This window comes from Setaria viridis, chromosome 9, assembly GCF_005286985.2.
Source record: "Setaria viridis chromosome 9, Setaria_viridis_v4.0, whole genome shotgun sequence".
Lineage (NCBI taxonomy): Eukaryota > Viridiplantae > Streptophyta > Magnoliopsida > Poales > Poaceae > Setaria > Setaria viridis.
The window spans coordinates 6,903,805-6,959,155 of record NC_048271.2 but is presented as its reverse complement, the minus strand read 5'-3'; the positions used below and the strand labels follow the sequence as shown (position 1 = coordinate 6,959,155).

Sequence of the window (55,351 nt, the reverse complement as noted above, 5' to 3'; positions counted from 1 at the left end):
AGGTTGCGCGCGCGGGAGGATACGCCGCGATCGATGGTGCGACTCACGGCGGCCAGCACCAGATGAGCTCCTCGACCTCAACTTGGAGAGGACGGTGTCCGGGGCAATACCGGCTGGCCATGACAAGCACGTGGGTAGCTGCGGCGAGCGTGCAAAGTGCATCTTGGCCCTCTAAGTGGGTTTTGATGAACTAGTGATTTTATTGAGAAATTGATAGTCTCAAAACAAAAGAAATAAAAAGATGCAAGAAAGTACCTCGAATTTGTTGAATAACGGTGTTGGAGCTTAAGAGAAGTTCGTTTATCATTTTCTAATTTTGAATTTGAGTATAGGAACACCATACTATGAAGGGGGACGCGACTTGTTGACTTGAAGATGTCAGAGTGCTCATTTGAGATACTAACCACCTATGAGAGATACCTTAATCACACCCATGCACATGTAGTTTCTCACAGATTTTGCATTTGTCGGAAGTTCCGACTAGGTGTCAGAAGTTCCGGCAAGTGCCGGAAGTTCCCAGTAACTTCCGACAGAGGTTGCTCAGCGGATTTAATTGATCAGGTTCGGAAGTTCCAACCCGGTGTCAGAAGTTTCGACAATCACTTAACAACACAACAACGGCTAGTTTTTGGGGCTCGAGCATTTATAGGCCATCAGCCCCCTCTTCATTTGCTGCTAACCTAACACGAGACAAACACCTCCAAGAGCATTCAATACTCCTCCTCACTTCCTCCTTAAGCTAAATCTTTGAGAGTTTTGAGCTAGGGCTTGGGTGAGAGAAGGATTTGAGGTGTGTGACTCTAGCTTTGAGTGTGAGGTCAACCAAGTTCATCTCAAGAGCACTTGAAGCATCTTCGATCTTCAATTCGTAGTTGTTACTCTTAAAGCTTGCTTCTAGACGGTTCGACATCGCCAGTTTGAGCGCCCTCTTGTTGTGGTGCTGGTGCGCCCGGAAAGTTTGTATTGCTCATCCTATTGGAGGATTCATAGTAAGTGTCTCAATCCTCCTTTGTGGTTGATTGAGAGAGGTAAAGAGTTAGTGAGGACCCGGCTCTTTGTGAGCTCCTCAACGGAGACGTAGCTTCCTTTGTGGGAGTGAACTTCGGTAAATAAATCATTTGTCTCGTGTGCTTGTTGTGTTATTCAAGTTCTTATTGACCTAGAGCTTGATTTGTGCCGATTTATATTCTTGTGAAGTTTCTCTCATAAAGATCACCTGCAATAGTCCCTATACTTTATTGCTGAACTTTTGATTCAAATAGATTCTGCTGAAACCTATTTAAATTTGAATTTCGTAGAATCCTTTTACTCCGTCGGAAGTTCCGCCCCTGTAACCGAAGTTCCGACGTATTTAATTCCGCTGCGAAGAATTTTCAGATGTTCAGATCGAGTCTATTCACCCCCCTCTAGACATCACACGATCCTTTCAGATCAGCAGCACCGGGGAGTGACCCGCAAATGCGGCGTTCTGACGAGGATAAAGGTTGGGAGCGAGCTCCCGATGGAGGGCCCCACAAATTGTGTTAGGAAGAAATCACCGCTCAACCCCTCGCGGCTTTGGCTGTGTCTTCGTGCCTCGAAGCGAGCGCCGACTCAATTTCTCTCTTAGAAACCGTTTCTCTCTCTTTCCTTAATAACTCTCTTACCACGTCACCGATTTGCTGACATAACGGCCTATTTAATGACTCCCTCTGTCCCACAAAGACCATTCGTTTAAAAAATTTTAGACAAGATAGTAGCAATGCTAAAAGTCCAAAGTACCCCTAATAACTCTTCTTAATCGGATGGATTACCAAGTAGAATTAATTATGCATGCATGTTTGCAGTAATTGTCAGACCTATTAGCCTTCCTTGTTTAGCGAGTATAACTCGGGCATTGATGGTGGGAGTAAATGATCGATTCGTTAATTGGATCACAAGATATTATGAGGGTTTTGTTGGATCCTAAAAGTTATATAAATAATTTTTATGGGATAAATTTTGAAGGCTAAACGAATGATTTTGTAAGATAAATTTTAAGTGTAAATGAACAATCTTTATGAAACGAAGGGAGGGAGTACGTGACTCGTAGGGTTGGGACCGCCGGTTGAACGGCATCGAGTTGTAGGCTTGTGAGCGGACAACAGCGAACGTCCCTTAAACAGTAATCGAATTGCGACAGCGATAGTACAGATAAGTTCAACAAAAAAAAAGACAGCCGTGGTACAGCTGCCCAGTGTTTTCAGGCCAACCCAGAATGAGTTTTTCTGCCGCCGGCCTGCACTGTTTTTTTTTAAAAACTTGCGTGCTCTGGGGGTTCGATCTCACATGGCCGCCGTGATCTCCTTGAATGCGGCGGCTGCGATGCGATGCAATTATGCAAAGCCTCTCGCAGTCGGTGTCAGGTGGGGTACTTGGACTGGATGCTCTTTGCCTGCACGCTGCACCTGCATGTTGCAGGTTCAGGCTGAGCCCAACGGTCCTGTCCCACGCGCACAGCGTACTGGACCCCTGTTGAGTGCATAATCCACAAGATGAGCATTTTCGTTGATCTAGATGCCATAGGTCTAAAAACACAATTAAGGGTAATTAAACAATGTGTTTATGAAGCGAGGAATGAGGTTAGTCGTGAGGTCTCTATTCCTGGGTGGAGCCGTTGAAGAGATTCTGGGGCACTTGGATCCCTAGCCGGACCTTGGTTTGCTTAGCTAGCAAGAAAATTAGCATTTGGTTTCTGATCAAGTTTTTCTTGGAGTCTGTGACGACAAACTTTTTGCTTGCTTCCGAGGGAGAGGGATTTGACGCGAGGCGAGGGTGGCCCAGGTACCAAGCGTGCCCTCTAATTTTTTTCTTTGCGCGATGAAGCGGAAAAGACAAAATCCTTTCTTAGAGAAAGCCAGTCCGGTTGGTAATTTCACTATAACTTGATGTATGGAATAATTACCTCCTTATGAAACCCCTGTTGATGGATTCTGGTAAGCAAAAAGAAGACCTAAACACAACTCTAAAAGCTTCAGTTGCCTCCCTTCCCTCCGCCAATAGCTAGGCTAGCGCGCGCACTCTCTCTGCACCCTAACCCTTATAAGAAATGATACATGCCATCCCGATTAAAACATATAAAAGTCGTAGCATTCTCCGCATTACCTTGCCCTATCTTCTCGCGCTCAAGAATGAATATGTGATAGTATACTTTATATCCTAAATCTAGAATCTAATCTATCATGATGTGAATATGTGCTAGTATACTTTTTATCTGAAATCTATTATTTCATGATGTGAATATGTGTACTGAGTGGTTCGGCCTTTTCCTAAGAGCCCTCGAGTGAGGAGACATAGGTTTGGAATTAGAAAGAATATTTTATCTAACAAATAAACCAACCTAGCCACCTAGGAAGAACTGGGTGGCTTTTTTATTAAGAAAAAAATATGCAGCGGAAATTCAACTTGACAAAGGTGCACACATCTACGTCTTCAACCAACTAAAATAGGCTTAAGAAGTTTCTTAAAATATTTGTCTTAGTATAAGTGAGGATGGTTTTAGGCAAATGCTATGATGCACCCACTTAAAAATAATTTCATTTCAATTCAGTTTATAGTTGAAATGGAGAGATGGGGTGCGGAGCCGTGGAGTCATATGGTGGTATAATCTGGTTTTGATATCTGGTTTCTGTCGTGTTCGAATCGAGGAATAAAAATTTAAACTGATGGAATAATTGAGGGACAGGAAACATATTTTATCAATCTAAGGCAAATCATTTCTTTTTCAAATCGCAAATGTAAACGTATGCCCAATTCCTGTGCGAACTTATTCTCAAAAAGAAAAAAAATCCAATTTTGGCCCTTCAACTGCAGTAGGAGTTTGATTTTCAACCCACAGCTATAAAACTGGACATAGAGGACCATCTAACTGTTAAAACTGGGCAAATTTGGCCCTTTGGATGGTTCCAAGAGTGGTTTTGCATTTTGTAGAAGTTTAAAAAGATTAGATTTAATTTAAAAATTCATATTTCAAACTGGAAAAATATCCAATTGGTGCCAAAAATGACGAACCTGCACACCAGAGCGAAGTGCGGATCATCCGGAGACAGTGGAAGTTGAATCGTCTCGTCTGCCTGGCGGACGCCGGCGGCGGCGGCGCGGCGAGGGTGCGGCAGCGGCGCCACCGAGAGGCCGAGTTTCTGGGCCCTGAGGAAGTGCTTCTGGGCGTGGCTGCGGATCTGCGTGGACGTCTTGGTGGCCACGAAGGCCTCGATCCTCTTCCAGTCGCGGCCGAACAGCACCAGGGCGTGGAGGAACCGGTCGTGCTCTTCGGCGACCCACCTCTCCCGCGGCCTTGTGATGGTGTACGGCTTCCGGGTCTTCTTCCCGGCCATCCCGATTGACTTCGCCGGCGCTGCCATCATCATCGTATATATATCTCTCTCGCTTTCACTCTGTCTGTCTCTCTTCCTGATCGAGCAGCAGAAGAAGCAGAGGTAGAACCCCGTAGGAGGTGAGAGCTGAGTCTTCAGAGTTCTCGAGTTGGCGCCGGTGTTCAGTGTGTGCGTGAACATATATAGGGATCGAAGCCGCGCTCATGAGCGAACATGGGATGCAGAAAACGTGTGGCCGATTCAGCGCATGTGCTCGCCGTGCGTGGGGGATTACGCGGGTGCGAATTGCGCGCGTGTTAGGCAGGCGCTGGCCGGCACTGCGAGGGGAGCTCAAGCGCTGTTGCGAACCTGCGATGCCGTGGGGTATTAGGCCGATTTGGGAAGTAGAGTTCGGTGAAAGACGCAGCATTTCGAGCTTCTTTGATGCATCTGCTTGCCGTACTTCCATGTGTTGCAGGTATAGATCGTGATGGATGTGCCCCGCCATGAGGAACTCGTTCAAGGTTCTGCCACCATTCTCATTCGCCTGTACGGCTGTACAAAGTAGCAAGTCGATCTTACATCTTTTTTTTTTAACGAATGATAAATGAACATATGTAAAGGGAATACACATACACCGATACACTATATCGTTGTGCATTTGTGTTAGTCGGCATATAATTCTATGTTACTCCCTCCGTCCCAAATTTGAAAAGTCTAGATTTTTTATCGTTTTAACTTTTTTAATTTATAAACTTTTATTATACACTTAGATATACCCTATGTTTAGATGTATAATAATACTTATGCATTTAGAAAAGTCAAAACGACTCATAGTTTGGAACGGAGGGAGTACTAGTTTGAATTTTCTATGTCAATCCTCTTGAAACACGCTACAAAGATCATAGAGATCCGAACGTCATTGCAATGGACCTTTATCATCGTTTCTTTAAAAATTACTCACCTCCATCATTATAAAAAAATAGTCTTCCTCCTAATTCTAAATATAAATTAATTAGCTTTGCAATCTAAAACCCTAATCTTCATCTAAATTACCCACCTATGTTATTATAGAAAATAATTTTTAAATAAGCTCTAAATTTGCATTGACTTACCACATCCTTCATTATTAAAAATAAATTAAACTAACCTAAATATGCATCTAAACTACCTGCCTCTGTGATTAAAAAATACCCCAAATTACTATGTGTCTGTGCTTCTAAATTACTGCACACTTTTATGTTATTGTTGATATAAAAAGTTTACTTAGCGTACACATATGCATGATGTGTGTCACCATAAAAAACACATATATGTTATACCTGTATGTAAAAAGGGTTGAGCATACCTATTTCCTTATTAAACGCATAGCTAAAACTAAGGTTTCAACTAAAAGACGTCAAACACACATGGAGATTGTTGCAAAACAAAAAAAAATCATATGAATGAGAATAGAAAATCACAAAGCGATTGGTAATCAATGTATATCACAACCCAATAATGCTAAGAAAATATTGATGATTATTGTGTTAGAACTTAGAATATGAACTGATAAGAAAAGACGTGTTAAATAAGCAATTTTGAATAACATGAGTTGATGAACTAGTAACATTTAATTTCCATGAAAGTACCAATTTAGTTTCAGTCATTGATTAAAGAGTATAGGTAAGAGTACTAGAAAACATATAGAGAGCGTAACACGCCCGGATTGAAAAGTATGCTTGAGTGGGCTTAAACACTAAAAATTCATAAAAATATTTACGCTTTCATTATTGTCGTTTTGGGTCAGATATGAGATTTGCTTCTTTATACTCTACCATTTAGTATAGTTTTTTTTTGAAACACCACTTGGTACATATCATCTGTACGTGAAAACAAACATTATCCGATTGTTGTTTTGAATAAGGGTATGATATGATATTTCAGTGATAACCTCAATGAATGTAAATTTCCATACGACAAACCATGAGATGTTTATAAGAAGCCCCATGTGTTGGAGTAGAGCCAATTTTTCATGAACTTATAAATATCTTAAAATTGCTAGCTTTGTACACGTTACAAAATGTGTTAATAATAAGCACAACCATACCTGCACTACTGGGGAAAGCGGCTTCAGTCCCCTTTAGTACCGGTATTGCTACCCCTTTAGTACCGGTATTGCTACCGCCTTTAGTACCGGATCAAATAATCGGTACTAAAGGATATTAAAAAAAATAAAAAAATACCGCAGCCCTCCGCTGTCGTCCTCCCGCCGCCGCCCTCCGCCGCCGCCGCCCACCCGCCGCCGTCCACCGCCCCGCCGCCGTCCGCCACCCACCCGTCGCCCCGCCGCCGCCGTCCGCCACCCCACCGCCGCCCTCCCGCTGCAGTCGTCCGTCGCCGCCGCCCTCCCACCGCCGCCCACCCGCCACCCCGCCACCGCTCCTTGCCCGGCCCCGCCGACCTCCCTCCCGCCGCTGGACAGATAGAGAGAGGGCAGAGAGACGGGAGCGACTGCCGGACAGATAGAGAGAGGATAGAGAGATGGGAGCGGGTGGGGAGATAGAGAGATGGGAATGGGTGGGGAGATGGATAAGGCGTGGGGCGATAGGGTATGGGAGTTCCTTTAGTACCGGTTGGTAACTCCAATCAGTACTAAAGGTCACCAATTAGTACCCGGTACTAATGTGCCTGAGGACCTTCAGCACTGGGTGGAGGTTCCGCCCGGTACTAATATCACCCATTAGTACCGGGTGGAGCTCCCAACCAGTACTAAAATGGGTCACGGGGGACTTCTAAAGAAAGAACTAGCCGTCAGTACTAATACTCACATTAGTACAGGGTCAAAAAAACCAACCGGTATTAAGGGTAACGAGTGTCCCGTTCACACGTCCCAAAGAGACAGGTTTTCTTCGAGGTTTCCTAGGACCCGCAAGATGGTGTCCACAATGACAGGGTCCGCGCCGACCAGCCTCTGCAGCTGTGTCTCGACCGGCTGCGGCGCGTCAGAGCCGAAGATGTCGCCAACGAACCTGTACACCTGAGCGAAGTACAGTTCATCCGGAGACAACGGGAGCTGAATCAGCGTCTCGTCGCTTCGCGCCATGGCGTCGCCAGGAAACCACGCCGGCGGGCAGCTGACGGGTGGCTGAGCAAGGACCGCGGCGAGGCGAGGGTGCGGCGGCGGCGGCGCGATGCCAAGCTTCTGCGCCTTGAGGAAGTGCTTCTGGGCGTGGCTGCGTATCTGCGTGGAGGTCTTGGTGGCGACGAAGGCCTCAATCCTCTTCCAATCGCGGCCGAACAGCACCAAGGCGTGGAGGAACCGGTCGTGCTCGTCGGCGGCCCACCTCTCCCGCGGCCTGGTGATGGTGTACGGCTTCCGGGTCTTCTTCCCCGCCATCACAATCGACCTCGCCGCCGCTGGCATGATCGTCTTTCTTATCTCTCTCTCTCTCTGTCTCGATCTGCGTCCGTGTGTCTCTGTTTCGCTCTTCCTCTCCCCCTGAGCAGCAGCACAGGATGAGGGGATGATGCTTGAGAGCTCTTGGCTTGGTGCCAGTAGCGTTCGGCATGCGCAAAGATTTATAGGGATCGGAGCCGCCGCGTTCACGAGCGGACATCGGAGGGAGCAAACGTGTGGGCAATGCAGCGCATGTGCTCGGCGTGCGTGTGGTGTGAATTCCGCGCGTGTTAGGCCTGCGCCGGCCGGCCAGCCTCTCTTCGTCGGGAGCTCAGGTCGCTGTCATGGTGCCATTCCGGTGGTGTTTAGGCCGATCTTGGACGTCGAGTTAGGTTACAGAGCCACCATTTTGGGCTTCTTTGATCGACTCCCTTGCAAGAAGGTTCCATGTCCCCATGTGTTTCAGGCACAAATCGTGCTTCAAAATCTCTCCCACCTAGATATGAACTCCTTGCCTCCTTGGAAGCTGGTTATATGCACCGGATAACGGATTGTATTTGATGCAGGTTCAGATTGCTTCTGCTGATGCAGCCAGTTTTGGTCACTTGCTTCACTCCGGTGCTGCGTCCAAAACCGCGCCACGTGGGCGGGATCTCTAAAAAAGAACCTGTCGACCTCAGTCCACCATGAGGTGGGCAGCCTTCTACCGTCAGATCGAAGCCGTGCGACCCGGATCGAGTTCAATAAGATCTGCGCCCGCCGCCGCTTATCCGCAACGGGACCTCTTCATGGGCGACGATGGCGGCTGCGGTGGTCACCCCGAGCCCGCCTCGATGACCCGCCGCCGGAGCGACGTCACCGTGGCCGGCAATAGCGGCTGCGGTTTTCGCCGTCACGGAGCCCCGTCACCGGAATGCTAAGGAGGTGGGACCGTGGGAGACGAGATCCTCCGAAGGAGGCGCCAGGGCATGGAGCCGGCGGATGGACCAAGGCCGCCCGCCACCGCTGGCGACTCCGAGAGTCTTCGAGCTCTGGCTCCGGTCCGCGCGTTTGGTACGGAGGTCCTGCCCCTTGGCTAGTTACTTTCGATTTGTTAAGTGTCGTGCTTGCACCTGTAGTTGCAGGTTGCAGCCTATGCTGGTGTGGTTTCAGAGAACAGTTGCTTCTCGACAATAATACGGTTACACATCTGAACTTCTGAACACATTTCATGCGCAACATGAACCTTGAAGAAACATTTCTGCGCAATCTGAAATTTGAACATTTCTATGAGAACCATCTGATCTGGCAGCAATGTGGTACGTCAACTTACACAGTTACACCACACCAAGTACACTGTACCAGCACAAGCACGGCGCATGGGCTGATAAGCAGAAAGAGGACACCTATCTGCAGCTAAATTTGACACTTTATTCATGTTAACTTGAACTTGAAACTTACACGGTAGGAATTTTTCGCTGCTGAAAGAAAACCTACACAGTTGGATAACATGTAGAAACATGGCAGAAGTACAGAACCTTCTATGCCCGTACAACATTTTTTTCCCCTGACAAACAACCATACAAGTCAATCTTATTTATGCATTCAGTGGCTCTACAGGCTGCAGCATTCCCATCTCCACGAACTACCTGGCTTTCCGAATGAACTCAAAAGAGACCTGGCATCAAGAACAGAAATAAAATTCTTTAGCAAAAGGTTTGCGTTGGTTACTACTGGAAACTGGAAATTGCTTAAAGAAAAGCACATGAAACAAAATACATATCAATATAGATGAACCCATCAATCAGAATCAGGCACAATTGTTATCCTCTGATGTATTAATTTTCCCTGAATATGCAGTAGATCCATCCATCTTTACCTCTTCATACTGAAACAACATGGGTATATTATTCATTTATCATATAGGCGTAGTTTTTATTTTAGGAAATATTATTCATTCGTCATATAGTGATAGTAGGATATTTGGGAAATAGTAGAATATTTCATCCTTAGCTAAGCAATTCAAGGTTACATTCTCGTGGCAAGTATCAGCCACAGAACACCCTTTAGGGCTTGTTCGGTTTGATGTGGATCGAAGATGATTGAGATTTGAGAGGGGATTAACTGAACAAACCCTTAGTGTGGGTGTAACAGAGTAAAAATCAAGAAAGTAAGAAGCTACACAGCCAGCAGTTGAGTGAAAGCAAACACAGCAGATAAACTAAGCCCGTTTACAAACTAGTGAACATACCATTTGATAACCACTCGTTGCAGTGTTGGCTTCATTGTCCAGGGGCGGTAGGGGCAGAGGCAAGTTCAGCGGTAAGGATGAATGTTGACATGCCAGCTTCCCTCATGTGACGAATATCACCATTCATGAGCCTCAGAAGGTTTCTAGAAACAAGAAGGCTCAAGCCCTCTTCTGATTGTTCCTTATTCTCCTCCTCATACATTTGTGATATTATTTCTGCTGGGACTCCTGTTCCCTGCTGCTTTATGCTGAAAATCCATAAACACAAGAGTAATTTTACTTTAAGCATTCATGCTTCAGAAATTAATTATCAGCAACAAGTCAATGCATGAAAAATTGAGCGGCCAGGGCCAGTGGTACCTTAGCTCCAGGTCTATGAGATGGAGATTTTCTCCAATGCTGTTCTTAGTCAGTTTGGAAGAGATATCAACAGAACCTCCAACAGGAGAGAACTTCACTGAAACAAATAGGAAGTCAGAGAGGATCTGCTGGAGCCGAATACCATCGCCGTACACTTTTTGCTTCATGAATCTCTCTGGCAGATTGCAAGAAACTCTGATCCCTTTACCCTGGCAACCTATCAGTACTTGACTGACTGCAGCCACCACCACATCTTGCAACACAAATTCAGCCATATCCAAATCCAAACTACTTGACCTGTGGGCACAATGATAGAGAAATATTGAGTTTATAGTAACTCATATGATTATAAGCTTCAGTATTTAGAGAAAATAAATCATAGAGTGACACCATTAACCTACTGTCAGAAAACTGACAAGTAATAAATGTAGAGGAAATTACAAGAACCTAGTAGAACAGTTTAGAAGTTTACTTGTCAGTTATGTTATCTTGATCCAAGTCGGTAAGTATCTTGTTTAGCTGGTGATGACAACTATCCGCGACATGGACCTGCCTCATCTGCTCTTCATTCAGACCTGTGCTCTTGAGCGCTTCCCTAGAATAAAGCATACCTGAGAGAGGTTTGTTTATGGCATGTCGCATGTACGAGAAAGCCTTCAACCTCCTTACTGCTGTCTGCTCCGAGGCTTGCTGCACATGTAGTGCATGCTGCAGCTCATCACTAGGAACATGAATGAAACAGAACACTCCGGTGACAACACCATCTGCATTTACTTTTCTGTTCACTGAAAGAAGACACTCAATGTACTTCCCATTCCGGTCAAAGAAGCCAAATGGAGCCTTTTCTGCCTCGTCACCGGCTAATGCACTGTTGATGATGATGCAGAGATGCACAAATGCGTCTTTGTTCTTCAAAAGGCATGAAGCATTGCTGCTATCAAAAACCTCACCAAGGAGCATCTTATCAATCACATCATCTCTGTGCCACCCAGTAAGCTTGGTCATGGCTGCATTCCACTCAGAGCACCACCCAAATTGGTCAGCACCAAATATGGGAGGAATGAGTGGGTTCGGGTTGTGAACGATTGCCTTGTAGTCCCCTTCAACACGAGTGAATTTATCCATGACCAACTTATGAACAGTCATATCTTGGGCTACAAAGCACACCCCAACAACGTGGTCATGAAGGTCACGACTGGCACAAGCATTTACAACCAAGATAACAGGGCCATCATCCCTCTTGGAGCCATGTGTTTTCAACTCAAACCGAACCTCCTTCTCTTCTCTGCCTGCTCAATTGATGAAATACTTAGAAGTTAATACATAATAGTAATAAATTATTTAGTTCTTTTGTGAGGGTTGACTACTAATTGTAAGAATTGATGATCAAATGTAGCAGATAAAAAAATAGGTGCTTAAGACCCTAGTGTTTTTGTGTGTGTCTGTGGGGTGGGGGTCGATAAATAATGTTGTCAGATAAGAATAAAAACTAAAAATATTAGAAATATACCAAAGCAACTAGAATGAATCCACTCACCCTGTAGAGCTAAGTATAGCATCCTCTGAACAGTTGATACAGAAGAATCCTCCACAAGTGTAAGTATGTGTCTTCCTATAGCCTCATCAACTCTCAATCCCGTCAATTCTGCTACCTTTTGATTCCATCCATTGACCAATCCATTGCCATCTACTGCCAAGATCGGAACAGTTGCTGTTTCCATTAGGCGAACCATTTCACTTGTCACTGCCTGCAATTCAGCAAGCCCATCAAGTTTGAGGTCACCAATCTGGTTATCTAAAACAGATGTCCGGGCCGGCTTCATGGCATCAGTCAGTGTACCTCTAAGTATAAGTTGCAATGAGTGAATAGCATCCATCTCATAGTCATTCCATGGCAAACTCTTCATCTTGACAACCTCAAGGAATGCCTTGAAGGACAACCTTGGGTGCATCCTTCTGTTGTCGTCCTTATCAGATGGATCATGCTTTGCACCTCCCCATTTGATTTCAGCAGCTGTATGTAACCTGAACCAGAAAAGAACATCCTTGGAAGTTATCTTAGCCACTGCCATTCCACAAATCATGTCACCAAGGGAGGCAGCTCCTGGATATCCAGCATCCTGGAGGCTGTCAGTACTCAAGCCAGTGGAATCCCTATGAACTTCTGAAAGCCAGAAAGCAATATCACGTATCTGAGACTCAGTTGGAGCCGTTTGGAGGCGCCATACTTTGTCCCCATACAAAAGAGCAGCACCATCACATCTAACTAGGTCCATGATATTTGGACTCCCAGATATGATACTCAAGGGAGATGCTTCCCTGAATAGCATGTCAGAGAGCATTGTTTGCATTCGTAGAATGCTTTTCTCTCGTATCTGCTTCTCTAATTCAAACTCCTTGTTGACATGGACAGCAAACACTTGTGCTAAGAATTCACAAGCATAGCGCAGTGGAAACGGGACATATCTGGGGCTCTCATGGTGGCAAACAATGAGACCCCACAGCCTCTTCTTCTTCTGCTGCTGTGGTGGTTGCTCAGGCTCGGGTTCATCATCTTCTTCATTTTCATTGACCACAACAGCCATGACAAGGGATGCAATTGAGTTCATGTTCTCCATATACTGAAGGTGACAACTGTGTGGTGCTCTAAGAGTTGAACCACACAAGCTAATATCAATGGAGAGTGCCTCGTCTTCAATAATCTTCACAGATCTTGCACGACAATCACAGATCATTCGTACTTTGTTCTTCATGAAAAGAAACCTGGCAGCTTGAGGGATATCAGTGGCCGGATAGTGAAGGCCAAGATAAGGCTCAATACCAGGTTTTGTGATCTCGGCAAAGACCTCCCCATGCTCATCTTCGTGGAACTTGTAAGCCATAACCCTGTCGTAACCTGTAAGGTCAAAGACTTCCTTAACCACAGTATTGCATAAGGCCTCCATGCTCCCACCTGGTAGTGACTGGATCTTGGAGATTGCCTTAGCAGCAAGCTTGTAAGACTGCAAAGCCCCAGCAGCAGTGGCAGGAAATTCTGTAGGTTTCACAGGCTCAAAATCCACCACCAGACAACCAGTTGCCCTATGAACAATGGCATAGAATGGCTTGCCTGAGGTCTTGCATTGAACTAGAATAGGATTCAGCAAAGAAACGTCAGCAAATCCTAGTGCCTTCTGCAGTGCTGTGGCACCAGGGTCAGTGAAAAGGGAGCGCACATTGGTGCCAATTCCTAACTTTGGGGGACCATCAACATTAGGCACGGCATGGCTGACTGTTGTAAGCATTTCTGGAGCATTCTCACTGAATGCAATGACCCGGAAGCTCTTCTCATCAAGGGCCAACAAGCAACCAAATGGTTGGATTAGCTTTCCTCTCTGAATGTGCTGCAAGTAGGCTATGACCTTCTCTGAACGCCCTTGCTGCTCAGGTGGAGCAGTCCGCTGCGCTTCAACCAACTTGGAGTAATCAAAGGAATCACCAGATTCTTCATACTCAGCATTCAGTTCAGCATCAAGGGTTGTTTGTGCTAATATCCTCGCTCGGGAGCTCTGGCGAGTCCTGCTGGATGAAGTGGAAGACTGAGTAGGCCTCGAGGAAGACATTTTCTGTCTCGATCTCAAGCTCTTGGACCACTCAAAGGGTCTTATCCACTGGATATCACTCCGCCTGAACTGGTCAATGGGTAACGGAGAGCATAAATCAGTAAAATAGAAAGTTACAGCACCCCCAGTTAGATGCCAAATGAAAGATTTTATTAATGTACTACAACATATTTAATGACTCAAAGCACAAGACAAGTCCCTGTTGCAGAGTAGATCATGAAAGGGATTTTTCTTTTCTTTTTTCCAGGCCTTGATAAAATATATTAAAAAAATGCAGTTTTACATGTTTGTAGACTGCCTAAAGATGGATCACAAAAGTAGATCTTTCAGATAAATATTTAATCTTCCGATCAGTGTGCCACATTTTCATTCACCCCCAAAAAGTACTGTTTAGCTAGGAAAAGAATCCTAAGCTGATCCATGCTGTACTTTTAATCAAGAAATGATAAAATCAAGGGCATCATGGATTTACCCTTTGGGCTATTGAACAGAACCAGTGCTGTACTGCTGTTAGAGCATCCGCAACTGTTGCTAGCTCTTATATGCCAACTCATCTAACAGATAGCACTGAAGTCTACTTTAGCTATGGTCAACATAATATAAGAGAAACAAATGGCCAGAGTTTAGTTTTGGTGATCACATAGGGTCAAGCTTCGCCTTATATTCTGAAATGAATGGAATATTAAAGTGTCACTCTTCTCAAGAAAATGAAAGCGCATATATCATTTGGACATGTAAAGTAAGGCTCTTCTGTTTTAGTATAATAATATGTTTGTAATATTTTCAGCAAATGGATCAGAGAGATCATAAAGCAATATAGCTTAGTTTCTCAAACTGGGGATTGGGGTAACCAAATTTTGGAGGAAATGGACTTGGACAAAGGATGACTAACACTTCGTTTATGCAAAGGTGAACTGATACTATCTGAAATTTCCAGTAGTATGCTTTTATAAAGCAAGATTTCATTTTGTATTCCACCCCACCCACCCCACCCCAACAGATGGGGGTCTTCAAGTTTTCGCTTCAGTGACATGAGAAAAACTCCAGTTTTTGTAAAACGCGGCACAGTTCAATAAACGATGTTCACAAACATTTCAGGAAAACACCTACAGCTACATGGAGAACCTAATCGAAAGTAGGATAACAGTGGTAACAAACATCAGAAGGCATCAGCCACAAACAACCAAGGAATGCAGATCAGCGGATCCCCATTTCCTGTACTCCCCATGATCAAGAGATTGCAGCGGTGCTGACGTGCTGTTTAGCCGTAACCTTTCCCCCGTCCTTTTTGTTCCTATCCTCTTCCGTGCATCGAGTCTTTCATGTCGGGAATAATTTGCTGACACGGACATGGCACGTGGACAGTGCCGACTGCCGAGAACGCAAGAACCACCGGGCCACTGGAAAAAGCCACGAGATGGATTTGCAGCTCCCCTTCTCCTGCCGCTCACGATACCAGATCAGCTTAACAGCGACAAGACACTATCCTTTCGCTAGTCGTCAAGAACCCCAGAAGATAAAGGATGTTCCTGTTTTTTTTAAACAAAAAGGTGTATGAACAAATTCCAGAAAAGGGGTTCTCGGGATACTCCTCCTCCATTATCTAAAAAACTAGCATACTAAATTTGCTAATCGCAGCCACCAAACATGTTTATGATATCAAGGCTAACCAGAAACACAGAGGAACCACACTTCTGCAGCTCGGCTGCTCCTGCTTTTCTCCATCCCCCCTAATCCAACAAACTACCAGTCAATCCTTCCGACGATTGAACAAGCTCTCTCCCGCTGATTCGTTCGTCCACAGAAGCTAACATCATACCCCCCAAACAGGAGCAAGAGAGACGCGGCGGAGGATCAAGTAAGCAACGCAGCCCAAGAGCCCCATCGCAACGCAATCCGCGTCCAAGAACATGAACAGACGATGATTAAAGCTGCGCAACAGGGGAGAGAAGAGAGGAGAGGAGCGGAGAGGAGGGGAGCTGACCTACGGGTCGGTGGTGGCGGAGGAGCGCGAGCGGAGTGAGCCCTGGAGCTGGAGGCCGACGCTCATCCCCCGGCGACTCTCGCTCGGCGAGCAAGTACGCATAATATAGCGGGTGGGGGAGCGTGGCGTGGGGGCCCTGCGACACTCGACGACGGGGGTGTGGGGCGCGCGCCGACCCGGCGCCCATGCCCGGCGCGGATGGGAGCGCAGCGGTAGGTGTCGAGCGCTGGTTCGAGCCCGCGCTTTGTTTACCCGGTTTAGTAAGGCGGTCAGCCTCCGCCCCATGGCCTCGACTGCCGAACTCACCTGCACTGCTTTTTTCCTAACGCGACGACGACGTGCATGTTGCTACTCGACGCGAGTTTTCTTCTCCAATTTGTAGTATGCTACGGAGTACAGTGCTGATGATTTGGGCAATCTAGGCATCACTTTAATAAACAACTTGTAGCGTCGTTGCCTCGTTGGTACTGAGAACTTGGATGAGCGCACGCAGTTCTCTTACGTATTCTCTCCTGTATATTCAAAAAAATACTCAGCATGGTACGGACGGACGTGCAGCACGGCCGTTAAATTCAGGACAGATGATTACCCGGTTTAGTAATCGGTCAGCCTCCGCCCCATGGCCTCGTCTGCCGAACTCACCTGCTGCACTGCTTTTTTCCTAACGCGACGACGACGTGCATGTTGCTACTCTACGCGAGTTTTCTTCTCCAATTTGTACTCTGCAGGTGTTGGGCAATCTTTTTTTTTTTTGCGAAAAATGATTTGGGCAATCTAGGCACCTCGTAAACAACTCCTAGCGTTGTTGGTACTAGTACTGAAAAGGTTTTTTTCTAATGCAACATGGTAATGGACTGGTACGTACGGACGTGCAGCACGGCCGTGTATTCAGGACGGATGGTTAACGGATCGGTGAGGTTAGGGTTAAGAGGGAGATTAGCCTGCTCGTAATCTCCTCATCAGCTGGCAAGTTTGCAGCGCTGGAGCTGACGCTGACAGGGCGCAGGGGAGGAAATCATCGAGCTGACCGCAAGCAAAGCTGCGGCAGCCATTTCCTCGTCGGCTCGTGTTTTCTCGGAGAGCATCTCCGGCATACGAGGTACGAGGTACTAAATAGTGTCACATCGAATATCCAGATGCTAATTAGCGGAACTATGAACTAATTATAAAACTAATTGCAGAATCCTGCGCTAATTCGCGAGATGAATTTATTAAGCCTAATTAATCTATCATTAGTAAATGGTTATTGTAGCACCACATTATCAAATCATGAACTAATTAAGTTTAATAGATTCGTCTTGCGAATTACACTCTATCTATTCAATTAATTTTTTAATTAGCCTATATTTAATACTCCTAATTAGCATCAAACATCGACGGGTGTTAGGAGCCCAACAGGCCCTTTATTGGATTGCTATCCTAAAAATTATCAAAAGCTTAAAAAACTGTTTCAACAGGTCCTAAATTTTTTTAGGCTATCTCCCTCCTTGACCCAAATATATCAAATCCAAAGAGTGGATTGCTAAATTTCTTCGTTCACCCGGAGGAGCCAACTGCCACTTGGTGAAAACTTCCACCGGCTATGCGTCTCCCACCGATCCGCATCTCCAACGTCGGCTGGGGACACCGGACGTGGGAGTGCGGCGGGCCGGCACGGGGAAGGGAGCAACGGCGGGATTTGAGCTCGATTTGGTTGGGCTGCCGGAGGAGTCCGGGGGGGGGGGGGGGGGGGGGGGGGCGCTGCTCATCGATTTGGCCTCCTCGCCGCCTCCCCCCCTCCTTCTCGAGGCCCCGGCGCACGCGGCAAAACTCCGCCGGCCTTGCTACGGGGAGGGCGGGCGAGCGCCACCGCGAGAGCAAGCTTCGCGGATCCAGCCACGGGGACGGGCGGATGAGCGCCGCCGCGCAGGCGAGCTCGCGCATCTCCGGCCGCCGTTGGACTGCCGCCGTTGGAGCAACATGGACGCGGCTGCGATTTGTACAGAGGCTGGTGGAGGAGAAGTGGCCGACTTCGGTCCGGGGGTGGAGGAGAGCAGGGAAGCGGCGGCGCTGCTGCCGCGAGAGGAGAGGAGCGGCGCGGGGTGAGGAGGAAGAAGAGGTGAGGGAAAAGGAGGAGATAAGTTTGCAGATCAGCCCTTGAAAAAAGATTTCACTTGCGGATTAGTCCTTTGGTGAAATATACGTATTCAGTTTTACGTATACTGTTGGAGAAGGCAACGTTGGAGTATCTAAATTTTTCTCTTTCTCTCTCCTATGCTAAAAGTGTTTTTAGGTATCAATTTTACCGAAGCTGTCGGAGGAACGTTTCTTTCTTCGGGGGCCGCGGCTGGCTCCGTGACTTTCCTTCTCGGGGGATGGGGGCATGGGGCTTTCCACTTGAGGACACGGGCATGTGACGGGCACGTGGGCGCACGTGCGCCCCATCCGGCTACGCTCCGAGCCTCCGAGCTCGGGGAAGAAGAGGGGAAACCGAGGCAGCCCGGCCCAGCACAGCGGCCAGCGCCTTCTAGCGAGTTCTCCCGTAATGGGTGGGGGGACATTCTGTAGATCTGCAGGAATTTTTAACTGGTTCCCCCCGCGCAGGCGCACGCCGGCCAGCGTGTCGACGGCAACTCTGGATCTATCAGGATAGAGCAGAGGAGGATGGCGGCAGCGGCGCCATGCCAATGCCGTACGCCCATGCTGAGATGCTCGTGTCCGGATCCCGTTTGCGATGGGCGCGGCCATGAGCCCATGACATGATCTCGCTGACGTTCTTTCGCGTGCATTAGCAAAGCAGCTCGCTTTGTCTGTCGCCGGCCGACCTGACTGCGGCAACAGAAGACGGGCGGGCGTGGCAGATGAGCTGACAACTGAGCAGAGGGAAACGGACAAAGGTTCAGGTGGAAGGAGAGCCGGCGACTGGGCCTGATTCAAGCGTGACTTGTGTAAGGTTTAGTTGGGCTCATGGGCCTCGAATCTTGTTCGTTCTGCCAAATGTTTTTTGTTCCAGATTTGTAGTAGAGCCCCGGCAGGCCGGCACATAAGATTGTAATTTCGTTCTGAGTTTCCAAGAATTTTTAGCTTTTCGTGTTGCCAGGTTTGGACTTGGATTTTCAACTCTGCAATTGGAGGTAGAATTTCTGAGCCGCGATCATCGAAATAGGTGACGTGTTGGAGCCACCTATGAATACTGCCCTGTTTTAAGTGCGAATTCGCGATAGATTATTTCCAGATTTTACAAGTAAAATGGTTCGTTTACACTCTCTTAGATTGGCCAAGCAGGCCGTTCTTGTGACAACAATTTGACTACAGCGCCGTAAACGTGAAGTACAAAAAGTTCAAAAAACCGCTCGATTGCAGTTTGGCACAGGATGACTGGCAGGAACATGCACATGCCGCACTGTCTATCTAGGCTACGGGTGATCTCCTCCAGGCCGAGCAGTCACGAGGGGCTGCAGGGCCTTGACGACGATGGTCATGTTGGGCCTGAAGTCGGCCTCGTACTGGACGCACAGCGCCGCCACCGCCGCGAGCTGCGCAGAGGAGCAACTCAAACGGATCAACAGGACGATCATCATGAAGAGTGCAAGCAGATGCGAGCCAGGCGATGCTAGCGCAGGGAAAGATGCCGTGTTCAACGGCGGCGTTGCGTACCTTTGCCACGGCCTTCGGCGGGTAGTCGTCCTTCAGCTTGGGGTCCACACACTGCTTCACTTTGTCCTCGCTCAATCTTGGAGTGGCCTGGAACAGAATTTTCAGGCAACTTGTTTTAACTGACCCGAGAGACGAACGGCACCGTGCGTGTACTCTGAAACAGATGCTGGATGGAAAATGGAGTCTACCCAGGTGACCAAGCTCTGCTGCCCCTTGGGCATGGTGTGATCCACGGGCTTCCTCCCGGTCAGGAGCTCAAGGAGCACGACGCCGAAGCTGTACACGTCGCTCTTCTGTGTCAGCTGGCCCGTCATCGCATACTCGGGCGCGTGGTATCCGAACGTGCCGAGCACCTTGGTGGAGTGCAGGCGCGCGGCGGAGTCGGGGGACTGGTTGGTGAGGTTGAAGTCCCCGATCTTGGCGTCGTGGCCGTCGAAGACCAGCACGTTGCTGGAGCGCACGTCGCGGTGCACGATCGACGGCCGCGCCTTCTCGTGCAGGTACTCCAGCCCCCGCGCCGCCCCGTACGCGATCCTGGCGCGCTGGCTCCACGTCAGCACCGGCCCCGGCTCCGCCCCCTGCACCCCCTTCTTCCCTGCGAAGCAATGCAATCGATATCTCAGTGCCGTAATGGTGTGTGGTTTCTAACGTGCGTTCCCGTGCCATTCACGGCCGTCCATACCGTGGAGTATGTCGTAGAGGGAGCCCATGGTGGCGAACTGGTAGAGCACGATCCGGTTGTTGAGCTCGAGGCAGTAGCCCAGCAGCTGGGTGAAGTGCTCGCACTTGAGCCGGGACACCACGGACAGCTGCTCGCAGAACTCGGCCTCCGACTGCCCGGAGGAGCCGCCGTTGTCGAACATCTTGACGGCCACCGCCTCCCCGGTGCCGAGCTTGGCGCGGTACACGCGGCCGTAGGAGCCTTCCCCGACCAGCGCCCTGTCCCCGAAGTTGCCCGTCAGGCGGTTCAGCTCCGACAGCGGGAACGCCGGCACGTCGATGGGCAGCACCTTGGCCGCCGACGCCGCGCCGGGCCTCGGCATGCTCGGCCCTCTCGGATGGGCTGCTGCGCGTTACGCATGGGCATGGCAACAAGGAGCGAATGCGCACGGTGAGATTGCTGTCACATCTCATTATCCGTGGATGATGATGTTGATCGATCAAGCAGCAGGGTGCCATGAAGCCACTAGAGCAAAAGGAAATGAAACAAAGCGAAGGAGAGGAAGGAACCTGGTGCTCGCGGCGGCGTGTAGGCCGGGTTGCCGGCCGGCGGGACGGCCAGGGGCTCCTCCTCCGCGCCGCTGCAACACCACATCCTCAAATCTTGGCGTGCCGGCCTGAAACTTCAATCCGAGAAGCGGCAGCAACCACGGTGGATCAGCAGCAAATCACCAAGTTGCTCGCGAGCCAAGCTAGCACAAGATGTATATCACACACGCCTCAGGTTTGAAATAATCCTGGCTCTATATGGCGAAGGGAGACGCGGACGATCGAGGGGGAGATGGGTGGAGAGCGGTGACAATGGCAGGCAGCTGGCTGCCGTTGGACACCGAGTGGTTGGGCGAGGAAGAAGATGTGGCTCGAGAACTAGAAGAAGCGCGCGGCGGGTCGACGCGATTCCCGGCGGCCGGCGTGACAATTATTCGGCCGCTCCGCTACGTGCGGCCTGCGCGGCGGCGTTGATGTTGCTGGCATGTTGAACTCGAAAGTTCCTTGACCTCCTTTTTCTTTGCTTGAGCTGAACTTTCTTTATGGAAGACGCGGGTTAGCATGGTTTTTCTGTCGGGTACACGAGTCAACGTGACAGCGTCTACGTACGCACACCCTGTCCTGCAGGTTCGCCAGACGAGGGCCGAAAGGCGAACTCGGTTACCACTGCATTTGCTGGGGCTGAAAGAAGATTATTTACTTCACTAATCGACTGAAGTTAACAATAATATCCTTGGGATGGGAGATCATTTAGGGATTTAGGGGTGTGCTAACTTTTAAGTGCCCGTCACATCGGATATTTGATACTAATTAGAAGTATTAAACATAGTCTAATTACAAAACTAATTACACAGATGGAGTCTAATTTGTGAGACGAATCTATTAAGCCTAATTAGTCCATGATTTGATAATGTTGTGCTACAGTAACGATTTGCTAACGATGGATCAAATCATGAAGTAATTAGGCTTAATAGATTCGTCTCACGAATTAGACTCCATCTGTGTAATTAGTTTTGTAATTATCTCATGTTTAGTCTTCATTCGAACATTCGATGTGACCCTGCTAAAGTTTAGCCCCTCGTATCCAAACACCCACGAGTCGCTTTAGTGATTGGTTGGTTAGTATGCGTTCAGATCATCAGATGGTCATGGGACGACCCTAAGCTACGGGCCGGTGGTCGGACAAGAGAGATCGCCACACGTTCCCCGCCGCAGGTAGCTCTCCATGCCCATCGTGCTCCCATGCTCCCTTCACGTCGTCAGACTCAAACAGGCAAAAAAAAAAGGCTAGTCAATCATCAGCCAACCACAGGATCAGGATTACAGGTTTGTCCGCACGGCAGTCCCGTCTACCGGTTCGTGGAAGAAACAGACGGACCCCGCGTCGGTCAAAGCTGACATCTAGAAATAACAGGCTCTGAAATTTACGCGGCAACACAAACAACAGACAGCTCAGATGCTCAATCTGGGCGCGATCTGCTTGTTCTCAGTAGAGATAGGCGGGGCCGATTGGGGATGTGGGTCGCGGGCTCGCGGCTGACCGCGAGCTTGATGTTTGTTCAGGTCCGGGATCGTGCAGAGCTGCAGATGCCGGCAACAGCAGACAAAGGGTAGCACATAGCCACAAACAAGGTGTTGTTTGATGTGCTCAACTGATTCGGACATCAGCCTGCATGGTTGATCAGCTTCCAGCCTTCCAGCAATCAACCTTCCGGAATGAAACCAGGGAAAAAACACGGCAGGCAAATGTCTGGCTGCTAAAAGACACAAACAACTGGGCAAACACCGGCCAGCTACTCAGCTACGCCGATCAAGTTACAATTCACAGACCCTTCATGAACTCAGCACGTGCCATTACAGAATGTGGCCCTGCTTGTGTTCAGCCAGCACATTGATGCGTACAAAGAGTTAACACAATACCAGCAATTTAAATCCTTGCTGATATCAGAGTTGAGGCACATGAGATTGTCTACATTGAGCAACAACTTCATGCAAGTAATAATATATACAGAAAGGAAAAGTATGAATGCAGAATCAAGTATCCGACTACAATGAGAAACAGAAGCTTGCAAGTGGGAACAATTATAGATCCTTTGGCTAGAGTTAATGCTGTGGGAAACATATATGCAGATTTTTGAAGTGCACTGTCCACGATGACATGGACGCATGGCACCATCCAGCTCCTGACCTTCAGAACTCAAGCTGCTTTCTTGCTCTTGTACTTGCCAGCACAGCCGACATATATGACCAAGTTCAGAAAACTGAGACCAGCAAGGAGCCAGAAGAAGTAATCGAGGTGCCCTTTGTTCAAGTTATCTGGAATCCATCCAGGGTTACCTCCCCTTGTTGTGAAGTAGGCGACCATAGTCAAAATGAAAGTGCTGAGATAGTTCCCGAATGCTGTTGTGAGGAGCTGAAGTGCACTGCACAGGCTTCTCATGGCGTCTGGTGACTGATCATAGAAGAACTCGAGCGCCCCGATGAACGTGAACACCTCTGATAGACCAACCAAGAAGTACTGCGGGATTTGCCAGAATATGCTCAGTGGGACTGGGACGTTCTGATCCACCAAGCCATGGTCCCTGGCGATCGCCAGCCGCTTGATCTCGAGGACTGCAGCTACTGCCATAGTTATAATGGAGATTACCAGGCCAATGCCCATCCTCTGCAGCTCCGTAAAGCCCCTCTCATTGCCTGTGAATCTCCTAGCTAGTGGGACCAGAATGTAATCGTAGATCGGGACACATACAATGACACTTAGCGTGTCAAAAGTGGATAGAGATGCTGGAGGAACCTTGAATGAACCCAAAGATGGGTCAAGCACCATCCCTTGTTCCACAAACATTGTGGACATCTGAGCATAAACAGCGGAAAATACTATCGTTGTTGCCCAGATGGGGAACATCCTTAACAGTATCTTCAGTTCTTCCACCTGGGTGACAGTGCATATCCGCCATGGATTAGTCAAGTCAGCTGTTTTCACATCAACATCAGTAATTGTAGCAGCCTTGTCCAAACATCTGAAACAAATTTAAGTTGGAATATGTTACTTGGCAAATCAACAAAGCAAAAGGTTTACAGAGCTTATAAGTTGCAGTTGAGCCAAACTAAAACCTGACCACAAAACAACGGACTGATTTAGCAACTAATAAAAACCTATAGCAATAGTATTTAACAATTAAAAACGTTTTGGATAGTGGTGTGATGCTAGGTTATATGCTTTAGAACTGCATCACATAAAGAGACATACCTGAGTTCATCGGTGTGCTCCAATTGTCGGCTCCCTTCAATTGCTGACACCCCATCAGGTAGCTCATACAAGAGGGAGCTGTCCTCTGGGACATGTACATTCCACTTGCGCAAAGAGGCAACAACCACCTGGCATACTCGTGTAATAGGACTACCTCCTGGTTTCTGGAACCTATAAATTGAAGTGCCAGAGAAAAAGCTTATGATTGCCAACCCCATGAATACTGTCGGAATGCCGAAGCCCAGCCCCCATCCTACGTTGTCTTGGACCCAAACCAGAAAGCTGCTTGATATGAGAGCACCAATGTTTATTGAAAAATAGAACCAATTAAAGAAAGACCCCTTCTGGATTCGTTCAGCTGGATCTGTATCATCAAATTGATCCGCTCCAAAGGACGAGACACATGGCTTAATTCCACCAGTACCCAGGGCAATCAGATAAAGACCAAGAAAAAAGACAGTATACTGCAAAGGGCTTGCTGGTGGGCAAATGGATCCTTCACAGGATGGAGGCATGAGCATAGGAACCGATGCTGAAAGAGTCAGGATTCCCATTCCCTACAATTAAAAGATGATGTCAAGTTAAAACATAACAAACTAAAAGGGTTATACAAGGATCAGTTGAATTTAACACTTCGTTTATGGTCTAACATATTAAGCAAGAGCTAGTAGCCATTACGCAGAAATTTGAGGGCTTATTCATTAGTTAAAAAAATAACGCATTACTCGCATGTACCTTTCCAACATCCATGTTAAGAGTTGACAAATTACATCATTAGGCATTTTTTCTTTTCTTTTCGTGTGTGGGTTCAGGGCAGTGCCATGGGTCATCCGTGTGCCTTGGAGGGGTGTTTATCTGAGCATCAACATAGAATGTACCATGGCACTTCAGAGCAAAGATGACTTACAATGAAGTATATTGTGGAGAATGTTGCAATTGTCCAATACCTCCCCCAGTATGCATCAGCCAGGATTGCTCCAATAAGGGGAGTCAGATAACACGTCCCCTGCCATGTAGTCACATTGCTAGCAGCAGAGGCATTGCCATCATGTAGCTTTTTTGTCAAGTAAGTAACAAGGTTTGTAGAGATGCCATAATAGGCCAGCCGTTCACAGCATTCATTACCTAAGTTGACAGCGATAGTTAATAACAAGTTATAAGGGAACTAAACAGAAAAATGCACTTGCACACTTAGTGAGCTTACTCCAAATAATTACCTAATATGAATGGACATGCCTTCCATCTACCAGTTCTTTCCTTCACAACAGGATTTCCTTTAAAGTCGACAGACCCATCTCCGGTGTATATCAGTTGGTTTGGTTCCTGAAACCAAGATCATGTTATTGTGCCATGTATAATTTTTGTCAAATGGTACGAGTACTAACTGGCAAGAGGGAACTTTGACTACAAATGCAAGTGGTCAATTCATCATACGATGTTGCAAAGACTTCACTCGAAAGAACAATAAGAAGTCAATGGGTTTGGTTTCTGACTACACTTCTCTACTTGACTAAATTTAAGCCAATATGACTTTTTCACATTTATTAAGTAAGACTGAATCCAGAGTGTTGTTCAGATTTTACTTTCAACAGCATTGATATGCTGGCACTATGGGGTCATAGCTCCATCAGCTAAAGAAAAGCGACAGTGATACCCTGGAACAGGAAGCTTTTTAACCCGCCCATGAGTTCAAAGAGCCAATAAGACAAATTGTTTAGGCTAAGATATTTATACCAACTTACCAAGCAAATTAAGTGAAGGGAAAAAAAAGGAGATTTAGAAGCTTATAATTAACACTACAATTGCAATTCCATAATTTTACCCATGACTCCTCGCCAGTAAATACTGAAAGCTCAACGCAGTGGTGGGCAGTGGCGGTATGCAAGGCTATTCTTAAGAATTGTGTACTAAATCGATCAGGAAGTTCCACTCAAGTTACTCCAAATTCGGTGCGCCACCGCCAAGGTATGAACCTTTTTCCCTAAAATAGACTAAAATCTCACCAAAATATCCTACAGATCGAGAGCCGCAACTCATCACTAAACACAAGTACACAAAGCATCCAAGTAAGGGAAGCCCAGCCGGACGGAGAACCGAAGCGGCCGAGTCAACTCACCTCCGGAGCGAGGAGCCCCTGCTCCAGCGCGGCGGCCTCCTCCCCGCACTCCGCGCCGGCCATGGACCGCTCCCGGCGAAGACGCGCTAGGGACAGCGAACCCTAAGAGGCGAGAGCACGCACGCCGGATCGAGCCCAGGGCAGTCGAATCCGCCGCCTGATCGGAGCAAGGACGGCAGTTTATTCTATCCGTTTTTTGCGAGGAAGGAAGCAACAACGGCTGGTCCAAGGTGGAATCGCGGGAGTGGGTATTAATGGGAAGCCTTAGTGGTCGCTTGTAGATCTGGGGTACGTTTCAGGGCGGAACGAGTGAAGGATACGGCACCGGCGCTGCTGCTGCTGTTCCGGTGCTCCGTCGATTTGCGGTTGCGGCTCGGAATCTTTGGCTGGGGACGGCGGAAATAGGGCCCGGGCTGCCGAGCCCATGTAGCCCCTTTAGTATTTAGTATTTAGGGCCGTTTGGTTATTTTACTTATTTATTACACCCGTCACATCGAATATTTAGATACTAATTACGAGTATTAAACGTAGATTATTTATAAAACCCATTACATAAGTGTTGGCTAAACGGCGAGATGAATCTATTAAGCCTAATTAGTCCATGATTTGACAATATATTGCTACAGTAACCATTTGCTAATGATGAATTAATTAAGCTTAATAGATTCATCTCGCCGTTTAGCCTCCATCTGTGTAATGGGTTTTGTAAATAGTCTACGTTTAATAATTCTAATTAGTATCTAAACATTCGATATGACATGTGCTAAAAATAAGCAAAGGGAACCAAACACCCCCTTAGTTAAAAAACTATGATCTTAATTAAAGAAAAAGAGATTTAGGAGGTGTGAATCAGCAGTTCAGCTCGAGGCGCGGTCTCGTTCTGGATCCACCCTAACTGGGGTTGGTGCCGGAGTTGGAGTTGGGGTGCGGGTAGCGGGCACAGCGGGGTGGTTGTGGACTTGGACTTGGAGCGTGGGGAAGGCCGGCGAGGGCGCGAGGGGATGAGTTCGGCTAAATTTTTGTATTTTGTTTTTTACTATAAAAGAATTTGGAGTTTACACTTTTTTCCGAAGTGGAGTTTACGTAGACTAGTAAAAATTGGAGCCACGTACGATCGTCTAAATTTCGGATTCAGACATCTTGGCTAATCGTAATTGTGAGTCACTTTTTACTCAGGCTCTTTGCTTGCTGGGCTTTGTTAGGAGGTCAGCGTCAAGATCTTCTTAGTCTCCGCTTACAATTGTATACTTTTTTGCTCATTCTGCGCTAAGCTAGATGTGACAGCTTTTGTATTTGGCCGATGCGTTCCTTGTATTTTTTGTCAAATGTCATCATCGTTCAGCTCGGGAAGCCCTAAAAAAATCCTGTAATGCCTAATCCACTTTTTTTTATAAAAAGAGCGGCCAATCCACTTGAGTGAGGCGCACAAAGAGACGCAAAAGCAGGATAAAGCAACGAGCCGTGGCCCATCCCGGCACGGCACGGCTGATCCTTTCCTTCAGACTTCAGACAAGACAACTCGAGCCGTTGTTCGCACTCCTCCAGTGGATCCGCGGCGCTGAGCTCCGGCTCCGCGAAAATATCGTAGGAATCGGCGCCACCCCATCGCGGCCATCGACATCGGATCAGCCTCACTCGTGTGCAGTGGCACTCTGCAGTCTGCCCTGCTGCCCATCATCATCGATCTCTCTTGAGTCTTTCTTTTTGTTGAGAGAGAGAGAGGGAGAGGAAAAAAAGATGTGGTTGGAATGAAACTGGGCTGGCATAGTTCGTGAAACCGGCGCGGGCTCTTCTTGGGTGTGGAAGCCCGTGCATTAGAAAAGGCCCTGAACGCCGCCCTAGGTCTGTCTTTTTAACGGGCTATTATCCAAACGGCCCATTAACATAATGTGGCCGAGGACTAAACTAACGGCACGGTTCTGTTTCCGATCGGACTTGCGTCTCGGGTAAGTGGTCTCGGGCTCTCGGCGCCACCTGCCCGGGCGCGTGGGCGGGGCGTGGGCGCGTGGCTACTCTGTCTAGCTCACCCCCTACGGAACGAAGTCGCGCGTTAGCTCTCGCAGCACTAGCGTAGAGAGGCTGAGATGCATACAACCGCGCTGCGCCGATAGAATGTGGCGAAACGGCGGAACCGCGGTGGGCGCGCGGCGAGCCGGCAGCAAGAGGCGCAGTCAACTTTGTGGGCACCAAGGGCAAGAGCCGGCGGCGACGAGGGGTGAACCGTGAACCGCGAGAGACGGGCAGGTGAGTACGGGGGAGGCGGCGCCCGCCGAACGGCACGAGCGAGCACCACCCGCCGTGGGAGGCATGTGCGTCCGTCGTCGAGGGCCCAACCGCTCACTCTAACTGCTCGATCGAGATGTTTTTGACTCCGGACGTTGGAGGCTGCCTGGACGACCATAGCAATTAGCACTTAGCAGCCGCCAATGAGGACGCTGTAATGCCGCGGAGAGCGAGAGGCTCGTTGGTCCTCGCACGCGGCCAGGTCACGCTCGTGCCGCCCGAGCGAGCGAGACGGAGGTGTTGCCGTCCGGTGACGGATCACGCACGGATCGCTCCGCGATAAGTTCCAGTGCGATAGAGAACCATGATGAGTGAGTGAGGCTTCAAGCGTTGGACTTTCTCTCCTGGATTTTTTTTGGCACCCGCAAATTTGATCCATGAAGCTGACCTTTGGCCTTGCCAGATATTGTGCCGTGCCATTGTCTAAAAACAAATATTGCGCCGTGCATCCCCGTCGGCTGGATGGTTTGCTGTTGCTGATATGAATGTCCTAAATCAGCACGGTCACCACGGCGATCAGCTGGCCCCCACATTGTTAAGACTTCTATGTTCCCAGGATTCTGACCGGAAATTCCTGTTCCAGATTGACTAGCGTGTAAATCAAAGTTATTGCATACACTACGCCACAATCCATTTTTGCTAGCGGGCAAAACCGGTTTGTGCCACCAGCAACTCACTGTCAGCATAAATAGTCTCTGTACTGGTGGGTGGCGGGTGGCGGATGTCCACCCGCCAATACAGTTACAATTTGTGCTGGCGGGTGGTTAGGTAGGCCGCCAGCACAGATATTTTTGGATTAAAAAAAAGCAGCACCGCAACTGCGCCCACCGCTCGTCGTCAAAGCCCACCGCCAGCACCCGCGGCCACCGCTGACGCCGCCCACCTGTGCCCGCTCCTAGAGACTGTTGCCCGTCGCCGCCGTCCACCTAGAGACCCCGAAGCCGCGCAAGCAGCCCGCCACGGCTCCTGGAGCCGCCCGTCACCCCACTGGAAGCCGCCCGCTGCCCTACCGGCCGTCGCCGCTCCTGGAGCTGCCCACCGGCCGCCGACACACCTAGAGCCACCTGCCGAGTGCCGGCACCTCTCCCGCGCGGCCGCCCGCCGAAGCGGCCCCCTGCCAAAGCCGATCGCCTCGCTCCTGGAGATGAAATAAAGATAAGGATAGGTAGCTCTCCTTGTTCCCTGGAAATAGATAAGATGTAGAGGGCTCTGTGATAACGGACTACCTAAGCGTCCGAGCTATCTGTGCTAGTGGACACTAGCCCGGCGGTCTCGGGCCCATTTGTGTTGTTGGGTACTAATTCCACCCGCCAGCACAAATTGTTACGGACTGACTTTGGATGATTGGATGACCATTGTGGCACGTACTTGCGTGCACATTGCATGGTAATCTGCTGGTACGTATGGAATCCTCTTTTCCGTCACTCAGACTCGATGATTTTTGAGCCAAAAGTAACTACCTCCTTGCAATCAGGGGCGGTAGAAGAAGAAAGAAGAAACTTCGATGGTTCATGGGTTCGTTGCTTGATTGCCGGCAGGATAGGTTGCCTATTACACAGTCCACATGTTCGACGATGCGCTATTCATCACAGATCAAGGAGGAGAACGATTACTCGCTGTCACGTTGATCATGACAGATTCCCGCGGATATTTTAAGTATTTATAGCTGGAGGAAGCGTCCCACTAAATTAGGATAAAATTAGGACAACGACGTTAAATACTCCTAGTAGAGTTGGGGGTGTTCGGATACTAGGTGTTAAACTTTAGCAATGTCACATCGAATGTTCGGATGCTAATTAGGAGGATTAAATATGAGCTAATTATAAAACTAATTGCGGAACCTTGTGCTAATTCGCGAGATGAATGTATTAAGCCTAATCAATCCGTCATTAGCAAATGGTTACTGTAGCACCACATTGTCAAATCATGGATTAATTAGACTTAATAGATTCTTCTCGCGAATTAGACTCCACTATTGTTTGTTTAAGAAAAAAATGCGTACTTGCGCATCGTTTCCTGACTCTACCCAAATTCAAAATTAGTGTTGCCTGTCTTCCGTTCCAAGCTCATGAGATTCAAGTTTGACCCAATGCTAGCTCCGATCCAAAACGTAGGTCCTTTGTTTAAGCAAGCATTAGCTGTTAGTTTCATTTTGTAATGACCACTGGAGCAGACATATTCCATGCAATGGTGAACACCAGCGTGTAATGACGATTGGCTCATGCGGAGAATGATCTCCCAACAACCACTCCAATTTCCCATCGTGCCACACGCACACCACATACGTAGAAATGAACAGAGCTTTCAAAATTTCAATCTGCCGATGGAATAGACGAGAGGTGCCAAACGCATGCAGGGTTTTATTACAAAAAGTAACCGTTTCCATATCAAACCATGAGGCGGGAGTCGTAAAACGTGTTGAAACTCGAAAGAAAACACAGTAGAATCGATTGCTCGGCCCACACCGCACATCACATCACGCTTCCCCCAGCATCAAGGAAACCAAACATCCAGTAACCGTTTATTACGAGTATCATTAATCACTAATAATTTATAAAGGAAAGCGACAAAATTTCAATTTTCATCAAAAGGGGAAAAAGAAAAGAGGAAGAGATCAAGGAACGTGGAAGGAGAGCGTGAACGACCAATGAAACACTTGTTCTAATGCAAAGGCACACAGCAGGTGGTAGTGGTACGCACAACGCACCTGCCCCAGCTAAACACGGACCCAACCCAGAGCTCGCTCTTTCCACTTCACCCACGCCGCGGCGTCTTTTTTTTTTTGGGTTAAAAAAAAGAGCGCGTTCACGACCTCGCGTTCCATTATATTTATTGTCCAGAAAGCCAACAGCTACGACCGCGTCAGTTCTTCGCTCACCCCCTCCCTCAAGCCAGCGGCAGCAAAAGCCCGGAGAAGTAGAGAGAACCCTTCTTCCTCCCCGCTGGCGAGAGATCGACGAGCGAGACGATGGTGCTGTCACACGGCGTTGGTGGCTCCGATGAGTCCGTGCACTCGACGTTCGCCTCCCGCTACGTCCGCGCCTCCCTCCCCAGGCACGTCGATGGCCTCGGCCGTTTCCTACTGCTGGCACCTCGACGCCATCTCCCGCTCTCGGCTTTCCGTCGATCGATAGCATCATTGGGGTGGTGCCTGGCGGCGTATGCAGGTTCCGGATGCCGGAGCAGTCGATCCCGAAGGAGGCGGCGTACCAGATCATCAACGACGAGCTGATGCTGGACGGGAACCCGCGGCTGAACCTGGCGTCCTTCGTCACCACGTGGATGGAGCCCGAGTGCGACAAGCTCATCCAGGCCTCCGTCAACAAGAACTACGTCGACATGGACGAGTACCCCGTCACCACCGAGCTCCAGGTACGCTCGCACCCAACGCCCCCGCTCCCTACTCCGTCGATCGACCGCTCATATATATCAAGCCGAGATCGGCACTTTGGTATAGAACGCTGGCATCGTTTTCTCGCCTGATCCCTGGATGCCCGAGTCCCAATTCGTTCTTCGCTTTCCCTTTGCCTGCTTGGGACGGCGGCGAGCCCCCAGTTTTTGATTGGTCATTACGGTGGAAATAGAACAGTAGGACCCCTTGTTTTTCATTGGCCCACTTGGCCTCTGATCTGGCCTTGACTATTTCTAATTATTTTTTGGAGAACAATCTGGTCTTGGGTTCAGAAAACTAATGATAAAGGGTCGAGTATCCAAGCACCAAGCCTCCCATCACATGCGTGTTGAACCCTTTGCGTCTGATCTCTCCCTGCTGGCCTGCTCCTCGCCCAAACACGGGGGGCTCAATCAAGTTTGTTGCTCCGCTAGTCCATTTCCCCCTTTCACTGTGTTCAGAAAAGAAGGCGCCGGAGATAGGCACCACCACTGGGATGAGCCTCCTCTGCAGTACTGCAGCACTGACCCATTTCTCTCAATTTATGCTCACTTTGAAGCTTCGCAAGAACAAGTGTAACGGGGAGGGCAAGCCGGTCCGTGGAAACTTGCAGAGCGGGTCAGGCACCATGAGCGCTAGCAGTAGCAGCGACGCGACGCGGCCGAAAATGAAAGCCACAGCCACGAGAAACCAAAGAAGAATCCTGCTCGCCTGGTCCATTTTCCCCCTGGATTTGGGTAAAATTCCAGGCAAAGTACGGGCTCAGATTCGTGTTTTTATCTCGCGCACGCGCAGCCTGAGCCTGGCAAAGTTCGACGTACTACTGCGTTTGTATTTGCACAAGTGGCACGTGGTCAGAGTGCGTGGTCGGTCTGATCTCTCTCCTCGAGATGGGGAGCCTGCTCCTTGTCTTTGCCTGCGGTATTCTTGGCCCGCGTATGGACTCCTTTTTTGGTGTGTGCCTGCCTGTCCGAAATCATGAACGTGTGCAGCCATTGTCTGCCTGCCAGCAGTGATTTCAGATCAGCGCACTGACCGGCTTGCTGCCATGCCAATTGGCCGGTCGCCATCGAGAACGGCCTGCCGCTCGCCGACTCCTGGAGCCGAGCCAACTTGCTCGGAGCACCACGCCGCCAATAATGCCGCGGCAGCCGGTGGCGGTGCCACCATCCTTTCGGGTCGGCAGGACGAATCCGGATTGTGGTTTTGGTTCGCGTTGTACTTTTGTGATATCAGGCCACCGAGCTCAATCGGTGATAGAGAGTAGGTCGGCATGCTTTCCTAAAGTGTTCGACTGACTGAGGAGGTGTTTGTTTCTTTAGCACCTCCTAAAATTCCTGTCACATCGAATGTTTAGATACTAATTAGAAATATTAAATATAGACTAATTAAGCCTAATTAGTCCATGATTTGATAATATGATGCTACAGTAAACATGTGCTAATGATGGATTAATTAGATTTAATAGATTTGTCTCGTGAATTAGTCTCCATCTGTGTAATTAATTTTATAATTAGCTCATATTTAATCCTCCTAATTAACATCCGAATATTCGATATGACATGAATTTTAGGAGGTCCTAAAGAACCAAACACCCCCTGAAGCAAAATTAGTTTAGCCTGTTCGCTTCAGCTTATCAGCTGGCTTATCAGCCACCGAACAGTGTTTTTCTCTCATAATAAATCAGCCATTTCAGATTTTTAGCCGACTTATAAGTCCAGCCGAACAGGTTCGAATGATTCATCCGTAGCGCACATGCCATGGGAAAAGGTTATTGCCTCCTATCCATGTCAGGGGAAAATAGATGGGAAACATGGACGGCTCGACACTTCAGTGCTATATATGCGTGTTAAGAAAACTGTACTGCGCGTGGTATGTAGCCCTTCGAGTTACATGCAGCAATCTGGCCTTGGATTCAGAAAACTAGCCCTAAAAGAGAAGCCAAAACGACTGTGTAGCTAAGCAACACACCTGCGCGTTTTTGTCTTTGGATCTCCCCCTGCTCCTGGCCCCAAACGTTGAGTGCAATCCTCTTCCTCCACTGCTGTGAACGAAGCATAGAGCGACCCAGATCTGAACCGGGTGCTGCTCCCTTTCCTTCGACATTTTCCCACGAACCAGCCTCATCTCGCTTCGAAATTCCGCGAATCGCAGCCACGGGCGCAACCGGACGAACAAGCCGCCGTCCGTGCGATTGTGTGCGAATATGCAGGGTGGGAGACCTATCACCGGACGCGCGTCCGCGTGACAAAAAATAAAAGCCGTTTCCGTCGTGACAGCCACCGGGAAAATGTCATTTCAGGGGTGTTAATTCGCATAGACGAATCTATTAAGTCTAATTAGTTCATGATTTGACAATGTGGTGCTACAGTAACCATTTGTTAATGATGGATTAATTAGACTTAATAAATTTGACTCGCGAATTAGACTCCATCCGTGCAATTAGTTTTGTAATTAGCTTATGTTTAGTCCTTCTAATTAGCATCCGAACATCTGATGTAACACTGCTAGAGTTTAGCACATGGTATCCAAACACCCCCTTAATTCTCCCGGTTCAATTTTCTCTAGAAGATTCGGACAATATGTATGATTCATAGGACTAAAGTTTAGTCCTGTCACATCGAATATGTAGATACTAATTAGAAATATTAAATATATGTTAATTACAAAACTAATTGTATAAATGAAGGCTAATTCATAAGATGAATCTATTAAGCCTAAATAGTCTACGATTTGACTATGTGATGCTACAGTAAATATGTGTTAATTATGGATTGATTAGGCTTAATAGATTCGTCTCGCGAATTAGCCACAACTTATGCAATTAGTTTTATAATTAGTTCACGTTTAGTCCTTCTAATCGGTATCAAACATCCGATATGACCTGAACTAAAAATTAGTTAATGGATAAAAAAAAACCCAAGTTAGGAGAGACAAGAGGCCTAGTTGTGCTTTTGGCTCAAGCCGTGTCCTTTTGTGATATCAGGATACTTGCCTAGACCTGCCGTTTGGGTTAGGGCACGACGCTTTCCGAAAGTGGAGACTAACCTGAAAAAGCAAAGGAAAGCAGTGATGACTCGTCGCGTGCGCGCATGAATGATAGAGAGACACACCTGCATCAACCCACCGGCGATTCCTTTGAGCACAAACCATAAACCCAATACTATCTTTTCCCCTAACTACTATTCGAATCATTTTCCACGTAAATGTTTTCTCAGGAATGATTTTAGCACCAGATTCCAAACTTTAACCATTGTGAAATCGGAGCATCCATCCAAGGATTTTTGGTGGAAATATTAAAGGGGCGTTTGGATATTAGATGCTAAACTTTAGCAGTGTCACATCGGAGGTTTGGATGCTTAGGAGGACTAAATATGAGCTAATCATAAAACTAATTGCAGAATCCTGTGCTAATTCGCGAGACGAATCTATTAAGCCTAATTAATTCATTATTAGCAAATGGTTACTGTAGCAACACATTGTCAAATCATGGACTAATTAGGCTTAATAGATTCGTCTCGCGAATTAGACTCCATCTGTGCAATTAGTTTTTTAATTATCCTATGTTTAATACTCCTAATTAGCATCTAAACATCTGATGTGACATGTGCTAAACTTTAGCACGAGGTATCCAAACGGGGCCTAAGTGCTATAATGACAATCTATCCTCTGCAGACTGATATTTGCATATTATTACAACTGCCTTTTAAGTTTCTTAAGATTGGTGAATTATGTGAACAAAATGTTTTTAAATATTCTCTTAAAACAAGGGACAGAAATGTTTGTGTGTCAAAAGTTCTTCCTATTCGAAATTAGAAAAATATATTCATTCCAAAAAAAATGTTTATCATAAAAGAGGCGCTACAGCACAAGTTCAGAATTACAGAATTACACGGTTCCCCATTTGAAATGCACATGGGAAAATGCAGCATGACCATCTGTTTGTATTTTAACTAACGAACTGAATGGTGATTCTCCAGAACCGGTGCGTGAACATGATCGCCCATCTGTTCAACGCCCCTCTCGGGGAGTCTGAAACTGCCGTCGGAGTCGGCACCGTCGGCTCATCTGAGGCCATCATGCTCGCCGGGCTGGCGTTCAAGAGGCGTTGGCAGAACAAGATGAAGGCAGCTGGCAAGCCCTGCGACAAGCCTAACATCGTGACCGGCGCCAATGTCCAAGTAATGTCCCGTTTGGATATTCCCTGCTAAAGTTTAGCACATGTCATATCGGATGTTAGATGCTAACTAGGAGTATTAAATATAGGCTAATTATAAAACTAATTGCATAGATGAAGTCTAATTCGTGAGACGAATCTATAAGCATAATTAGTCCATGATTTAACAATGTGGTGCTACAGTAACCATTTGCTAATGATGGATTAATTAGGCTTAATAGATTCGTCTCGCGAATTATCACAAGGTTTTGCAATTAGTTTTATAATTAGCTCATGTTTAGTTCTCCTAATTAGGATTCGAACATCCGATGTGACACTGCTAAAATTTAGCACCTAGTATCCAAACACCCACTAAGCAAAAATTGCACTGTCTAATTTTCCATAACCAGTAGCCCAGCAATCATGCGTGTGTACTAGTTTCTTTCCACTGATCCAAATGGACTGGGAAATGCAGGTTTGCTGGGAGAAGTTCGCGCGCTACTTCGAGGTGGAGCTGAAGGAGGTGAAGCTGAGCGACGGCTACTACGTCATGGACCCGCATAAGGCCGTGGAGATGGTGGACGAGAACACCATCTGTGTCGCCGCCATCCTCGGCTCCACGCTCAACGGCGAGTTCGAGGATGTGAAGCTGCTCAACGACCTGCTCACCAAGAAGAACGCCGAGACAGGGTAACTAACTATGAGAGCATGCATTCTGTCTCGCACTGCCTCTTTGATCCGTGCACGCGAGCTTAATATTTGAGCTCTTTTATGGTATACAATACTATTACTTAGTAGTATATGGTATACATAAGATTTAACTGTTCATTATTAAAGATAATTTAGTAATTACTACATTGTAAAAATTGTAAAAAGTGGTATTTCATTTTTTAAACTTTATGCTAGTGTTAAAAAAATTATGGTGATATTATTTGTGTTCTTTTATCCTGATATATTTATATTATCTATACTACTCATATATACTGCCCATATCACAGGTGAATCTTTTAAGCAACATATAATTAATATACTAATTAATATACTAGTCTTTTTGAATACTAACCAGTATTGTATACCGAACTCCGATATTTTAGTGTACGCTAGAGTGTAATCCTTGTGACACGAAGTTGAACTGAACTTGCAGGTGGGACACGCCCATCCACGTCGACGCGGCGAGCGGCGGGTTCATCGCGCCGTTCCTGTACCCGGAGCTGGAGTGGGACTTCCGGCTGCCGCTCGTGAAGAGCATCAACGTCAGTGGCCACAAGTACGGCCTCGTCTACGCCGGCATCGGGTGGTGCATCTGGAGGACCAAGGAGGACCTGCCGGAGGAGCTCATCTTCCACATCAACTACCTCGGCGCCGACCAGCCCACCTTCACCCTCAACTTCTCCAAAGGTCTCTTATTTTTTGCGCATTTCCTCGTGTCGTGTCCGATTTGATGCATACACCACAATCTTCTGGCTAACGTGCTCATGGTGCACCGCAATTTCAGGTTCCAGCCAAGTCATTGCACAGTACTACCAGCTGATCCGCCTTGGCTTTGAGGTAAATTGCAACAGTGCATCGCTTAAACTTGTTGAGATCATTGATTTATACATGTGTAGCAACATATTCTGATTTTTTTAATAAAACAAAGAAAACGTGCTTCCAATGCAGGGTTACAAGAACATCATGGAGAACTGCCAGGAGAACGCGATGGTTCTGAAGCAGGGCCTGGAGAAGATGGGGAGGTTCAACATCGTGTCCAAGGACAACGGCGTGCCGTTGGTGGCCTTCTCCCTCAAGGACAGCAGCCGGCACAACGAGTTCGAGATCTCCGACTTCCTGCGCCGCTTCGGCTGGATCGTGCCGGCCTACACCATGCCCCCCGACGCGCAGCACGTGACGGTGCTCCGCGTCGTCATCCGCGAGGACTTCAGCCGCACCCTCGCCGAGCGCCTCGTGCTCGACATCGAGAAGGTGCTGCACGAGCTGGACACGCTGCCCGCCCGCGTCCCCAGCGGCGACCTCGCCGCGCTCGCCGCCGCCGAGGCGAGCCAGAGGGAGATGGACAAGCAACGCGAGGTGATCTCGCTCTGGAAGAGGGCCGTCCTGGCCAAGAAGAAGACCAACGGCGTCTGCTAAGCAACCGATGCATATATCATATATGGGGAATTACCCTTTTTTTTTCTTCTTTGATTTGAACTTATGGTGAGATATGTCCTGTTTATGAGGTCAGTAATTTGTCGAGGATATTTTAGAGGACGGATTGCTCCTGCTCGATATGATGCAGTGAGTGTATTATGTTACGTGTTGAGCACCGGCATGTTGGTTTGTGACATTTGTGCAACTTAAACTAGTATAAGATGGACCCAGCTAATGGTGCGTCCAGTATCTTATTTTCATTATGTAACCTGTTGATAGTGAAGTCCAAGTTATTGATTATCAGTGCATCTCCAACAGATTACCCTTGGCAAAAAGATTCCTCTTCATATTCAGTTGTTTATTCCAACAGACTATTCATTTCCTACACTCAAAATCCCAACAGCTAGGTTTCTCTAAAAATATACACTCTCCATCCACTTCAACAACTTCTCCATTTCGCACTACAACAACCTCTCCATTTTACACTCTCCATTCTGGTAAGTACTGCGTGTGGAACTCACACTTTGGCAAGGCAAATTGGTTTGCCAAGTTTGGCAAGCACCGCTGGAAAACGCAGCATTAGTCCCATGGCTCCGTACCGGTTGCGTTTTAGCCCGGTACTAATGTGAGCATTAGTACTGGGCCTAAAAGCTTGTCCCCGAGGAGCCCCCGTGACCCTCTTTAGTACCAGGTGGAGGCTTCACCCGGTAATAAAAGGTTTCGAATTAGTACCGGTTGAAGCCTCCAACCGGTACTAATGTGCCTGAGGGCCTTTAGTACATCACCCGATACTAAATGGCAACGAATTAGCACCGGATGAAGCCTCCAACTGGTACTAATATGCTTGAGGACCTTTAGTACCGGGTGGAGACTTCACCCAATACTAAATGGCAACCTCCCCTCATGCATCAGCCCCCCTTCTCTCTCTCACCCCACGCTCACCCCCCTCCCCACCGGCCACCACACTTATCCTCTCATCCTCTCACTCGCACCTCTCTCTTCTCTCCAGCTGAATCCCCTCCCTCTCCCCCACAAATCACATCGCCACCCCTCCCCTCCCCCCTTCGCTCGCCCCTCACCTCTTACATGTGGTGAGGAGCGGAGGTGGAGCAAGGAGTGGCGGAGGCAAGAAGGGAGGGTGCCAACAACGGTGCATGGATCTTAGAGTAGCGGCCACCTCTCCCTCAGATCCGGTGGCAGCAGCAACCGGCGGGCTAAGGAGCGGCGGCGGCAGCAACCGGTGGTGGTGGCTGAGCAGCGTAAGTACGCCGCCTCCCTCCCTCTCTCCTCTCTCTCGAAGAGACTCTCTCTCGATCTCTCTTCGGTGCGGTGCTCAGGTGTTGTGCGGTTGAGGATCCGGCGCTCGGGCAGACGATGGCGGGGTGTGGCCGGAGCTCTAGTCGGTGGATTTATTTTTTTAATATACAACCGGTACTATAGGGGTGCCTTTAGTACCGATTATTTACCTTTAGTACCGAAATAGTAATACCAGTTGCACAACCGGTACTAAAGGGGGTTTGGATCCGGTACCGAAAGCGCATTCTCTAGCAGTGAAGTGTGAGAGAAAGTTTGGCAAGTCGGATGGGATGTAGAGCCACATAGCAACTCTATTGGACCACAATTTTCTTCCTGGTGGCTTCTCCTTGGTGGCCAAACTATTCTTCCTGGTGGCCTCTCCTCTCTCCTCTTTTTTTCCTTCGCTCCGCACGGTTCAATTCGGTGCAGGTGATCCGGCCCAAATTGTCTCCTGTTCCTATGGCGCCGACTGCACTGCACGCCTGCACTCACAGCAGTCATATTGTATCCGACGACGCTGGCGCTCACAACCGCCTTATTTACAGTACCAAGCCAAGCCTCTACCGATTCTGTGATCTGTGATAAAGAGACATTGTACTCCACTTTCCACCTTCCTTGGATGATGCATTTGCATATGCAATGTCTCCGTAGAACAACACCTGTGCAATCCCGGTCAAAAGCACTACGGCCATTGATCCACGGAAACGCTTGCCTACCTTTGCCGATCCCATCCCAGCACACACCCCTGTCCCAAAGCATCGCGAGAGACCAAAGACCAAGGGCGCGTTTGGTTCGTTTCCGTCGCTAGCCTGGCTCGCATCTGGCATGCAGGCTAAGCTGGGCCAGGCTAATTGCATGCAGGTGATCAATGTTTGGTTACCAGGACGAAGGCAGACAGGCTGAGCAGAGCACATGTTTGGTTGCATGTATGAGCTAAGAACTGGCGAATAGAGAAGAGAAATCAGTCGTTTGGTTGGCTGCATGTACCAGAGTTTGAGTACCAGATAGCTGAAATTGGTGAGGTTACCACAAGTCAAATTTTAGGGTAGGTACTCATACAACTCGTTCATACCAATGGAGGTCATCATCGGCTCAATATTACAACAAATGATCATACAAGCTTGTACAATAAAACTAGGATGATAATGAACTGAACAATGATAATGATATCTTTGGTTGGTGTGCTTTTTTTGTTCAGTTGTTTGTCAGCCTTGAACTCAGGAGGGGCTTGATCTACATGTTGGTTGTGATAGGCAGCCCAAGCTTGTGCTTCAGTGTTGTACTCTTTGAAATAGGCTCCCTTGAAGCCATTAACTTGTTGATGGCAATCCCTCCAGGTGGAGAAGACGCCAGTTTTGCGGCCATAGAACACAACATACCAAGTCATAATTGAAGTCCTAGATTAGTTACAATGCAGCAATAGAATGTGAGTTGTAACAAAAATAATCAATGAACAATGGAAACAATTAATTAGGTGCAAATGCAGAAATAAATAAGGACATCATAACAGGCAATGGAATTGTGCTCAGATCATGCACAACTCAAAAGGAAAACATAACAGCCAATGGTCTATTACTCAGATGAAGCACAAGTGGAAAAGGATATGATGAAGGCAATGAGCTGTGCTCAGATAATGCACAACTGAAAAAGGAAACATAACAGCCAATGGTCTATTACTCAGATGAAGCACAAATCAAAAGGATATCATGAAGACAAAGAGCTATGCTCAGATCATGCACAATTCATAAAGGAAAACATAACAGGCAGTACAGTTCTACTCACATGAACCAGAAATGAAAAAGGATATCAGGAAGGCAAGGAATTGTGCTCAGATCATGCAGAACTGAAAAAGGATATCATCTAGGCAATGAGTTGTGCTCAGGTTCTTACAGAAATGATTAAGTATATCATAGAGGCAATTAATTAGGTGCTCAGATCATACACAACTGATGCATGTACATCATAAAAGGCAATGGGTTGTGCTCAGCACACAAACAGAAATGTGCAAGTATATCATAGAAGCAATTAATTAGGTGCTCAGAAACAACACAACTGAGTAAAGACATCATAAAAGGCAATGGGATGTGCTCAGATCATGCTCCAATGAATAAGGACATCATAATAGGCAATGAGTTGTGCTCAGATCATGCACATGAGAATAAGGACATCATAATAGCCAATGAGTTGTGCTCAGTTCATACATAACTGAATAAGGACCTCATAAAGGCAATGAGTTGTGCTCAGATCATTTTTAAGCACAAAATAACAGCCAATGACAGACACATGACATCATCGACTAAGAAATAACTGCAACCATGACCAAGTGTCCATGACATCATAGGCAATGTAACTGACTGATCAAATACATCACAGACCAACTACAGTCTCTGCCTCTCTAAGATCACAACCTAACCATACTTACCAGCCACAACCTAAGGGTGTTGTGTCAAACCAAAACAAATGGAGCAAAGTGTTTCAAGCTCCAGTTAGTGTATCCTGCACAAAAGAAGTCACTATGCAAAAGATAGATCAGTCAGGAAGTATGTAGAGGGATCTACATGTAGGAATTCTTGGCAAGCCATGTCCTTAGCCAAAGGACGCGGTGGTTCTCAGCCATGTTGACAAAGGCATCACCCTGGGCCTTGTTGTCAACCAGATGGGAGAAAGCACAGATCAGAGCCTACTCACTGAACCCTGGCATGAACATGACTGCACTGTACAGGTCAGGGTTCAACACCTCAACCTTGGTCTCACGGATAGCAGAAGCAACATCCCTCACTGCCTCAGTCATACTGCTCATGACCAGATGGTCCTCCTCAGTGAGGACATACCTCTTCCTCTTCTTGCTAGGACCAGAACCACTAATGACCTCTATTGTTTCCTTGGGTGCTTCTCCAAACACCTTAGCAGCATCATCAATGCACTTGGCTGCCTTGTCCTCATCATATGGTTCAGTCTTGATTGAGATATCTATAAAGTCAGATGGGCTACCTAGAGCCTCATTAGAACCCATGGCATACTTCCCAGTGGCCAACCCATTGCCAAAAATGATCATCATCTCCTTGTAGTTCTCAATTTGTTTGTTCAGAAATTCAGCATCCTTAGTGTGTGCCTAATTGTATTGTGCATGATTAGTTAGATATGTTAGAAATAAAACTACTGAATCAGGATAAGAACAAGGTAAGGAAGATCTAGGCATCCCACACACCTTGATGTGTCCCATATAGTGCTCCTCATCAAGGCTGATCATGCAATTGTCCTCAATCCAAAGGGCACCACTTAGTTCCCTAAGCTTGGACACCTTCATCCATCTCTGTCTCCACTTCCTCAAGTGGTTATACACTTGAGTACCAGACACTTCATTGCCACTAAACTCCTGCAGGTACTTGGCAACTTGGTTCAGATGGACCTCCTTGAAGCCCTTGTCTGTTCTAACACTACTCTCAATCAGCTGACTCATACGGCGCAGGACAAAGGAAGACATGGCACTAGTCCAGCGCATAGCACCCCTAGGGCGCTGCTCTGGACCAGGACCAGCAACCTGGACAACCTCATCAGCCACTGACAGATCAATTACCCCAACCTCCTCAGGCATCCCTAATGAAATGCATGCTTAACATCATTGCACAAACCCATTGCGTGTAAATAATGGATGCTTAACATCATTGCACAGACCCATTGCCATATGATCAGGAATAGTAGAATGTAAACAATGGATGCTTAACATCATTGCACAAACCAATTGCCATAAGATCAGGAAAAGTAGAATGTAATTAATGGATGTTTAACATCATTGCACAAACTCATTACCATAAGATCAGGAATAGTAGAATGTAATTAATGGATGCTTAACATCATTGCACAAACTCATTGCCATATGATCAGGAAAAATAGAATATAACTGATGCATGTTCAACATCATTGCACATGTATTTAACCTCAGGAAATGTAAAAGAAATAGTGGAATAAATAATCATTGCACATGTACTTAGCCTCAGGGAAGGTAAAAGAAATAGTGGAATAAATAATCATTGCACATGTACTTAGCCTCAGGGAAGGTAAAAGAAATAGTGGAATAAATAATCATTGCACATGTACTTAGCCTCAGGGAAGGTAAAAGAAATAGTGGAATAAATAATCATTGCACATGTACTTAGCCTCAGGGAAGGTAAAAGAAATAGTGGAATAAATAATTATTGCACATGGACTCAGCCTCAGTCAAGGTAAAAGAAATATAGGATGAAATGATCATTGCACATGTCCATAGCCTCAGTCTAGTTGTTCATACAACATATTATTACATCATCATTGCACAAGTGCATTGGCTCAGCTAACAGAACAACAGTTGATCATTGCACACAAACAGCAAGCTATACACATGAGAGGTGCCCCTATTGTTCCACATATCATTTGCAATTTCATTCCTTCTTGTACCCCAATCTAAATTGTCATCTGTCTGACAACCATCAGCAGGTGCAGTACTACTACAATTAGGTTCCCATGTTGCTTCATCAGGAATAACCTCATCCTGACCATGACCAATTATCCAATTATGAAGAATACAACATGCAAGAACTAATTTGACTTGTGTCTTGAATGGGTGGTAGGGCTTGTTGTCTAGAATACGGAATCGATTCTTTAAAGCCCCAAATGCCCTCTCAACCGTGACCCTTAGGCTTGAATGCCTCAAGTTGAACAACTCTTTCTTATTGGTAGGATAATTTCTTCCACCATATTCTTTCAAGTGGTATCTAGTGGCTTGGTAAGGGGCATAAATCCAGGACGACATGCATAGCCAGCGTCCACTAGGTAGAATTTACCTAAACAATTCATTAGGTAGCCAAGAATCAGTTGTAGTGGTTATGTGAAATCCCAATTTGTGGTTTGTCTAAAAGTTTCTGTTACAAGTACCTGGAGGAACCCTTAACTCATCATCCCTCTCTAGAGCATCAGCTAGAATGAGTGCATCATGTGCAGATCCCTCCCATCCAGCTAGCACATAAGTGAACCTCAGATCAAAGTCAACTGCAGCAAGCACATTTTGAGTGGGATAGTGCTTCCTACCCCTGAATGCTGCAGATATCTTTGCTGGAACTCTAGCATGAACATGAGTACCATCTATTGCACCAATACAGTCCTACATTGTAGCAAGACTTGTGATTAAAGTCTGGTCAGGACTGCAGTTAGGTACAGGTAAACCTTACATTCATTTAATTACCTTAAAATAAGGATACCACCTTGGGCTTGTTCTGATTTTAAGTGCTGTCTCAGTTGATGGTGGCCTTATCATCTCTCCCCTGAGCTCACCAATAGCATACAAGACCTCTCTAAAATACCTACTTACTGTTTCCATGGATCTCCTAAATGTTTGGTGGATTACTCTAAATCTCTGGTTGTGTCCCACAACATGGAGAAACATTGCTACTTGTTCCTCCACAATACTGTTTATTTTGTCCCTTAGCAAGCTTCTATCCCTAAGTAGGTTACACAGGTTGAAAAAGGGAGCTCTACGCATACGCAACATGTTCACACATTCTATGTCATTACAATTAAAAATTTTGTTCAGGTTGGCTTGGCGTTCCTCATCCATAGCACTCATTGGGGCATATGTAATCCGAGGCTGTGAATTATAGGCCACCCTCAGCCTACTCATGAAGTATGCATAGATGACAGACACAAAAGCAGCAGCTTTTACACAAGCATGCGTCTCTGGTCGACAGGGTTCATCTAATACACAATGCAAAGCATGTCTCAGCAAAACAACAAACCATTTTGAGCATTCAACAAGTGGGTCAGGAAAAAAAACTGCATCATCGCCTAATGCACAAGTGCTCACATATAGGTAAATCAGTGTAATAAGAATGCATCATTGGATAAGGACATGTGCTCAGTTTTCATTTTTATAACTTAATATCATCGGCCAAGAACATGTGCTCACTGTTGAAAATAAATAAGCATTCATCATCGGCTAAGAACATGTGCTCACTGTTGAAAGAAAATAAGCATTCATCATCGGCTAAGAACATGTGCTCACTGTTGAAAGTAAATAAGCATTCATCATCGGCTAAGAACATGTGCTCAGTTTCCAGAGTAAGTAAGCAACCATCATCGGCTAATGACAAAGGCTCACTGGAAAAAATCGTTACCGCTAGCTCCTTCAGTAAACAGTCCGAGGGCTTTCAAGAGTTCAACGGGTAAGCCAAGATAAAGGCAGATCTGCACATGAGGGAGAGGGATTACTATCAAAACAAACAAGATCCAATCGGGAGAAACAACAACTGACCGAAACCCTAAAAGATAAAACTTACCTTTTTACCTCCAACGAAATCACCAGCACAGATCCGACCCTACAAATGTTCAAAGCATTAGGACCCCAAAAAAACCGATCGAGAAAGGGAGCAACACCAGATCTGCGACGGATTACAGGTTACCTGCTCTCTTTGCCACGAAAACCCAACGAATCGAACCTCAAACCTGCGGAAAATGAAGAGAGGGAGAAGCGAAAGGTCAACCACCGATATCATCGAGCCTCAAACACCGTGGATCTGGAGCACAAGTGAAGATGCATCACCTGCTGCGTGTTAGATCTGGAAGAGCAGGAAGAGGAGGACACGAGGAAGCGGGAGAGCTCACAGCGGAGAGGCAGAGGGCGAGTGCGACGGAGAGAATGGGGGGAGGGGGGGCGGCGGTGAAGATATAGCGCGGATGGAAGGCGCGAAAGGGGCGGCGGTAACCCTAGCTTCCCCCGCGCGCCCCCGCATCTCCCGCCTACACGCGAGGAGCTATTTTTCTGGGCACCGAGAGCGCGCTCGCATCCCGCACGAGCCAGGCCGCCAAGAAACGGATTCCATTTTCGTTTCCCGGCAGCCAGGCTCGGGGGGTTGTGTTGCACGCCCAGAGCCAGGCTCAGGTGCGAATACAGGCATCCAATCGCTTCGCGTCTGTATCCCGAGGGCCAGGCCGAGCCATATGCGGGGAAGCAAACGCGCCCCAACCAATCGAGTCACGCCGCGCGCTTCTAGAGCTCGACAGCAGCGTCAAGGCCGCGCATATTCGCAACGGGCCGCGCAGCGCCCAGTCACTCTCCTCTTTCTGCCGAAGCCCCTCCACCCTGCAACGGGGATCCCTGATCTGATCCCATTTCAACTCAACGGAGCCGAGCACTCGCGCCCGCGCGGCCGTCCCGGAGCCATCCGATCCCCTCCGCCCCTGCGATCTGTTATCCCCGTCGTCGTCGCCCCGGCCGCTCGTCCCCATCGTCGCCTCTCTTTCTCCCGGGCTGATGGGTACGCGTTTCCGTATATGGTGGCGCTGGGTGCGCGGCGCTCTCGCTTGGTTTCTACGAAACGGACCCGTGCCCGTGCGTGCTCCTCGCAACGAAAAGCGCTCGGCTCCGGCGCACGGGCGCGCGGACGGGGAAAAACAAAACGCATCGTCAGAAATCTGCAGCCAGCCACTTGGTGCGCGACAACGTCGTCAGCAGCCCACCACTACCTGAATACTAGCTCGTTTAGGGCTGCAGAGGAGTTTTGCTTCTCTCAATTGGGACCTAAAAGGCGCTGGACACAATAGGACTCTAAAAATTGCATCGCTAGCAAATAAGAAAAATCTTGATAGGTAACTTTTTTCTTTAAAAAAATAGGATGTATACGCTCACACTTACGCATGCAGACAGAGACATATACACTTACACTTATGAACACACATAGTTTCACATATATTAAGATTGATGAAGTTACTGGCATGTCTCGATGTCAATATGAACGCCAATTTTCTACTGAAAAGCAGCACACGGGACGTCAGATTTGAAGTTTGATCCATGAAGACCCGGGGTGCGTGTACAATTATCTCCGCTAACCATCCGAGCTATACTTATTCCCCTGATAAGTTTGTAACCCAAAGTAGATAGAACTTCCAAAATTGTATCCCCATCCATAGAAAATAAGAAAAAGAATCTTGATAGTTTAGTTTTGTAAGTGGGCAGAAAATCTTGATAGTTGAAGGGCAAAGCTAAACTATGCTCGATCATTTTTTTTCAGCTGCCCACACTTGAATTTTTGCTTCCCCTCATCTCTCCCTTCTTCTCTAGCTCCGACGAGCCCCGACGAGCTTTTAGGGTTCGAGGTTGGGGGCGTACCTATCTTTGGCAGATCTAGAGGAAGCTCTGGGTGGCAGGATAGCGGGCAGTGGTGGCAGTAGAGATGGCGGTGAGGCGGGGGTGCCGCTTGCCGGGGCAGCGGTGGACCCCCGGCTGGGCGGTGGAAGGACGGGGGCGAGCACCGGCTACGAATTAGCGTGGGGGCGGTCGAGACTACGGCGGCCCGCCGGAGACGAGCAGGGCGGCAACGGAGGCGGGGGCAACTGGTGGCGGCGACCTCAGTGATGGGGAAAACGGAAGAGGGAGGGGCGGTGGAGGGAGGAAGGGCCACACCGGCGGTGAGATGACAGGGTCGGGAGGAAGAAGAGGATAGGAATGGTCCGCGAATCCTGTCCACGGATGGAGAAGATAAGGTGGAGGTGCTGATAGATCTCGTCCATCCGTTTTCGATCCAACGGTTCAGAATTCAAGTGTGGGAGGAAAAAAATACTCGGGTACACAGTAGACAACCCCAAGTTGAAACAAGTAATTTGAGTTTGGCGACAAAATTGACGAGACATAAGACACGGTAAAAGGTATTAATTAAACCCTAATATCCAAACCTTAATTTCATTTTCCCGCACCAGAACAACAAAGTGGCTTCCCACCTTTTCCTTCCAAAAAAGCAGTTATTAAGATAAGGACTATAAAGAGCCAGGCGATAGCTCATTTCCTCTAACCCCCCAGACGTTGCTTTCTGCTAGATCGCAGTTAGTTTTCAGTGATTGCCTTTACTTGACTTCCGTTAAAAATTCACCGCCACTCGCGTCCGGACCAAAAACCACAAGAAGCGACTATCGCTAGTGGTGGTACAATTGGGACGGGGCTTCAGAGGATACTTTAACCGAAGAATATTTTGGAGACGTCAGGCGTGCAGTGCTCTCGCCTCATCGATCACACTCTCGCCAGGAACCGGTCAGTTGGGTCATCGGATCGGATCAGACATCAGCTTCGGCCAATTTACCCGGCGATGATCGCCGCTGCGCCGGCCGCTGGATTGGAGGGGAAGGTAGGCAAATGAAGGCGTCTCTACAGGGTTTCCAACTTCCAAGCAGCACATAGGAGGCACTCGCAGCGAATGGAGGTTTTTTTTAGATAATAGATAAATAATCCAGCTTCAACCTTCTCGTAGAGGAGGAATCAGTCCCACAAATTATTACACTTAATATGCCTGCACTATACGCGCTCACGTGCACGATTATTGTTTATATCTTCATCGTACATGATTAAAAATAAAACGAACTGTGTTTGTAACCGGAAGAATAAAACGTTGCTTTCAGTTTCAGGTTTCATCGGTCTCCAAGTCATATCACATCGGCGATTTGCGTCCATACACTCGCAACTAAAACGCACAGTTTGTTGTGCATGTACTACTGTTAGTGTTACCTCTCGAAACCATCCTTGAAACAAGTTCGCCGTGCTTCTGTTACTTCGTGTTTGAATTGAGATGCGAGAACAACGAGAAGCACCCGTCTGCCACTTTTTGTGTAAAAAAAATACTAGAGGTAGTAGCAATATTTTTTTAAAAAAATGAAATGAAAAGAACAAGCCTTGTCCTATCCCAGTATTCCCTACCTTTAACTTTTTAGATTTATACTTCTATATGCTAATTTATAGGCTACGAGCGAGTCATGTGTCCTGTCCCATCCGAGCGAGTCCCAAAAGCAAACAAGATTCCCGCACCCCCATGCCTGTTCAAATATATAAAACCAAATTGGCGCATGCTAGCTTACCACCAAAGATAACTTTGCGAAGCTGCGATGAGGCGGAAGCAAGAAGCCGCCCGGCCGCAAAGCGTCAGCCCCGGGCAGGTGCTGCCGTGCGTGCGTGCGTGCCTCCTTGTCCTCGCGCTGCCACAGACGCGCGCGAGCCGAGCCGAGACGACGCGTACCCATCACATGCGTGTGCGCGGGAGTGGTTAGGTGAGTTAGGTATCGCCCCCGCTTGCATGGTGTGAGCAAATACCGTACCGGCCGGCTGGCCTCGTCGTCTCGGCTGCATGCGTCCGCGATCGATCTGCCTGCCTCAGCCTGGTTACTTCCTGCGCTCGTCCCTCCCGGCCGGAGGGGTCGTTTTCCGGTGCGTTGAAGGATGGATCGTCATGGATGCGTGGCTTCCGGCTCCGGCGATGAGAAGTGACGGAGGAGGCGGGGGCGTACGCGTACCATCGGACGCGTACCGGACGCTCTCGTGTATGGGTGTCATATACCGAGTGCTCTACTCCAAACCAAACTCAGATTACGTACACGGCTACCGCGGGCGGGCTGTGATGGATGGATCGTATCGGTCGGGGCCGCGAGACGTACGGGCCGGATCGGAGCAGGTGAGCCGCGTACATCGGAGCGTACTTGCGCTGATGGCTGCAGGCTGTAGCGTAGCGTAGCCTAGAGAGTAGCGGTGGCCAGCTTTTGCATGCCTAACAGCCTAAGTATGTGTACTGTTCCATCGACACTCTAAGGCTACTATACGTAGCTTGATCTCAGGCAATGTGGCTGTCGTCGCGAGGTGGTGAGATAATGGCCTGCGCCGCGTATACCACTCGAAACCTTTGCCTCAAGTCCTGATCTCTGATAGACGTGATGCTTCAGTCTTTAATTGTTTGGAGTTTCGCAATTCCGCGCATGTGCACCAAAGCTAGATCCTCCAATCCGCTTTTGCTATGGACTATATGGAGTCCAAAGCATGGCCTCCTCAAGCCAATGCCCTAGAGCTAGCTCACGCACGGATTTTAATTTGGGTGTGTGTGTGTAAATTATTCAAACTCCGTTTGATCCGGTCCGTGTTTCGACCATGTACGTGGCACGACGATTCGGTAAACCCATCGTGTCACCAGGTGCTAGAAACTTTCATAGTGGGAGGGGACCTGGTTCACGCACGGCACGGAGACCGGATCGATCACTTCGTCGATCGATCCGGCTCCATTTTTTTTCGTGTCTTGCATGTCACTTCAGTGTGGTAGGAGCAAGTAACCCTTGCTGAGGTCACGTTCAAACATGGTAGGCAGGAATAACCGGGCCCTGAAGCCCCGGTTTCGGCTGATTAGGTCGCCTGGACACAGGACATCTTGTAACTGAAGATTCGGCAGTTACGTCGGGCGTTACGGTACGCGTCGCTTTTGCACCACCGTTACTTCTTCGTCCTCCGCCCGTGAGATCACTCGCGTCTACTAAGATCTCTGCTCCTTTTCAAATGGTTGGAAAGCAAAGATTTCCAGATGCGAGAAAGAAAGAAGAGCCCTTGCTTCTGCATGCTCTGTCTCGATCAGTCAAGGCTGCACACGTGAGAACCGAGAGAATGTGCAGTGCCTAATATGCAAACAGCCTGACGTTTGATCCATCGGGTCCAAAGTTTATGCCGCTGGTTCGAGTACGGTAAGAAAAATTTCGCATTCTTGACAAATCTGGGAAACAGGAAGACTGTCTCTCAAAGCGATTCTGTTTCTACGAAAGGTGTACGGACTCTGAAGACTGGAATGCGTTAGTCTGTAGAATCTGAAGCTTCTTTTTTCCCCCCTTTCTGTAGAAAGGGTAGAAAGAAGATTAGTGCTCATAACAGGTTGAATTTCAGCTTACCGGACCATTGGTTCTATTTTTTTTTCAGTTTCCTATTGTTTAGACTTATTAGGTGCTTGCTTGGTTTCTAAGAACTTTTATCTGCGATACGGAACAGGGTTAGGCCAACGGTTGAAGCTGACATCCTGCTCTCTACTTGATCTTGTGGCGCATGTAACCTGCAATGGAAGCAGAGAACAGGCAGAAGCTCCCAAGCAGCCTGATCTTCAGTTGTTGACCGCGGAAGCAATCTACCCCAGGAAGGAACGAATAATAGCGAAATAAATTAACTTCTGATAGGTAGTTGCTGTTACCTTGATATGCGCGCGCTCGCCGGTCACCAAGAATGTCTCCTCTATAGTTGCCATGGCCCCATCACCTCCCGATCAAATTTCATCATAAAGAAGTTTCATATGTCTAGGTTCTACCATATCTGAAAAGGCAGCAGACAGGAATAATGGAGAGAGATGCACATCATGACCATCTGGAAGTACAGAGATATGCAACAACGACCAACAAGGTAGCACTGGGTTTTATTTTATCAAAAAAATCTGTTTTTTTTTCAGAAAAGGTTGGGAAAAGGTTCTCTATATGGTTTAACTAGTTACATGCATGGATATATGTTTTCAGTTTTGCACCAATAGCTAGTATTGTTACTTGTTAATTAGTTCTAAACATATGGTTGAAAAGGCTGTTTCACAGCTCTAGAAATGCACGATATCACCAATGTGTTGGCGCAGTATTAAAATGGAAACACTTAACAGCAACGGAAGTAGTGTGTTTATTTAGTTACAACCCAGTTGACCTGCAGGGGCAGGCCAATAGAGAAGTTGTGGATTGGCCGGGGTAGGTCTGAGGCGCCCAACAGCACTAGAAAACCCGCAGCGACTACTGGCTAGTGGCTACTTGTTGGATCTTCGTCGCTAGCTGCAACGGCCTACAGGCAGAAACAAGCAGTCCTTCTTTTTTTTTTTTTTTGCCTACTACTGCCTGCATGCAAGGAGCAACTTTCTGAGTCTCCAACACACATGCATGCATGAGCCTCCAAACTGCACAACTAATAAGCATGATATGATGGATTTTATAGCTCAAAATAATGGTAGTTTACTCCTATTTCTAAAACGTTTTTTTAAGACCTATTTTTTCATTCTAAAGGATCAACTTGTACTTGTCGAAATCCATCGACCGATCCGATGTGTTCTACACATAACGTTGCTGAGTAAGGTCGCCCAACGCAGAGGATATAGTTTAAGGTATGTTACTATAATTAGGTGCCGAGTACGCTCGGGGGAGAGAGTGTGATGGGTTGGTTTTAAGTAGACGTTGTAGGTTTGAAACATCAGAGGGATGTTGAGACCTGAACAGCAGAATTCCCCCCACCAAGCAACCCTACACGCAGCCGCGCACCGCATCTCTTTCCGGTTCCTCCCAAACTCCCAGAACCATTAGGTGCACCAGGTGGAGAATTCTCTCGCACACAACGATCGAAGCTTGTGATCTGGGAAAATAACAAGTGATCTTTCTGAAAGGTACGTACATGCTAATATTATATTCCTCAAACATTAAACCAATAAGGTACAAAAATACTAAATGGTCCGTGTCTATCTAATCAAAACAACCTAATTAGATGCATGATGTGTAGTAGGCTAGCACGATCTGGACGAAAACAAATTTTGGTTGTATACCAGTCATTAGGTACATGTGTAAACATGCTAGATATCCTACGTTATGTCAAATTAATCTTCTGTAGCTCCCAAACTGTTAGAAAATAATCGATAAAATAGTTAAATTAATACACGCTGGTTCCTGCAAATGTCATGTGCAGTTGGCGCTACAGCACATGCAGATCATGCCTGCCTGGGCCCTGGGCCCTAGCTATGTGTAGTTTGTTGAACAATTGTAACCGGCGAGGTAGTTAGTCGATCTTGTGGACCTATAGCATGTAACTAACATTTTCTATTCATCAATCCCTGGCGAAGCTTAACGTACAAAACCACCCGTTAGCCCACACGTAGCATCAAACTAACTCTGGTGTAACCATCTCCTAACTCACTATCTTCTCCCTCACTAACGATCAACAACAACGAGAGGGAGGAAAAAAAACTGCCCACCACTTTCCCTTCTTATATACCCCCGGACCTTATCTCTCTCTCCCTGCCTATATATCTCTCGTCCTCCCTCTTCCACATCCTTGTTCATATCCACCCTACCTCCTGCCCAGCAGCGTCCTCGATCGATCGATCGATCCGTGTTCTTCCCTGAACATCACCTAGCTCAGTTGCTAATTAATTTATTCCTTCCTCGCTGCGGCCTTAGCTATTAGGAAGTTGAGTAGGAGGAGGTGGTGCAAAGATTATTGCGGCGAAGGCTATATAGAGAGCTTCAGATTAGCAGTCTGTTGTTGTTGATTGCGCGATCGATCGATCGAGGATGTGCACCAGGGGCCACTGGAGACCATCGGAGGACGAGAAGCTGAAGGAGCTCGTCGCGCTATACGGGCCGCACAACTGGAACGCCATCGCCGAGAAGCTTCAAGGGAGATCAGGTGTGCTATGATCAAGACTATGCATGATCTCGGATACAGCATGTGCATGTAGAGTTTTCTGTTGGCTGCTGGGAACTATGTTGGTCTGGTTAATTCCTTCTTCAATTCCTTTTGGTTCAATTTTTTTGCTTCGAGTTTGACTTTGTGATTGGGCATGCATGTTTAGTTAAAAGAAGTTTAGATCTGTTAGGGTGTCATGTCAGAGAGGTGTGTTTATCTGCCATTCGCCCAATACACACATGATATATTATTTGCCTTGATGTGCATGTCATATCTGCATCACTTGTAGAGCAATTTTACGATCCATTCCTCTAACGAGCTGGTTAACTTTTCTTGCTTTCTAATTTATCTGAGTGGCCGAGTTCTTTCCTGCACAAGCCATGGAGCCGCATGCATGATAGTAGCGTGATTGAGGAGCTAACTTATTGGTGAAAATGACAAATTGTTTCAGGGAAAAGCTGCAGGCTGAGGTGGTTCAATCAGCTGGACCCGAGGATAAACCGGAGCCCCTTCTCGGAGGAAGAGGAGGAGCTGCTCCTTGCCTCCCACCGCGTCCATGGCAATCGGTGGGCCGTCATCGCCAGGCTCTTCCCGGGGCGCACCGACAACGCCGTCAAGAATCACTGGCATGTGATCATGGCGCGGCGGTGCAGGGAGAGGATGCGGATGTCTAACAAGCGTGGTGCCGGTGGTGTCCCTAGTGCTGCCGCCGCTGGTGCTGCGGAAGATGAAAATAACCCTAGGAACGCCAAGAGGCCGAGGCCTGATTCGAGCAGCATGGCCTCCCTGCTGGACAAGTACCGAAGAGAATTTGCAGTACCCTTTGCCATTAACCATGATAGCAACAAGGAGGATTATTGTTCAACTACTAACGAAGAAGGTGAATATATCTTGCATGCAAGACTACATGTTATAGCGCACATTTTTCATTCACTGGCATGCGCAGATTGTGGTAATATCAGCCTAATTATCTGTGATTTCAATTTGATCAGAAGACACGAACAAATCGGTTGAATTCTACGACTTTCTCCAAGTGAATGCGAACTCGAGCGACACCAAGTGCGGTTCGAGCATTGAGGAGCAAGAGGAGAATCGGGATGATCAAGCTGAAGGGCAGGTGCAGTTCATAGATTTCCTGGAGGTTGGGGCTGCTTCTCATCGCCAATGATTTATCTATATATTTAACTAGGGATGCATCCAAAGCAAGTTGTAATGCTTTGTGAAAGAGGCATGCTGCAAATAGAAATCTAACACCAAAGGTACTTATAGAGGAAGCAAAATGCACCGTACATATACATATCTGTCCATATCCACCATCGTTGGTGTATATATATGTGCAAAATTATTCTGAGATAAATGAGGAATTAATCATTCTCTCATCTATTTGTAAATTTTATTTAATATAAAGAATAATTAATTCATTTTCTAAAATATATTGCCATTGATCTCCCCAGTTTCATTGCATTCTAAACTCATGCATGGATTCTTCAGGTTTAATTTATTAGCTAGTCTAATTCTTTTTTTTTTCTAGTATTATCTTTTGCCCACCATTATTGATCGTTTAAATATATGATAAGTGCACATCACATTTAGCATAAGCGACATCATCCACTGAAATATGACTAATGCATTCCAATCGTACATGTGATGTTGAACTAATAGCCCTTAAGCGCTACGTACGCAACCGATAGTGCCTAGCTTGTCTTACGGTAGCCGTGTACCATCAATAAATTACCGTGCTCTTGCTTTGTTTTGGACTTCCAACTCT

The 55,351-nt window shown here is 47.4% G+C and overlaps 8 protein-coding genes across 10 annotated transcripts; 2 read left to right on the top strand and 6 right to left on the bottom strand.

Annotated features, from left to right (window-relative positions):
* Nucleotides 1-3,980: 3,980 nt before the first annotated feature.
* On the bottom strand, nucleotides 3,981-4,352 carry LOC117839632 (protein REVEILLE 8). The gene has a single exon (XM_072290394.1). It carries the CDS (start codon nucleotides 4,350-4,352, stop codon nucleotides 3,981-3,983), a length of 372 nt encoding a protein of 123 aa, XP_072146495.1.
* A 2,758-nt stretch (nucleotides 4,353-7,110) lies between these two features.
* On the bottom strand, nucleotides 7,111-7,878 carry LOC117836849 (protein REVEILLE 8). The gene has a single exon (XM_034716363.2). The coding sequence runs from the start codon at nucleotides 7,735-7,737 to the stop codon at nucleotides 7,195-7,197; it is 543 nt and encodes a 180-aa protein (XP_034572254.1). The 5' UTR covers nucleotides 7,738-7,878; the 3' UTR covers nucleotides 7,111-7,194.
* Nucleotides 7,879-9,100: 1,222 nt separating this feature from the next.
* LOC117836848 (phytochrome a) lies at nucleotides 9,101-16,048 on the bottom strand. Of its 2 annotated transcripts, none has more exons than XM_034716361.2 (6): nucleotides 15,887-16,048; nucleotides 11,838-13,971; nucleotides 10,773-11,589; nucleotides 10,301-10,597; nucleotides 9,941-10,188; nucleotides 9,101-9,367 (listed from the first exon to the last, which is right to left on the bottom strand). In XM_034716361.2, the coding sequence occupies exons 2-5, from the start codon at nucleotides 13,900-13,902 to the stop codon at nucleotides 9,972-9,974; spliced, it is 3,396 nt and encodes a 1,131-aa protein (XP_034572252.1). In that variant the 5' UTR covers nucleotides 13,903-13,971; nucleotides 15,887-16,048; the 3' UTR covers nucleotides 9,101-9,367; nucleotides 9,941-9,971. The 2 variants fall into 2 exon arrangements, with proteins under 2 accessions (XP_034572252.1, XP_034572253.1); XM_034716362.2 differs by having other exon boundaries at nucleotides 11,838-13,966; nucleotides 15,887-16,045.
* A 3,018-nt stretch (nucleotides 16,049-19,066) lies between these two features.
* LOC140221307 (probable protein kinase At2g41970) lies at nucleotides 19,067-21,227 on the bottom strand. The gene is made up of 5 exons (XM_072290748.1): nucleotides 20,753-21,227; nucleotides 20,205-20,588; nucleotides 19,711-20,117; nucleotides 19,523-19,609; nucleotides 19,067-19,401 (listed from the first exon to the last, which is right to left on the bottom strand). The coding sequence occupies exons 1-5, from the start codon at nucleotides 20,835-20,837 to the stop codon at nucleotides 19,282-19,284; spliced, it is 1,083 nt and encodes a 360-aa protein (XP_072146849.1). The 5' UTR covers nucleotides 20,838-21,227; the 3' UTR covers nucleotides 19,067-19,281.
* A 1,336-nt stretch (nucleotides 21,228-22,563) lies between these two features.
* On the bottom strand, nucleotides 22,564-26,416 carry LOC117838361 (protein NRT1/ PTR FAMILY 8.3). The gene is made up of 5 exons (XM_034718365.2): nucleotides 26,098-26,416; nucleotides 25,199-25,304; nucleotides 24,889-25,106; nucleotides 23,982-24,538; nucleotides 22,564-23,751 (listed from the first exon to the last, which is right to left on the bottom strand). Exons 1-5 carry the CDS (start codon nucleotides 26,158-26,160, stop codon nucleotides 22,929-22,931), a joined length of 1,767 nt encoding a protein of 588 aa, XP_034574256.2. The 5' UTR covers nucleotides 26,161-26,416; the 3' UTR covers nucleotides 22,564-22,928.
* A 4,800-nt stretch (nucleotides 26,417-31,216) lies between these two features.
* On the top strand, nucleotides 31,217-38,317 carry LOC117839734 (glutamate decarboxylase 1). The gene is made up of 7 exons (XM_034720140.2): nucleotides 31,217-31,434; nucleotides 31,548-31,752; nucleotides 35,752-35,952; nucleotides 36,403-36,617; nucleotides 37,072-37,325; nucleotides 37,423-37,475; nucleotides 37,587-38,317. Exons 1-7 carry the CDS (start codon nucleotides 31,349-31,351, stop codon nucleotides 38,052-38,054), a joined length of 1,482 nt encoding a protein of 493 aa, XP_034576031.1. The 5' UTR covers nucleotides 31,217-31,348; the 3' UTR covers nucleotides 38,055-38,317.
* Nucleotides 38,318-42,030: 3,713 nt separating this feature from the next.
* Nucleotides 42,031-46,607, bottom strand: LOC117835184 (uncharacterized). Its single transcript, XM_072290393.1, has 6 exons — nucleotides 46,336-46,607; nucleotides 45,782-45,824; nucleotides 45,659-45,697; nucleotides 44,262-44,487; nucleotides 42,559-42,947; nucleotides 42,031-42,462 (listed from the first exon to the last, which is right to left on the bottom strand). The coding sequence occupies exons 1-6, from the start codon at nucleotides 46,605-46,607 to the stop codon at nucleotides 42,031-42,033; spliced, it is 1,401 nt and encodes a 466-aa protein (XP_072146494.1).
* A 6,548-nt stretch (nucleotides 46,608-53,155) lies between these two features.
* On the top strand, nucleotides 53,156-55,016 carry LOC117836295 (transcription factor MYB52). Of its 2 annotated transcripts, none has more exons than XM_034715699.2 (3): nucleotides 53,156-53,583; nucleotides 54,035-54,463; nucleotides 54,579-55,016. In XM_034715699.2, exons 1-3 carry the CDS (start codon nucleotides 53,469-53,471, stop codon nucleotides 54,749-54,751), a joined length of 717 nt encoding a protein of 238 aa, XP_034571590.1. In that variant the 5' UTR covers nucleotides 53,156-53,468; the 3' UTR covers nucleotides 54,752-55,016. The 2 variants fall into 2 exon arrangements, with proteins under 2 accessions (XP_034571590.1, XP_034571589.1); XM_034715698.2 differs by having other exon boundaries at nucleotides 53,171-53,583; nucleotides 54,576-55,016.
* Nucleotides 55,017-55,351: the final 335 nt, after the last annotated feature.

What these genes read in the sequence shown, in the direction of transcription:
- LOC117836849 (XM_034716363.2), bottom strand. Translation starts at nt 7,737, where the DNA reads ATGCCAGCGGCGGCGAGGTCGATTGTGATGGCGGGGAAGAAGACCCGG.
- LOC140221307 (XM_072290748.1), bottom strand. Translation starts at nt 20,837, where the DNA reads ATGTGGTGTTGCAGCGGCGCGGAGGAGGAGCCCCTGGCCGTCCCGCCG. An exon ending in CACGCCGCCGCGAGCACCAG is followed by an intron (nt 20,589 to 20,752) that starts GTTCCTTCCTCT and finishes CGTAACGCGCAG; the next exon opens with CAGCCCATCCGAGAGGGCCG. An exon ending in CGCCGAAGGCCGTGGCAAAG is followed by an intron (nt 19,402 to 19,522) that starts GTACGCAACGCC and finishes TCCTCTGCGCAG; the next exon opens with CTCGCGGCGGTGGCGGCGCT.
- LOC117836295 (XM_034715698.2), top strand. Translation starts at nt 53,469, where the DNA reads ATGTGCACCAGGGGCCACTGGAGACCATCGGAGGACGAGAAGCTGAAG. An exon ending in GAAGCTTCAAGGGAGATCAG is followed by an intron (nt 53,584 to 54,034) that starts GTGTGCTATGAT and finishes AAATTGTTTCAG; the next exon opens with GGAAAAGCTGCAGGCTGAGG. An exon ending in TTCAACTACTAACGAAGAAG is followed by an intron (nt 54,464 to 54,575) that starts GTGAATATATCT and finishes CAATTTGATCAG; the next exon opens with AAGACACGAACAAATCGGTT.
- LOC117839632 (XM_072290394.1), bottom strand. Translation starts at nt 4,352, where the DNA reads ATGGCCGGGAAGAAGACCCGGAAGCCGTACACCATCACAAGGCCGCGG.
- LOC117835184 (XM_072290393.1), bottom strand. Translation starts at nt 46,607, where the DNA reads ATGGGGACGAGCGGCCGGGGCGACGACGACGGGGATAACAGATCGCAG. An exon ending in GACTCGATTGGTTGGGGCGC is followed by an intron (nt 45,825 to 46,335) that starts GTTTGCTTCCCC and finishes CATTTTCCGCAG; the next exon opens with GTTTGAGGTTCGATTCGTTG. An exon ending in TGAGTTAAGGGTTCCTCCAG is followed by an intron (nt 42,948 to 44,261) that starts GTACTTGTAACA and finishes GCATTTCATTAG; the next exon opens with GGATGCCTGAGGAGGTTGGG.
- LOC117836848 (XM_034716361.2), bottom strand. Translation starts at nt 13,902, where the DNA reads ATGTCTTCCTCGAGGCCTACTCAGTCTTCCACTTCATCCAGCAGGACT. An exon ending in CAAGATAACATAACTGACAA is followed by an intron (nt 10,598 to 10,772) that starts GTAAACTTCTAA and finishes TTGTGCCCACAG; the next exon opens with GTCAAGTAGTTTGGATTTGG. An exon ending in CTCATAGACCTGGAGCTAAG is followed by an intron (nt 10,189 to 10,300) that starts GTACCACTGGCC and finishes ATGGATTTTCAG; the next exon opens with CATAAAGCAGCAGGGAACAG.
- LOC117838361 (XM_034718365.2), bottom strand. Translation starts at nt 26,160, where the DNA reads ATGGCCGGCGCGGAGTGCGGGGAGGAGGCCGCCGCGCTGGAGCAGGGG. An exon ending in AGGGGCTCCTCGCTCCGGAG is followed by an intron (nt 25,305 to 26,097) that starts GTGAGTTGACTC and finishes TCTTGGTTTCAG; the next exon opens with GAACCAAACCAACTGATATA. An exon ending in TCTCCACAATATACTTCATT is followed by an intron (nt 24,539 to 24,888) that starts GTAAGTCATCTT and finishes TTTTAATTGTAG; the next exon opens with GGAATGGGAATCCTGACTCT.
- LOC117839734 (XM_034720140.2), top strand. Translation starts at nt 31,349, where the DNA reads ATGGTGCTGTCACACGGCGTTGGTGGCTCCGATGAGTCCGTGCACTCG. An exon ending in CCGTCACCACCGAGCTCCAG is followed by an intron (nt 31,753 to 35,751) that starts GTACGCTCGCAC and finishes GTGATTCTCCAG; the next exon opens with AACCGGTGCGTGAACATGAT. An exon ending in CACCCTCAACTTCTCCAAAG is followed by an intron (nt 37,326 to 37,422) that starts GTCTCTTATTTT and finishes CCGCAATTTCAG; the next exon opens with GTTCCAGCCAAGTCATTGCA.